Here is a 72,089-nt window from a genome sequence, read left to right on the forward strand (position 1 = left end):
TACAAGGACTTTAGAATCGAACTTTCTTACACAAGTTCGAAAATAGCAAATTGATGCCAACCTAATGCACTATAAAAACTCTCTTAATAAATACGACAGATTTTTTTTTCTTTTTTCATCTAGATTAGGAGTGTTCTTCATAGTTATTATTCCATTGAATTTAAATCTGAATTATGAATATCTATTGTGATTGAGGATCCCTGAACTGCAACAGAGAAATAAAAACACTTCTCTTTTTAGTGGCAACGTCAAGGACGCAGGTAATATAGAGAGTATCCCCCCCCCCCTTATTGCTAAACGATTAATATATTAGGTAGCAATAGGATTCTATTTTTCATATATGTATGTTTTTATTGCATTCCTTGCAGATGAAGATGAAAATAGTAATCCCATAATCAAATCTTGAAAACTCTTTTAAAGGGCATTACCCATAATTCTAAATACTGAGTAGCTCTTTTGGCTGTCAAAAGCAAATGCAAATATATTGAATTCCGCAGATATGACCAGTCGGTGAGGACATTTCCTCTTAGCGCCTGCAATGTAAAAATAATTAATGGAATGATTGTCCCATGAACTATGATATTCCATAGCTTTGGACAAAACCTCACTTAAAAGCTTGTATAGCCATATTATAACAGGCCATGATTGAAATGATGCAGAAAAAAATTACCGTTGTAAGATCCCTTAAACACTGTTAAACCTAATTACTTTCAGAAAGGGGTTCTTATTATAATTCATGAGTGTATACCTAGTGTTTGAAATCTTAACACGAAAGCAGATATATTGATGTTACTCGTGAGAAAGCCCACCTCTCCCTCTCTCACAGCCCTCAACAACTGCAATTCTATTAGCAGGGCTGGCATTCCTTCTAAATTGACTATAGGCAAGCCATTTTCTAAATTACCTTTTGTGAATATAATGGTTTGACCTCAAATTACCTTTAGGGAGACCTTATAAGGAAAAGTTGACATCAGACCATAAAAACAACTCCAGAATCGAATCCCTTGACCCATAAAACCTCTAAAGCTGACTTTTCAAATTATTGAAACACTTTAAAGTTTTTTTTTGTTATGGACTGGCCTTTAAACGTAGGTGGCAGCCATATTGGATTTTGCAAATATGCCGCCCCGGAGGGCGCCCTCCACAAGAAATACGCCTTTTTCAGCCGTCGACAACTGCAATTCTATTACTTAGGCTGGCATTCCTGGAATATTGACCATGGGCAAGCCATTTTTTCAATAAACTGTTATGAATACAATGGCTTGACCCCTAAATGACCTTAAGGTGACCTTATAAGGAAAAATTGACTTCAGACCATAAAAACAACTTCAGATTCGAATTCCTTGACCCAGAAAACCTCTTAACCTGACATTTTAAATGATTGTAACCCTTTTATGTTTTGAAATGCAAGTGACCTTTAAACCTATATGGCGGCCATATTGGATTTTGCCAATATGGCCGCCCCAGAGGGCGCCCTTCTTGGCGCCCATCAAAAATTGAAATAGTATGGTTTGGGCTACATGTGTGCCAAATTTTGGTGCTTTTGGAAAAATTTGAACCAAAAATCCCTTGCGCCCCCCACTATTAACCTTGGGCCAGATCTTGCCAAGAAAATACCTCGCTCCGGGACACCTTTTCATTCGTTTCTAAGGGAAAGGAATGCACACACTTTGTTTTTGTTCCTATTATCGAGGAAGAAATCAAAGAAATTGTTCGCAAACTAAATAACAAGAAAAGTACAGGTGATGACGGAATTTCAGTTTTTAAAAAATATAAGAACTGAAATAATCACTCCCCTTACTTATATTTTCAATCAAACTTTGTCAACTGGAAAAGTTCCTGAAAAGATGAAAATTGCTAGAGTCGTTCCAATATTCAAAATACCGTCCAATATCTCTTTTAACTTCAATTTCAAAAATTTTGGAGAAACTTGTTCACAAACGAACTCTTAGATTCCTTATCAATTGCAATATTCTTTCAAATTTTCAGTTTGGATTCAGAAAACAGCATAGCACAACCCACGGTTTGCTAGCTTTCATTGATAAAGTAGCCCATGCTTTAGATGAAGCTTCCCATACCATCGGTGTTTTTCTCGACTTCTCAAAAGCGTTCGATACTATAGACCATGATATTTTGCTTTATAAGTTAAGCCATTCTAGGGACAGCTCTAGATTGGTTTAAAGACTACCTTACTAATAGAAAGCAATATGTTTATTTAAACGGTCATGAGTCCCTCTTGAAAACAACTTCTTGTGGTGTCCCCCAGGGTTCCCTACTTGGCCCATTATTATTTATTTTGTACCTAAACGACCTCCAACTTCGTCTCAGATTCTTTCTTTCATATGCTTTGCTGATGACACAAATTTATTTCTTTCACATCGTAACTCTAACACGCTTATACATATGCTAAACAATGAACTGAAACTTGTTCAGTCCTGGATCCACGCAAATAAGTTATCACTAAATATTGATAAGACTTATTACATGCTGTTCAGCAATTCTCTGCAATCTGTTTCTAATTATGTTAAGATCAATGGTATCAATTTAAACGAGGTAGATAGTATTAAGTTTCTAGGAATTTACATTGATAGTGATCTATCCTGGTAAACCCATATTAACTATTTAAGTAAAATTTTGTCCAGAAACATAGGAATTTTGAATAAGCTGAAATATTTTTTCCCCATACATATATTACAAATTATATACTCAACAATGATTTCCCCTTACCTCAACTATGGAATTCTTGCATGGGGTAATTCGTCCAGATTTTTGCTTTATTCGCTTTTCCTCCTCCAAAAACGCGCCATCAGAATTATCAATAACGCTGGATATCTATCTCATACAAATGAATTTTTTCACAAGAATAAAATTTTGAAATTGCCTGACTTGTTTGATTACAACCTAGGTATTTTCATGTATAAATACTCCACGAATGATCTTCCTGATGTTTTTCTTCACATGTTCAAAAGAAACTACTCAGTTCACAATTATCCCACCCGCCAACGGGACGCTTATCACCTTCCACGTACTCGAACAATTTTCGCGATGAAAACAATTATGTATGCGGGACCGAAATACTTGAACGATCTCCCCTCTGAACTCACAGGTTGTTTATCACTATCATCCTTTAAATGCAAATTAAGACAGTATTTATTGAATAATTACATTAATTCAGCTCACTGAAATCTGTTTTGTGATGCACAGGACTATCCCGCTGTACCGTACTCCAGGGCTGTTGTTATGTTAAAACCAGCTATTTGTGCCCTCAAATTCTGTCACTGTGTCTATGACCTATTGCATTTTCTTCCTTCTCTAAGACATTTGGGGCGAGGTAACAGCTGGTATTTTAATTCCTTCTGCACTGTAACTGGTTGTTGAATGTCTTCTTTTTTTCTGGGGGGGGGGGGGGATTTGCAGGTGCATGTGTTCCCTCCTTAATACACGCAATGTATAAATCTTTAATATTTTTTAACCGTATTATTGTTATCATATATTGAGTCATATTGTTATTATCGCCAGAACAACAATGGTTCATCCGCCTACAGCATGTGGCTTATCCGACCCCAAATCTGTATTAGAGAAGAATTTGCTATATAACAGTATAAATGTACTTTTTTTTTCTCTGGTCAATGTTGTACCCGTGCTCCCCATCTTAATCTTTAACTCGATTTTATCTGGGACCTACGCTCAACAAGCTCGCTTTTAAGTAGGTTCCTTCATACTTCTTTAGCATCCATTCACAGATTCAAAACGTCATAGATCGACCACTATATGTTTTATATATTTGCAATATTTTGTGTATGTCTCCAGCTTGATATCATGTACTTCATTTAATTTTGTTATATTTGATGTATTTTTTCATCGAGAAATATGAAAATAAATCGAAATCGATATAGATTAAAAAACAAACAATGAAAGAATATCAAGACGTAGATGCCGTTATCTGCACAGCGCCCCCTAGCACCAAACTATTGTCTAGCCATTTGACGAGCTGCAAAATAGCATACATCATGAGCATGTATACCTTTTAAGCGAATTCTTTGAGCATTTTCAAAGTTTGGTATAGTAGGTGGAGCAGTAAGTAGACTTCATGACGTTTAATGGTCTGTTGACTACATGCAAGCTGGAAAATCCTCTGACAAATCCTCTTGGAGTATTATCTGACATAGAGGCGGAATGAATTTTATTGTCCACGTTGATTACAATCTTCTTTTCCTTTCTATTCGTTTTCCATACTTGAACTATGACAAGTCAGGAATGGGTCACTTGTTCATTGATTCCATTATTGATCGATCATAACTTTCATGTCAATTTTGGCTTTCGCCCAGCTCATGCATTTTAACAGTGCACATTTTAACAATCATGAATATGTGCAACTGTAGCTGAGTATCAAAACTTTTTTGTAATCTTTCTTGTAGTGTAACGCCCAAGTTCTAATGTACATTTATGTGGTATAATGTTCTGATATTATATAGTTATCTCATTTTATCATGACAATAATATTAGGTTCTTACAATCTTCAAGTACATTATGATTATTGTTATATTACATCACAGGATTAAAGTCACGCAGCGTGAAATTTTGAAGGTAAGTTCTCAGTTTAAAGTTTTGATTAAATTTCATGTCAGACTTGTCAGACACAGAACATTTTTATATGGGGGTGATGTTAGATCAGTTTCACTGTCACATCCGTTGTCTGAGTAATAAACACTCCGTGTTTCACTCCAGTTGTACTTGGCATCAGTCAAAGTTCATTGATTCGGTTTGCTCGTGACATGTTGCCTTATACGACTGAGATTTCGTCACATAATGTAATCGTAAGATACTAAAAATATCATTCATGTTATTAAGATGTATGAGCATATTTACTTATTGCATTTTGCATGAAAGAAAGAAATAACATTCTGTACAACTTAAAAAGAATTGAATGCGTTTGCTCAGTTCCATTCAATGAACCACCATGTAGACCTATACATTGTACCGACGACATTGTCGTGATATTTGTGGATTACATTTTACATAAGTTGAGTATACACCGAAGGGGATTTCAGTAAAATCTGTAGCGAAACAGAATTGAGGAAACGTTGAAAGCGTTGAAACTAGAAAAAGATACAGACAACTAGAGATTGTAATTTGTCATCACTGACAAATTAAGGTGATCCGATTTTTTTTTTTTTTTTATCAATGATTCGAGTCCTGATCGCAATAGGCATGACCATACAGGTTTCAGCTGTGTTTAGAGACATTGGCCGTGTGATGTTTGGATTCTCATTTAGAAAAGGGAATCATGTCTGCCATCTTTGGTACTATTCTGTATACACTAGATAACGAAGATACAGCAACAAATACATATGACCTTTGACCCACCTTTACACTCCCAAGATGGCATCTGAGGAAAAAGTGGTTATTTTGTGAAATGATTCTCGCGACATCGTCTATACGTGTGCAAAATATGGGAAAGATAGGGCAGGCATTCACCAAGATACAAGACGAAACATTTATGACATTTGACCCTAATTTACATACCCAAGATGGTGTCCGACCAAGTAGTTGTAATTTTATGAAATAATGTACGTGACATGAACTAAATACGTGCAAAATATGGAGGTGATAGGGGCTGTTTTTCTTGAGTTATTGCAAAGAAAGTTGCAGAAAGAAAGAAATATCTGAATACATCGAAGATAATCTTTAATTTCAACCAAGATTTTTCACGTGATTCCGACATCGTATGAAAAAACAAAGGGTATAACGATAGCGCAAAGTCTCAGCTACAACATATTAAAATCTGGGAGAAATTCACTAAAGGGTAAGTGAGCTAGTTGTCGATAAAGACAATCATGTCAATTTTCACATCTAGAAAAATTCCCTCCCATAGAGATAACACGTCATAACGAAGATACAGGAAGAAGTACATATGACCTTTGACCCCATTTTGCACAGACAAGATGGCCTCTGAGCCAAAAATGGTAATCTTGTGAAATGATTCTTGTAACATGGTCTTTACGTGTGCAAAATATGGGAAGGATAGGACATGTATTCACGAAGATACAGGATGAAACATTTATGACCTTTGACCCTAATTTACATACCCAAGATGGTGTCTGATCAAGTAGTTGTTATTTTGTGAAATAATGTACGTGACATGAACTAAACATGTGCAAAATATGGTGGTGATAGGAGCTGTTTTTCTTGAGTTATTGCAAAGAGAGTTACAGAAAGAAAGAAATATTTCAATACATCGAAGATAAGCTTGAATTTCAACCAAGTTTTTGGAAGTGATGCCGACTCCGTATGAAAAAAACAAAGGGCACACTTACGATAGCCCGAAGTCTCAGCTACAAAATACTAAAATATGGGAGAAATTCACCGAAGCATAAGTGAGCTAGTGCTCGATAAAGATAGTCATGTCAGTTTTCATTTCCAGAAAAACTGCACTCCCATAGAGATAACACGTAAACTGGCCAAATTTGACAAAATTACTTTCAATCCATTTTTACAAGGTGATACCATCATCCAATTAAAATATTGTTATACAACTTTGAAAGTACATTTAATAAGCTACAACATACTGAAATCTGGGGGCAAATCGGCAAAGGATAAGGGAGATACGCTCGAGTGAACTTGAAATTTGATGACGTCATTTTCAAATTTTAGTTTTTTTATTTCATTGTGAAATTTGATACCTTTTAATCATTTTGCCAGCATCGGCAACCCATGAGATGACAATACAACTCATGAGCTTTCAGAATATGTAAAGAAAATGGGGGGTCATCGTCCATCCCGACGAGTAAAATCAGATTTAAAATTGGCGGTTTTTTGGCATAGTTGAACTGTATATCGGCATTGACGCGCGCGCGGAATTTCAACTTTGACGGGCCCGTATGACGTCATATTGAATCGGATTGACTTGAAACTTGGCAGAAATCTTCCTTGACATTTCAGGCATCCGATAAGTGTGAAAAAACGGGAAATTTCTATGACATTCGAGCTGTGCGTGCGCATATGCGCGCGCGCGTACGCGTCCGTCCAATTTTTTCAATTTTTCAAAAAATGCTCTAAATGGTCTGAAACGTGTGCAAAAAAATTTTGAGCTCGATTGGAGTATGCAAATATTTCAACGCGCGCGTACGCGCACGTTTTTAGAAAAAATATGAATTTTGAGAATATGAGTAGAATGCGCATGACTTGAAATATATGTGACGCAAATTTCATTGAAAAATTCCATTCCATTAATTAGATATGATTGAGAATGTGTTTTCATATAATGACGTCATAGTGACGTCACGGTCGACTGATCACAATGATACATTAGATTTGTTGTCTTTAGGACATGATGCACACATGGTATAATTTTGAAATTGATAGGCAGAGTGCTTTCTGAGCTGACCTCTGCACAACTTTTGGGGAGAAATAAAGAAATAAAGAAGAAGAACTAGAGATTGTAATTTGTCATCACTGACAAATTAAGGTGATCCGATTTTTTTTTTTTTTTTATCAATGATTCGAGTCCTGATCGCAATAGGCATGACCATACAAGTTTCATCTGTGTTTAGAGACATTGGCCGTGTGATGTTTGCATTCTCATTTAGCAAAGGGAGTCATATCTGCCATGTTAGGTACCAAATTCTGTATACACTATAACGAAGAAACAGCAACAAGTACATATGACCTTTGACCCACCTTTGCACTCCCAAGATTGCATCTGATGAAATAGTGGTTATTTTGTGAAATGATTCTCGCGACATCGTCTATACGTGTGAAAAATATGGGAAAGATAGAACAGGTATTCACTAAGATACAAGATGAAACATTTATGACCTTTGACCCTAATTTACATACCCAAGATGTTGTCCGATCTAGTAGTTGTTATTTTATGAAATAATGTACGAGCCATGAACTAAACATGTGCAAAATATGGGGGTGATAGGGCGTGTTTTTCTTGAGTTATTGCAAAGAAAGTTGCAGAAAGAAAGAAATATCTCAATACATAGAAGATAAGCTTTAATTTCAACCAAGTTTTTTATCGTAATTCCGACATCGTATGAAAAAAACGAATGGCACATAACGATAGCGCAAAGTCTCAGCTACAACATATTAAAATCTGGGAGAACTTCACCGAAGGGTAAGTGAGCTAGTTCTCGATAAAGACAATCATGTCAATTTTCACATTTAAAAAAATTCCCTCCCATAGAGATAACACGTCATAACGAAGATACAAAAAGAAGTACATATGACCTTTGACCTCAATTTGCACAGACAAGATGGCATCTGAGTAAAAAGTGGTTATTTTGTGAAATGATCCTTGTAACATGGTCTTTGCGTGTGCAAAATATGGGAAAGATAAGACGTGTATTCACTAAGATACAGGGTGAAACACTTATGACCTTTGACCCTAATTTACATACCCAAGATGGTGTCCGATCAAGTAGTAGTTATTTTATGAAATAATTCACGTGACATGAACTAAACATGTGCAAAATATGGAAGTGATAGAGGCCGTTTTTCTTGAGTTATTGCAAAGAAAGTTGCAGAAAGAAAGAAATATCTCAATACATCGAATCTAAGCCTGAATTTCAACCCAATTTTTTGACGTGATTCTGACATCGTATGAAAAAACAAAGGGCACACTTACGGTAGCGTAAAGTCTCAGCTACAACATATTAAAATCTGGGAGAAATTTACCGAAGCTTAAGTGAGCTAGTGCTCGATAAAGATAGTCATGTCAATTTTCATTTCCAGAAAAACTGCACTCCCATAGAGATAACACGTAAACTGGTCAAATTTGACAAGATTACTTTCAATCCATTTTTAAGAGGTGATACCGTTATCCAATCAAAATTTTGTTATTTTATGTTTGAAAGAACATTAGATAAGTTACATCATACTGAAATCTGGGTGAAAATTGACAAAGGGCTAGTGAGATACGCTCGAATGAACTTGAAATTTGATGACGTCATTTTGAAAATTTACTTTTTTTACTTTATTAAGAAATTTGATATCTTTTAATCATTTTGTCAGCATTGCCACCCCATGAAATGACATGTACAACTCATCAGCTTTCAAAATATGTACAGAAAATGGGGGGTCACCGTCCATCCTGACGAGTAAAATCGGATTTAAAATTGGCAGTTTTTTGGCATAGTTGTACTGTATATCGCCATTGACGCGCGCGCGGAATTTCAACTTTGACGGGCCCGTATGACGTCATATTGAGTCGGATTGACTTGAAACTTGGTAGAAATACTCCTTGACATTTCCGGCAGCCGATAAGTGTGAAAAAACGGGAAATGTCTATTGCATATGAGCTGTGCGTGCGTATATGCGCGCGCGCGTACGCGTCCGTCGATTTTTTCTGAAATACTCCAAATGACCTGAAACGTGTGCAAAACAATTTTGAGCTCGATTGGAGCATATTAAAATTTCAACGCGCGCGTACGCGCTCGTTTACCAGGGTCGTGATGAAATTTTATTGAATATATCGATAGAACTTGACTTGAACTATATTATATGTAAATGTCATTGAGAAATTCCATTTCATTAATGAGATACGAATGTGAACGTGATTTCAGATAATGACGTCATAGTGACGTCATGGTTGACTGATCACAAAGATACAATAGATCTGTCGTTCTTATGACGTGATACATATATGGTATAAGTTTAAAAGTCATAGGTGAATGACTTTTTGAGTTAATCGCTGCACAACATTTGAGGAGAAAGAAATAAAGAAGAAAGATTCAGTACAGATACAATAGGTGATCCGAGAGGATACTCGGATCACCTAATAAAGAATCAGTACAGATACAGAAGGTGATCCGAGAGGATACTCGGATCACCTAATAAAGCAAACGAAACCCAAACTTATCTTCGTTTATCTTTTATGACTGCTGGACATGGTAAGTCGTGCAAACAGGCAAAGGATTAGCAGGGCTGGCGTAAAGGATCAACGATAACACACACAAGAAAACATTAAACATTACGAACTCGAGGACACGTGACTAATGCCTCCTTGACAGATGATTTTCCACCATTGCCGATGTCATCTGTATTTTGCAGGTGGAAAAACAAAACAAACGCAGATGCACTTGTATGAGGTAGACGTGTTTGTTCAACTCCTCAAACCGTCAAAGTTTGAGTCAAGGACTGACACCTGCAGAAAACAGTTCCATTTCATGTCATTCCACTTCACTGATATTCGAATCTTAATTGAAAACAAGGGATAGTAAGCAGAGATGGTGAAGATATGGGCACTGGCGTAGCCGGGGGGGGGGGGGGGGGGGCGATGGGGGCGGTCGCCCCCCCCCCCCCCCTAAGATTTGGACCGGGGATTTGGGAGGCGGAAAAAATGCGTGTATACTGTATGCATGCACATGAAGCGGGTCTCCTTTGCAACCTTTCATCAAATAATATATTTTTTTGAATATTTCACTCAAAGTGTGCACCAGATCGTTGAATTTCAATTCAAAATATGCAAAATCTCTCGTGCTTGGCAGGGGGTATCCCACTCCCAAACCCTCCCCCTCTGTGCCTCTTGCCCTAGCTTAGTACACTTTTTAGATTTACAAAAAAATTATGAACTAGAGATTGTAATTTGTCATCACTGACAAATTAAGGTGATCCGATCTTTTTTTTAATCAATGATTCGAGTCCTGAGACTGCAAAGTCTCAGCTACAACATATTAAAATCTGAGAGAAATTCACCGAAGCATAAGTAAGATAGTGCTCGATAAAGAGAGTCATGTCAATTTTCACATCTAAAAAATTCGCTCCCATAGAGATAACACGTCATAGCAAAGATAGAAAAAGAAGTACATATGACCTTTGACCCCACTTTGCACAGACAAGATGGCATCTGAGCAAAAAGTGGTTATTTTATGAAATGATTCCTGTAACATAGTCTTTACGTGTGCAAAATATGGGAAAGATAGGACATGTATTCACCAAGATACAGGATGAAACATTTATGACCTTTGACCCTAATTTACATACCCAAGATGGCGTCTGATTAAGTAGTTGTAATTTTATGAAATAATTTTCGTGACATGAACTAAACATGTGCAAAATATGAAGGTGATAGGGGCTGTTTTTCTTGAGTTATTGCAAAAAAAAATGCAAAAAGAAAGAAATATTGCAATACATCGAAGATAAACTTCAATTTCAACCAAGTTTTTTCACGTGATCCCGACAACGTATGAAAAAACAAAGGGCACACTTACGATAGCCCTACATCTCAGCTACACCATGATAAAATCTTAGAGAAATTCACCGAAGCATAAGTGAGCTAGTGCTCGATAAAGATAGTCATGTCAATTTTCATTTCCATAAAAATTGCACTCCCATAGAGATTACACGTAAACTGGTCAAATTTGACAAGGTTACCTTCAATCCATTTTTTCGAGGTAATGTCGTCATCAAATCAAAATTGTTTAAATACATTTATGAAAGAACATTAAATAAGCTACAACATATTGAAATTTGGGTGAAAATTGGCAAAGGATTAGTGAGATACGCTCGAGTAAACTTGAAATTTGATGACGTCATTTTGAAAATTTACTTTTTTTACTTTATTAAGAAATTTGTTATCTTTTACTCATTTTATCAGCATAGCCAGTCCATGAAATGACATGTACAACTCATCACCTTTCAGAATATGTAAAGAAAATGGGGGGTTACCGTCCATCCTGACGAGTAAAATCCGATTTAAAATTGGCGGTTTTTTGGCATAGTTGCACTGTGTATCCCCATTGACGCACGCGCGGAATTTTGAATTTGACGGGCCCGTATGACGTCATATTGAGTCGGATCGACTTGAAACTTGGTAGAAATATTCCTTGACATTTCGGACATCCGATCCGTGTGAAAAAATTGAAAATTTCTATTTCATATTAGCTGTGCGTGCGTATATGTGCGCGCGCGTACGCGTCCGTCCGATTTTTTCAATTTTTCAAAAAATGCTCCAAATGGTCTGAAACGTGTGCAAAAAAAATTTGAGCTGGATTTGAGCATACAAATATTTCAACGCGCGCGTACGCGCGCGTTTTGAAATAAAAATAAATTTTGAGGATATGATTAAAATGCGCTTGGCTTGAAATATATGTGACGTAAATTTCATTGAAATATACAATTCCATTAATGAGATATGCATGAAAATGTGTTTTCATATAATGACGTCATAGTGACGTCACGGTCGACTGATCACAATGATACATTAGATTTGTCGTCTTTGGGACATGATGCATACATGGTATAAGTTTGAACTTCATAGGCATAGCACTTTCTGAGTTAACCTCTGCACAAATTTTGGGGAGAAATAAAGAAAAACTAGAGATTGTAATTTGTCATCACTGACAAATTAAGGTGATCCGATTTTTTTTTAAATCAATGATTCAAGTCCTGATCGCAATAGGCATGACCATGCAGGTTTCATCTGTGTTCAGAGACATTGGCCGTGTGATGTTTGGATTCTCATTTAGAAAAGGGAGTCATATCTGTCATCTTTGGTACCAAATCTGTATACACTATAACGAAGATACAGCAACAAGTACATATGACCTTTGACCCCACTTTGCACAACCTAGATGGCATCTGAGCTAAAAGTAGTTATTTTGTGAAATGATTCTTGTAACATGATCTTTGCGTGTGCAAAATATGGGAAAGATAAGACATGTATTCACCAAGATACAGGATGAAACATTTGTGACCTTTGACCCTAATTTACATACCCAAGATGTTGTCCGATCAAGTAGTTGTTATTTTATGAAATAATCTACGTGACAAGAACTAAACATGTGCAAAATATGGGGGTGATAGGGGCTGTTTTTCTTGAGTTATTGCAAGAAAGTTGCAGAAACATAGAAATATCTCAGTACATCAAAGATAAGCTTTAATTTCAACCAAGTATTTTAACATGATCCCGACATCATATGAAAAAACAAAGGGCATGTAACGATAGCGCAAAGTCTGAGTTACAACATATTAAAATCTGAGAAAAATTCACCGAAGGGTAAGTGAGCTAGTGCTCGATAAAGACAATCGTGTCAATATTAACATCTAGAAAAATTCCCTCCCATAGAGATAACACGTCATAACGAAGATACAGAAAAAAATACATATGACCTTTCACCCCACTTTGCACAGACAAGATGGCATCTGAGCAAAAAGTGGTTATTTCTCTCTCACACCTCCCTGGTGAAATGATTCTTGTATTATGGTCTTTACGTGTGCAAAATATGGGAAAGATAGGACATGTATTCACCAAGATACAGGATGATACATTTATGACCTTTGACCCTAATTTACATACCCAAGATGGCGTCTGATCAAGTAGTTGTTATTTTATGAAATAATGTTCGTGACATGAACTAAACATGTGCAAAATATGGTGGTGATAGGGTATGGTTTTCTTGAGTTATTGCACATAAAGTTGCAAAAAGAAAGAAATATTTCAATACATCGAAGATAAACTTTAATTTCAACCAAGTTTTTTGACGTGATCCCGACATCGTATGAAAAAACGAAGGGCACACTTACGATAGCCCTACGTCTCAGTTACAACATATCAAAATCTTAGAGAAATTCACCGAAGCATAAGTGAGCTAGTGCTCGATAAAGATAGTCATGTCAATTTTCATTTCCATAAAAATTGCACTCCCATAGAGATTACACGTAAACTGGTCAAATTTGACAAGGTTACCTTCAATCCATTTTTCCGAGGTGATTTCGTCATCTAATCAAAATTGTATAATTACATTTATGAAAGAGCATTTCATAAGCTACAACATATTGAAATTTAGGTGAAAATTGGCAAAGGATAAGTGAGATACGCTCGAGCAAACTTGAAATTTGATGACGTCATTTTGAAATTTTACTTTTTTTACTTTATTAAGAAATTTGATATCTTTTAATCATTTTGTCAGCATAGTCAGCCCATGAAATGACATGTACAACTCATCAGCTTTCAGAATATGTCAAGAAAATTGGGGGTCACCGTCCATCCTGACGAGTAAAATCGGATTTAAAATTGGCGGTTTTTTGGCATAGTTGCACTGTGTATCCCCATTGACGCACGCGCGGAATTTTGAATTTGACGGGCCCGTATGACGTCATATTGAATCGGATCGACCTGAAACTTGGTATAAATATTCCTTGACATTTCGGACATCCGATCCGTGTGAAAAAATTGAAAATATCTATTTCATATGAGCTGTGCGTGCGAATATGTGCGCGCGCGTACGCGTCCGTCCAATTTTTTCAATTTTTCAAAAAATGCTCCAAATGGTCTGAAACATGTGCAAAAAAATTTTGAGCTCGATTTGAGCATACAAATATTTCAACGCGCGCGTACGCGCACGTTTTGAGATAAAAATGAATTTTGAGAATATGAGTAGAATTCGCATGACTTGAAATATATGTGACGTAAATTTCATTGAAATATTCTATTCCATTAATGAGATATGCATGAAAATGTGTTTTCATATAATGACGTCATAGTGACGTCACGGTCGACTGATCACTATGATTTTACTTGCGCTGTCGTCTTTGCGACATGATACATATATGGTATAAGTTTGACATTGAGAGGCAATGCACTTTCTGAGCTAACCTCTGCACAACTTTTGAGGAGAAATAAAGAAAGAAACAAAGAAAGAAGAAAGATTCAGTACAGATACAGAAGGTGATCCGAGAGGATACTCGGATCACCTAAAAAGAAAGAATCCGTACAGATACAGAAGGTGATCCGAGAGGATACTCGGATCACCTAATAATTCTGAGTGCACAAGACTTATCACTTATATTCCGAAAACTCAAGGTTCCCTCAATTGTATAAGGGGAATTTCCCCTTTTAATCGACCCTTTCCTCCCTCAGTCCCCCCCCCCATCAGTTTTGTGTGTGTGTGTGTGTGTGTGTGTGTGTGTGTGTGTGTGATTTCCCAAATGTTGATTCCATGAAATATGCGTATCCGAGATATCTCAATTTCAACCTTAAAAGGCAAAAGCTCCATCGGAAGGGAAGGGTGGAGATAACACTCGCCCACACCTTCTCCCTGCTCGATCGCCCCTCCCCCCCCCCCCTTCCGCCATGCATAGAAGTAGACTGTGGCTATACCCAGATCGCTTTATTTCAATTCTAAAGACGCAAAAGCTCCGCGAGCAGGAGGGGGAATCCCCCTTCCCCTAAGCTCTACCTCACTAGACTTTATACATACACACAGATGGTGCACATTCGGAATAAGAGCTAAATTCCGTGATTTTAACACTTCGATGAAAAAGTATTGCAACAATAATTTGCGCCAGATCGCTGAATTTCAGGTCTGAGAACTCAAAATCACCTTCGTGTGGGAGGGGATATGCCCCTATCTACACCTTCGTGTGCATGCTTTTTCTGTTTGATTGCTGAACAGACAGCGCTCATGATATTCAGTGTAAGAATTAATACAAGAAGATTATTTAAATGATATCATTTTATAGGCAAATTGTTCAATAATAATCTACACTGAAATATACTGCAACCTTAAACAAGCGGGACTGTTTCAACTCGTTAAAGCACGCAAAAACATGCATCAAATTGCACCATTTGCAACATCAAAATGCAAAAAATTCTCACCGTGGGAGGGGGACACCCCCCTCCCACACACTCCTGTCCGTGGGAGGGGGACACCCCCCTCCCACACCCTCCTGTCCCCCTTCGCTCGCTCCGCTCGCTCGGGTTCAGTCGCGTTCGTGATATTTAGTGAAAAGAATTAATACAAGAAGATTATTTAAATGATACCATTTCATAGGCAAATTGTTCAATAATAATCTACATCAAAATATACTGTTACCTTAAACAAGTGTTACTGTTTCACGTCGATAAAACGTGCAAAAACATGCATCAAATTGCACCATTTGCAACATGAAAATGCAAAAAAGTTCTCACCGTGGGAGGGGGGACACGCCCCTCCCACACCCTCCCCTCCCCCTCGCTCGCTCCGCTCGCTCGGGTTCAGTCGCGTTCATGATATTCAGTGAAAAGAATTAAAACAAGAAGTGTATTTAAATCATACCATATTATAGGCAAATTGTTCAATGATAATCTACATCAAAATATACTGCAACCTTAAACAAGTGGGACTGTTTCAACTCGTTAAAACACGCAAAAACATGCATCAAATTGCACCATTTGCAACATCAAAATGCAAAAAGTTCTCACCGTGGGAGGGGGGACACGTGTCCCCCCTCCCACACTCTCCCCTCCCCCTTTGCTCGCTCTGCTCACTCTGCTCGCTCGGGTTCAGTCGTGTTCGTGATATTCAGTGAAAAGAATTGATACAAGAAGTGTATTTAAATTATACCATTTTATAGGCAAATTGTTCAATGATAATCTACACTATTAATATACTGCTATACCTTAAACAAGTGGGACTGTTTCACGTCCATAAAACGCGCAAAAACATGCATCAAACTGCACCATTTGCAACATCAAATTGCAAAAAGTTCTTACCGTGGGAGGGGGGACACCCCCCTCCAACACCCCTCCCCCTCGCTCGCTCCGCTCGCTCGGGTTCAGTCGCGTTCATGATATTCAGTGAAAAGAATTGATAGAAGAAGTGTATTTAAATGATACCATTTTATAGGCAAATTGTTCAATTATAATCTATATACATCAAAATTCAATTCAATTCAATTCAATTCATTTATTTTCATTCTTTTTCAACAAAAACATAACACAAGATAGATCAGGTTTTACATCATAAACAAAGAACATTTGTCCTTGCAATTAATAAATGGTATCAATAAACATAGGAGCGCATACTGGCAAAAAAAAAGTAATACAAAGTCATGCTTCAGTTGAAAAAAAAAGGAAGAAAGAATAGAGAGGTCCACTAAAAAGCAAAGCTTGTAGATTGTGAACCACTCATAAAACCTATGAATTACTTATTTACAAACACTTTGTGACGAATATAATATGCGACAGGACGGGACAAAACAGAAGAAACACAACAACATGACACAACTTGCCAGAATAGATGAAAAGTATGGAAGGAAAGAAAGAAAAAAAAAAGAGAGAATGAGAGAATACCTACACGCTGAACAAGGGAAATGGAACAGAGGATGGTAGAGAATGTGCTTCATAGAGTTGGTGCTGCATGCAGCTGAGCAAGGATTGTAATGGCTACTTCTTTACGTAATAATGAATTCGGTGATTGAATAATTGGTTGAATAATTGGTGGGTGGATGATGAACCCTGAGGTTAACAAAAACTATAGCTATTAATGAAAAAAAAAACATATCAGGGAGGATTTAATAAAAAAAAATGTTTCAACTTGCGCTTAAAAGAATACAAAGATGGGGAATTTTTTATTTCACAGCTCAGTGAGTTCCAAAATCTAGGACCGGTGTATATAAATGTATTCTGAGCCAATAAAGTTCTCAGAAGGGGTAAATGAAACTCATTAGATTGTCTAGTGGGATAATCATGAAAAAACTGGTTCCGTGGGAACATTGAATTGAGAAAACTGGGAAGTGCATTTACATTGTAATTAAACATAAACTGACCAAGTTGAAAAAAAATACAAATCTTTAATTTTCAAAATCTCATGTTTAGTAAATAATGGGTCTGTATGGGGATGTGGCGGGACGCCACAAATAATACGAATAACTTTTTTTTTTGTAACAAAAGTAATTTATCTAGTAAGTTTTGATGGGCACTACCCCACGCTAGGAGTCCGTAATTAAGATAAGGTAAAATTAGAGAAAAATACAACGTCAACAAAGAAGACAATGGAATATGAAACTTGAGTCTATTAATAATACCAATATTGCGTGAAATTATTGTACTAATGTTATTAATATGCGGCCTCCACGAAAGTTTATCATCCACTGTGATACCAAGGAATTTTATATGAGAAACTCGTTCTAACAAAGTGTCATCAAAAGCAATACCTGTGCCTAAATCTTCTAAAGAATTACTAAAAAGCTTATACTTAGTTTTCTGAAGATTAAGAGATAATTTATTAGCTCTTATCCACTGAGTTACTTTTTTCAATTCGGAATTAACGATGCGTACAAGAGTATCTGGATTTTGGTGAGAAAAGAAAATATTTGAATCGTCAGCAAAAAGTATAAATGAGAGTATGTCAGATGATCTGCAAAAGTCATTAATATAAATGATAAAAAGTAAAGGTCCTAATAAACTAATAAACTACCCTGTGGGACGCCTAATGAATTCTAAACTCGAGCTGTACTCGTTCAGAGATACATATTGTTTTCGGTTTTGTAGGTAACTCCTGAAGCACTCCAAGGCCTTCCCGCGTATTCCATAATGAGACAGTTTATAAAGTAATATTTCATGATTAATTGTATCGAAGGCCTTGGAGAAGTCCAGGAAGATACCAATAAGATGAGAATGATTATCAATAGGGTGCGCAGCGTGGTCAATAAACTTTAAAAGAGCATGAATGGTGCTATGTTTCTGACGGAACCCAAATTGAGAATTTGTAAAAACATTATGCAAATTCAGAAAATTAATTGTTCTTGTAAGTATAAATTTTTCCAATATTTTAGATAAAGATGAAAGCAAAGAAATAGGTCTATAATTACATATATCAGAATCATCTCCTTTTTTAGATAAAGGGAAAACCTTAGCTATTTTCATAAAATCAGTATACTAAAAACACCACTTGATAAAAATAAACTGCTACCTTAAACAAGTGGGACTGTTTCACGTCGATAAAACGCGCAAAAACATACATCAAATTGCACCATTTACGACATCAAAATGCAAAAAGTTCTTACCGTGGGAGGGGGACACCCCCTCCCACACCCTCCCCCCCCCCCCCCTCGCTCCGCTCGCTCGGGCTCGGTCGCTTCGCTCCCTCGCAGACTAACCGCCCCCCCCCCCTCCCCTAAGATGAAATCCTGGCTACGCCGTTGGATATGGTGGATGAGTTTCAACTTGTGTTCCTCTTTGCAAATTAGATTTGTAAGTGCGCAATTGCGGATCTACATTTTTAACAACTATACAATTACAAAGGTAAAATATGCCCAATTTTCCGACAATGTGTTATCGTACACCAGCAGTTGCGATCTTATAAATCCCATTTTGTACTGCTACTGCTGTATTGCCATATAGTCCTCACAGAACCATCGGTATTCACTTGTGTGCATTTGCTCTTGCCACGCCCATTCCTCCATTCGCCCACTTCCTGATGATATCGTGCAGTCCATCCTGTTTTCTCACGTCCTGGCCTGACCTTCAGTTCTACCTCTCCTTGTATGATGGCATCTGAACAAGGCTGTCTGATCGCCGTTTCCAATGTCCATACATAGGCAGCTTCCTCCTCCTTAGCTGGGCAAGTGGACCGTCTTCTTTTGTAACCAGTGGCGGATCCAGAAGGAGGCGCACCGGGGGCGCGCCCCTCTTTATTTTTTGTTAAAACAAGAAATAAAAAAGAATGGGGGGGGGGGGGGGGCGTGTGCTCTCCTTCAATTTCGTAAAGGCGCCTCCCGTTGATGGAATTCCTGGATCCGCCCCAGGTAAAGCCTAGTCTTTGGCGAATCAATGCAGTGGTCTTCCTATCTCTCCAGCTGACATGAACAGCGGGAAACGAACTGATGAAAAATAATTACCCGTACTCGGATCTTGTTTCATCTACCTAAATTGCAAAAGAAAGGAGCAATGCGGCTACCGGTAGGGTTAATGTAGAGCTGAAGTAAAGTATGCCCGGGAGATAGAAGGAAATATTCTCACATGTTCGACCACAAAAATGCCCAATATGGGGATTAGTCCACGAACAATGGAAAGAAAAGTAATCCACTGAAAACAGGCCTCAATGCTACAAATAGCGCGACACCAGCAGACATGACACAGTAGCAGTATGAGATTATGTTAGCCATCCTTTCAGACCTTAAGAAGAATATCCAGATATACAGTCAAACCTGTCTATGGCGACCACCGTCTACAGTGACCACCTGCCGTATGCGACCACTAAACACAATTCAAGAGAAAAGCCATGTTAACGACCCTCTATATAGCGGCCACGTGTCTACAACGGCCACCTTTTTTTTTTTTGCGGGGCTATTAGCTTTGTTCGGAAGTTTTAACAATCTATTCTTTAATGCTCCTGATCGCATGGACTCCTTGAATGTGCTGTTGATGTTAGTACACCTGTCAAATGCAACCTCACTGGGCCCCATTTCATAAAAGTTGATGATAGCAACTCTTGCTGAAATGGTTATTGTCATGGTAACAACAAGAATTCTGCTTCCTGATTGGCTGTTGCTATTGGAAGTTGACATTCCAGCAATACTTGTCATCCTAACATATTTTATGAAATGGGGCACAGATGAACGGAAAGGGGAGGAGGAATCCCCCACCTCGTCTGCATGTACTGACGACCAATAGACATGATTTAGAAACGTGCTATTTTGTTTGACGAACACCACACATGAATACGAGTTTCAGTTAGGCTGCTAACTGAATTGCATCAAAGGAGCATAAAAAAAAATTTATTATCCATGCGAGATACTTGCCAAATACAAATTTGAACGTTATCAGTGTAACCGCAAACGGGCGTACAGTATTATTGTATTGCCGTTGCAATTCTAGAAACTGATATAGAAATCAACCGTGGTAGCTGAAATTACCAAGAAAGATTGAATGTAGTCCATAGATTATGTCGATTCTGTATTCACACTTTGCTTATATCACTGGTGCTCGTACATGGCTAAGTAAACTGGTTGTACTCAATTCATCGGATGTCAGAAACTCATAATAAACGCACGAACCGGAGAAATTTCGAGGCGAGCCGAATCTTTGTCAGTGCTTGTGGTCAAGGGTTTCTCCATAGCAGTGTATCGCCCTCTATGTCTATCGTCGTCACGTTTCAGCGCACTGGGGGAAAAAACAAAATATTCAGGACCTGGACAAATCTTGTTTAATGTATACATATATTTTGACTTCGTAACTGGCTCCAGTCACGAAATAATAATCAGTAATAAAAATAAAAATCATTCACAATATCTATTTTAGATTCAGAATGCAGTAAAACTGCAATGCTGCATAATACAGGGAAAAGGTTTAAAGCAAATAGCAAGCAAACAAGCAAGCAAGCAAGCAAACAACAAACCTAGTACTCGACTGATTATGAGAAATCACAAATAATCATAAAGCGGTCATAGGTGAGGACATGCGGATTTTCTTAGTGACTTTCTATGTGTGTTCACTTTTAGCTCACCTGGGCCGAAGGCTCAAGTGAACTATTGCGATCTCTGATTTTAGTTCTAAAAAAAAAAAAGTGCTGGACACGATGACATCAGCAATCGTCAATTGCGGATCCTTTAGCTCATAATTATATCTAATTTATCCCTTTTTAACGGCACCGTCCCCGAAAGTATGAAAACAGCAAAAGTCATCCCTTTGTTTAAAAAAGGTGACAAATTAGACGTAAATAATTACCGACCAATTTCTTTGTTAAGTGCATTGTCAAAAATTCTTGAAAAAATTATTTATAAAAGAACTATTAATTTCTTTAAATCCAATAATATATTTTCGAATTCTCAGTTTGGATTTAGGGAGAAACATAGCACTACACATGCATTATTGAGTTTTATAGAAAAAGTGGCACATGCTATCGACAAATCTTCTCATCTGATAGGTTTGTTCCTGGACTTCTCCAAGGCCTTCGACACCATTAATCATGATCTTAACAAATTACATCATTATGGAGTGCGTGGGAAGGCCTTGGAGTGGTTCAACCTCATGAACAGGAAACAATCTGTCTCTCTAAATGGTTGTAATTCACAAATGTTAAATATTAAATGTGGGGTTCCACATGGAAGTTTATTAGGTCCACTGTTGTTTAATGTTTACATAAATGATTTTTGTAGATCATCAGATGTTCTTTCTTTCATTCTCTTTGCAGATGACTCAAATTTAACTTTTTCGCACAATAATCTTCTTACCCTTGTTAATACAATAAATTCAGAATTAGAAAATGTTGCCCAGTGGATAAAAGCAAATACTAAGTAAGTTATCTCTTAATCTTCAAAAAACAAAATATATGCTTTTTAGCAATTCTACTGAGGCATTACCTGTTGACATTTTTTAGATGGTACTCCACTCGAAAATGTTTCCCATGTAAAATTTCTTGGAATAAGAGTTGACAATAAGCTTTCATGGAAATTTCATATTGACAGTATATATGTAAAATTACCTCACGTAATATTGGTATAATTAAATTTTGTTTTCCTTTGTCGTCCCTGCTCAGATTATATTCATCCTTAATATTGCCATATTTGAATTACGGTATTCTCGCGTGGGGAAACACATATGAAACACTCTTAGATAAATTACTTTTATTGCAAAAGAAATCACTCCGTATCATATGTCATGCTGCCTTTTTGTCTCATACTGACCCACTATTTTATGAGCATTAAATATTGAAAATTAATGATTTGTATTTGTTTAATTTAGGACAATTTATGTATAATTATAATAAAAATAATCTTCCAAATACATTCGATACAATGTTTCGAAGAAATCAATCCGTTCACAATTATCCAACAAGGCGATCAAATGACTTCCATTTGCCATTTCTGAGAACTTTGTTGGCTCAAAACACATTCATCTACGATGGGCCAAAGTATTGGAATTCACTTCACAACAATACTACAACAGCTCAATATCTGAACTCCTTTAAGAATAAATTAATTTATTTTTATTGAAATCTTACAACATCCAACCGAGTTAGTTTCGTTTTACCATCTCAGTCAAGTCATCATTTCTTTGAATATTAAACATCAATTATTATGAACTTATTATTTTTTCTATATAAGTCCTCCTTATAATTATGTTCCTGTCAGTGATATATCGATGTGTCTATTCTCTTTTTTTTTCCTGCATTCTTACCAATATAATTATGTGTAAAAAGTTTTTGCATTATATTCAATCCAGGTTGTATTTCATCACTTAGTTTACATCATGGAATCCAGATTGCTTGCGTCCACGATGGCACGTATGTAGTTTTTTTCCCCCTTTTTTCCCTTTCTTTTTCCCTTCCCAATTATTTTGATGTCAGTTGACATCGGTTCGTTTTATTTTGTTTTATTGGTTGCTGTCTTGTGTATTTTCTGAGGGTCCCATATCGTACAAGCTCTGCTTCTTAGTGGGACCCTCCACGTCCATCCTCATCCTTAGTTGACTTGTATTATACGCTTTATGTATATATTAACAAAGATATTATTGCGTGTTTTTTTTTTTCATCTGCTTCTCATTTTTATATGTATTTTGTCAAATCACATTCTGCAATATTATTACAAATATCCTGTACATATGCAATGTATATAATTTCTTTATTTATTTGATGGAAGTGAAAATAAATTTGAATCTTGAATCTTGAATCTTGATCGCTCTTCGTCCGGCGTCCGTCGTCCATCGTCCGTCATCCGTCATCCGTCGTGCGTCGTGAGTTGTGCGTAAACTTTGTATATTTTCATCTTCTTCTTGAGAACCTCATGACCGATTTTCAGCAAACTTGGCAGGTAGCACCCCTATAGAGGGATAGGATCTCAATTTGTTCAAATGGGCACCTTGCCCCACCTGCATGGGGGTCCCCAGGGGGCCCAAACTACCCAAAATTAAGGAATCTTAAAAAAAACTTCTTCTCTAGAACCCGAATTGATAGAGCTACGTTAAAACTATGAGTTAGTACACTATAATGTCTGTAGTTTCAAGTTTGTTCATGACGGAATCAGGGGTCCTCCCTTTCGGACCCAGGGGAGGGGTCCTAATGGGGCCCAAATTGTACATTTTCATCTTTTTCTTGAAAATGCCATGATGAATATTTACCAAACATGGCAGGTAGAGCATCCCTAGGGGGATAAAATCTCATTCCCATCAAATGGGCACCATGCCCCATCTGCCTCCCCCCCCCCCCCGGGGGGGGGGGGGGGGCTACATTGGGGTCTAAATCATGAATTTTCATCTTTTTCTTGAATATCCCATGATGAATTTTCATCAAACTATAGGCAGGTAGCATCCCTAGGAGGATAGAATCTCAATTCCATTAATATATGTATATATATATATATATATATATATATATATATATATATATATATATATATATATATATATATATATATATATGTGTGTGTGTGTGTGTGTGTGTATGTGTGTGTATGTGTATATATATATATATATATTATATATGTATATATACAGTATATATTATTATATTGATCAATTACCTCACTGTGGTCATGTGTCTTCAACGACACCTGCTAATCTTATCAAACTTGTGATCTTAATTCGAGTTGAGGCTGAGATAAGATTTAACCTGCACTAGTATCATTAATAGTAAAGATAGTAAGACTTTAGTCATATAATGAGACTGGTGTCAGCCATACTTGGTTGTCTGTTCATAACCAACATGTACATAATGTCAAAAGATTCATGCTCTCTAAATGCCAATCGATGTCGCCAAGGAGATTTTAATACATATTCAAAGCGTGTATTGAATATTTATGTGATTCGTTGATATCAGTAATACTTTGTATAGAGCAGAGCCAATAATAATGAAATGGAATTAAATCAGATTAAAGTATATCCCACCTCCCTGGTTATTTTCTTCCTGTTAGCTTCCTCGCCCCCCCCCCCCATAAACCATATATATGCTCACTGATCTCCCCTCTAGAGGGGAGATCAGTGAAATATGCTACACTTTGTTGTTGTTTTCTCAATCTAAACTGCAAATAACTTGAAGTTGGAATTTCGAATGCGATATGAAGATGAAAATATATCAAGAATCATAATGAGAGAGAGAGAAAAAAATGAACGAAAAATAGAACGAACCTCTTCGATTAACAAATCTCTGTGTCCTGCATTTAGATTTACGCTGATCCCATAGCACTCAGTCGCGCAATCGGTCAATATTGCTCAGCTTGTAAACGTACGGTGTGTGCGACGACATGCCGTACATGTACGTTCTATTCAACACACACTGACTGGTATCGTACTGCTGTTTGTGTTGCACAGAACACACTGCACTGGCACTAAGCATCACCTCCTTTCAGACGTCGGAGAAAATCACGGAACTCATTTAACATGGTAAGAATTTCTGCGATTTTCGTATCACTTGATGTGAAAATCTCACAATTATGTTACCACTGTACCTAATTCGTATCTTTCTCTTTTCATTTACAGTCCGTCACAGAGGAACAACTCTCAGGTAAGTGTTTTTTGTACGTTTGTGAGTACGAGCTTACATCGAATTCCGATCCACTGACACACGCCGTTTCATTGCCACGGGCAGTGGGCCGCCCCTCCGTTAGCTGCGAGTAGTTGTGAACCCCTGCCCATCCAGTGTTGTGAGAAGGTCTTTCCGCTACACCACTTTTCAGATTTGCGAGAACTTAACGAAATGCATGATCATAGTTTCGCCAAAACCCTATATTCTCTCAGCAACGCTTTCTTTATGAATACTAGTTCTCGACAAGAGACATTTTTCCCTCAAACGTAGATTTAGCGCAGAGTTTTTCTCTCTCACTGTCGGAAGAGTAAGGGCGTTGTCGGTGGTTGGCCAGCCAGCATTCTTCGCGTTCGGTCGTGTACGTCGGCGGCATGTCGGCATTTCGATGCATACATACGATACATACACTATACAGCATGTTGTCTGACACTTCCGGTTTTCGTGCCATTGTATGAATTGATATGCTAAAGACGTAAAAAGACCCAAACTGTGTGTATTTCCACTCATTACAAGTAAGAATCAATCCCCTCGAGTGAGCAGTCCCATATATTGGCGACATTCAGTGAAATTTCAATTGAAATGGTGAAAAAAGTATGGCTTAATAGTAGTACCTGGTAGGTGTCTAGCAGTAGTACAATTTCAGTGATTTAGTAATCACGTCAGTGGGTCTTAATACTGGGTCACATATAAATCCTCAAAGAAAGATGTTGGTATGACTGTCCTGATGTTTAATGAAGTCAGTATTAGGAAACTTATTACTCTTCAAATGCCAGTCAGCTCACAAAATACAAAGTAGTCTGTGTCACATGACACCAATAGTAATAAGCAATGTTTCATCTTTGTACACACACACACACCCACTCACATGATAAAATATCCTGCACCAGAGACGTCACGGCCTAAAAGACTGATAGTGATACAGAATACAGGTATCTCAACTTCTCCAGAGGACACTGTGTTAGATAACACAGTGACATTCGAAGTGTTCTATCTTTCCCACTGCTGGCCTGGTCAGATCGTGATCAACATTCGCTTTCCTGTGTCCCTGATGAATATATTTAACCCGTTCTCCAAGAACCTTGAATGCTCCCAAATCAAATGAGATTCTTTTTGCCCTTCAACAAAGAATGGACAGGTTGATAATCCACCAGTGTGAAAGCAGTCAAGCAGTGCATGCATCCCCTTTCCATGGTCAACTGCATATATGTGCCATCAAACAATTCAAAATATCGATCAAACATTAGATATGAATAAAGCATGCACTGATGGGCTCGCAAATTCTTACACGCTATGAGTGTAAGGGCACCCAAATGGGTTCAGCTTAAGTCAAAATCTAGTGAGCTCAGCCTTGATTGCTACATACATCTTCATACAAGTTTTGTAGCAAAACAAGCACACTACATGTCTACTACGTTGGAAATGGTAAATTAGACAAAAATTTATGCCATTTTGATAGAGAAAAAGAACAGATACCGGGTTTAAAAGAAACTCGTCTTTCGATCAAAGTCATTTTTCTGTACAGCATAGCACAAATAAACATGAATTTAGGCCACGAATGCAGACACTCTTGTCTACATTTTGGGAACCTGGTTTACCAGGTTCCCATATGAGTTGATGCTACGGGAACCTGGTGCACCAGGTTTCTGTAAGGAACGTGGTAAAAGAACACTTTGTTACACTGATTCTTCTTTTGATATAGATCAGTCTGCTATCATGGCAATTTTGGTGACAGTGAGTCCTGTAAAGGCATCTCCAGTGGGTAGCAAAAAAAAAAAAAAAAAAAAAAAGCTCTCAATCACTTGACTGTTAGACATAATTTTTATCCTCAGCCCAGATTTCATACATGATATACTGTCTGCAGAGCTACCAAGTCTCACACATTCTGCTCGAGACTCACACATTTAGGGTCCGTCTCACAATCTCACGCATGGCACCCATTTTTCTCACGTATCGGGACCAGTGATCTCTGAGATCAGTGATCGGGACCCGACGGGGAAAAAAAAAAGTAGCATTATTTACTAGACTATGCACTGGCCGACCACCTTTGCATGAGCCATCTAGCCTGGCACACGCGACGAATCGAGGGCGCACAGTGTGCAGCAGCAATGAATGCACATATCAGCTACTATGTACACAGTATGTACATAATATACTAGTAGTAGTACGATGAAACGCGCGCGCGCACGCATTGCATGGTTCTTGAACATAGACCTATGTATGGCTATGGATCATACGTTGATATGGCGCACATGCCAGCTAGTGGTGATGGAGCTGCCTTATGGAGCTCCTGCCCACATCTTTGAACCAGGCAAAGAGCTACTCAAGACGGCGAAGTCTGCAACTTGGGCCAATAGTAAGGAGCAAAGCTCAAAAGGATTAAAGTGATAGTTGCAATTGAAGGTATATTTCCCTTTTGTCTTTCAAAATAAGGAAAAAATAGTCACTTAAGTATGCACCAGATTGCACCACACAGAGCTAAAAATTGAAAAAGCTCCCTACCGTGGGAAGGGGGACACCCCACTACCACACCCTCCCCCCACACCCTCCCCCCACACCCTCCCCCCACACCCTTCCCCCTGCTTGGTGGCTTCGGTCCCTTTCTTGTGCATGTGCCGAGATGCCAAGTCATGAAAATCTCACTCATAAAAATTTGTTGAACTTGGCATCTCTGTGTCTGTAACATCCCAGAATGTATGTAGAATAAAAGCACGTAAAGATAGTAGGAGTGAAGCATATTTTTGACTAATTTCTTCTTGAAATTGTCAAGAGTTTTTGTGTAAAGTCACTTCGCTGGGAGACAATACCAGAATTTCAGGGCAAAATAAGAAAAAGGAAAGGTCACTGTCAATAGATTTTGTGTGTTTGAGGGACTTGAAGTCGAAGATGTGGATGTGACGAGGAGCGATTGGTTACATGGGGATCAAAATTGTCAGTTGCTTCATCGTAGGTACAATCAGGATTACTAAGTGTGTACCTATGTTGGGTAATGGCACTTCTATATTTCCCACCTCACAGTAAATCAGCAGTAAAGAAATGATGCGAACATATATCTTGGTGATATGTCAGAAAAGGCTGTCTATGCAAAATGTCAAACTTCTTGAACACAGTCCTGTGAATACTGTCTTCTAGGGCACTTCTTCATAGAGCTATATTGATCAAACCGAGCTGATAGGGTCTGAAGTATTTTACTGCAGTTTTTTGACCTCTGGGTAACTTTCACCAAGGAGGTATGAGAGAACCTCCTTGCTTTCACATACCAGAAATCAGGGATGTGGCCTATTAATGTGGAAACAGGATCCCAACTGTCTGACCTTCTTTGGTTGCCCCGCTGTGATTCAGCTGAGTTTGAGAGGATTTTGTTTGTTTCGTTGCATTTATACGGGTTAACCCCCCCCCCCCCCCCCCCCCGCTATCAGATCACAAATTTTAGAACACCTACACATGCAGTTGTTGTAGTCCAGAATAGGAATTGAGCTTTGCTGTGTAGCATCATTATCTTCAGGAAGGAAAGGAGCAGAATAAAGGTCTCAGGTTCACATCATAAATAGTAGCATAGGTGGCATGTACTTCCTTACACTTCTGTGAGTACCCGGTACAATATGTATCAGGGGGGATCCAGGAATTCCATAAACGGGAGGCGCCTTTACAAAATAAAAGGGGGGTGCACGTGCCCCCATCCATTTTTTTCTTTTATTTCTTTTGTTTTAACAAAAAATAAAGAGGGGCGTGCACCCCCCTATGGATCCGCCACTGTGTATGTTGAACCTTTGCCAGATAATGACTGAACGTTATGCAAGATGCAGTGGTAGTCATAGAAGGGCCTGGATAGTGGAAGAGGATATTATGTAATGATCCAACCCACTAAATTTGAGATTGACGACATTTAAAAACAAATCAAGAGGACCACCAAAGTAGCCAAAGTAGCTATTTGAATCATCTTACAGGTTACCATTTTGGATTACTGTAAAAGTGGATATTTTTCGAGTGACTGATTTTTTCACGCTTAGTGGGGAAAGAAGAGTTTCACATGTTTTTATTTCTGCGGAATTAAGATATCAAGTACAGGGGCATATGGCAAGGAAAGATATTCGCATGCTTTTTTTTCACACTAGTTTCTGGTTGCGCGAAATGTGCGAAGATTTCAACACTGCAAAAATTTCCACTTTTACAGCACCGTATTACCCAATAGTTCATTTTAATCTTTATGTTTGAGTTCAGTTCAAACAGTTGGCATTTTATATTGTACATACTGGTACACTATGTATATTGTAGTTTTGCAGTTTTCCATGTGCTCATGTTGGTCTGGAAAAGAACTTTGAGAGGGTTGTAGATGAGGAAACAATGTGACTGAGGAGTTAAATGTGGAATGTTATCCCAATCTTTACACCCAAGGAAGGCCAGCACTTCAGAAGTTCCCCATAGACTACAAACATGGCATCTCTTTGACAACTGAACAAAGTTCAGTCGCAATCAAGAGTAGACCCTAGGTGTCAACAATAGAAATATTTTTACTTGTAGTCAAAGGTGAATTGAGACATGAAAATTAGCTATGTAAAGCTGTTCTGGTTATTGAAAGCACAGTAGACAAGCAAGGAAACTAAAAAATGGCATCAAAGGTATTTGTTTTGAAGGTACACTGTATATTGTGAGGTAATTCAGTTGGCCCACCCGCAAAATTCAATTTGCTCATAACAGAGAGCTAATTGCCCTTGAAAAACATTCACAGTTTGGCTGATGGCACATGTGGTATGAATTGATATTCAGTGTATAATCAAAATTAATTTTTACAATTCAGAAGGATACAACGTATGAGTGCAGTTCAGTAATGAAAGGTCAGAAATCCCAAAGTGTAACAGAAAGTGAATAGAAGATGGCTATTGTGATTGTTAAGGTTGTATGTAAATCTCATATAATTTTTTTTTTCATTTTTTATTTTTCGCTGTTGTGCTATTTATATAGCAGACAATTGTTAAGCATCATTCCATAAAGAGCTTGATACATGTAGGACTTTGAATTCATGAATAAAGTAGCTTTTTGGTTACACATCTCATGTGGCATGTTGTCAGATGCAATAGGAGTCCAAAGCCAAATGCAATTTTTTCTTTAATTTCACACAAATTACTCTGTCATATGTCAATCTTGTTTCCTCGTAGCATTTTTAAAATTGATCAACTCAGTGTATGGATATACATACAATTCATGTCATATACATACAATTCATGTCATTTAGGTATTGATTTTCTGTTAATTGCACATTTCCCCTTAATCCTAGTTTGAGAGAGGATGTAAGTCAATTTTCTGTGCCTTTTGTAAAAGTACAAGAGGTAGGCCTAAAAACTGACTGGAGCTTTGAGAGATAAATGTATGACTGTTTGTGCATCTGTGTAGTCCCAAAGTAGCTTGGCATGGCACAAGCATAATAAGATCCCGTGACATGATTTTGTATTCCTAATTGGATTTGATACTCTGCTGTGTGGTATTAAAATCCAATTTACCAGAATACGATGGGTTGGAATGGAGCTGTATAGGACGGTCTTGCATTGTTGTGTCGGAGGAGGAAGTATTGTGAGTTTTCAGGCAGAATCTCAAGGCACCATTATGAATTAGTGATGAATGAATGAATGTTGGCACAGCTAATGGAAGTTTTCTGTAGGATTGGTACACAGGAGACACGAGATGACAGGTTTGGAGCATCTACATACACTCCAACAATGTGGTAGGAATAGAAGAGAAGGTTATTTTATTTTTCTAAACTGCATCAGTGTTGAGATAGCAAACATGTTTTTGTGACCTAACTGGTCCAGAGTACCAGCATCAGCACCAGTGGCCTAGAAGTATATCATGTTATAGGATGACACCAAAACAGAAACTTGGTACCTCTCTCTACTGTCCATGCTGGTAGTATGGAGCAGCAATTTACCTTTATGTATAAATCTGTTATCCATACCCGGAACAAGCTATTCCGATGAAGTTTCACCGAAACCTTATATTTAGAAGGGGGGAGGGGGGGGGGGGGGGGGGAGAAGAAGCCCCACAATGCACAGACACAATGATGGTTTTACTGTGTATACTGACATTTTTGTGGTGGTTTTATTTCACACATCTTTGTAGGCTCTAGAATGTGAAAATAACAACACATAGAAATATTGACAAAAATGAAAACAAAAATTTGCCCCACGTGCCCTGTCAGGCCAGCACACAGTGTTGCAGTATCAAGTGACATACCAGTGGTATGGCTCTGATGCTGCAATACTAGTACTTTTTTCTGAGATATTTGCTCTCATTTCATGCAATGTTTTGACAAAATGGTTTGGTTGAGAAGACACACGTTCTCTTAAATATTTGTGGCGTTTTTTTTTTGTGTGTGGCAGTTGCCAAGATTGAATAAGAAGATCACAATGCACAAAATTAATCATTTGTGAAAATAGCTCATCAACTACCATTCACAAAAATGTCTATAAGTAAAGATATCGGCAAATACAGTAAACCAAAATGGCACATTTATGACAGTTTTCATGAATCAAGAAATGTGGTTCTAATAGAACATAATTGATAATTAACTAAATGTCTGTTTTGTTATGTTTTGTTTTGTTTTGTTTTTTGTTTTGTTTTGGGTTTTTTTTTTGCTTTTTTTTTGGGGGGGGGGTCGGGGTATAATGTAAACTAAACTTTGGATATGTGCAAAGAAAGAGGGATGTCACCTGATACACAAACCTCCATCCCTTTCCAGATTTTCATGAAGACAAGCTGGGAGGAATTATTAACGGACAGCAGGAGCTGTCATTATTTCCATGGAATGGAAAATTCATGCTCTATTAATGTTCAATCCTCTAACCCTGTGACACATACAGTACTGTTATATGATGTTTAAATTCAAAACTAATTTACAGGATGTGACTTTAGTATAATGTATGCAATACAATCTGTGCTTTAAGCAGTGGGGAAGGAATTACAGTTGTCAGTTTTACAAATGGTTTATTTAGTAAAAGGGCATTGAGGATTATATCCAGTACCGGTACCAATAGTGTGTTAAACTTCCATTTCTTACTTCCCTCCTCTCCCCTCCTCCTCTTCTTCCTCTCCATTCTAATTCTTCCCTCTCTCCTTCTTCCTCCTCCTCCTCCTCTTCACCTTCCTCATCACCTTTATTCCTTGCCCCTCTTCCTTTGCTTTTCCTTTTCCTTCTTCCCTGCTTCCTCCTCTCCTCGTGGCTTCCTCTTCCTGTCCCTTCTCCTTCTGTCCCTTCTCCTTCTCCTCCTCCTCCTCCTACTCATCTTCCTCATCATCATCCTCACCCTCCTTGTCCTCCTCCTCACCCTCCTCCTTCTTCTTTTCCTCTCCTCCTCCTTGTCCTCACCCTCCTTCTCTGCCATCTCCTCCTCCTCACCATCCTCCTTCTCCTCCTCCTCCTTCTCCTCCTCCTTCTCGTCCTCCTCCTCCCCCTCGTCCTTATGCTCCTCCTCCCTCTCCTCTCTCTCCTCCGCCTCCTCCCTCTCCTCCTTGCCCATCTCCACCACAGAGATGCAGGAGTGCTTCAGCCTTTTCGACAAGATCGGTGATGGCAAGATTGACACAGACCAGCTGGGAGAGGTGATGAGGGCCAATGGAGGAAACCCAACCCAGGCTGAGGTTAGGAAACTCCTACAGGAGTTTGATTCAGGTAAGGTTTGCTTTTTGTCAACACTTCAATGATCCTTTCAGCACCTAAACATTTTTTGCAGTATCAGCATATATCTAAGAAATATTGTCCAGAATAAGCAACATCCACTTTCTATTTTGCATAAGTGGAGACAAAGTGGATGAGTGCTAAATTGACAATAACCTGCAGAACAGGGGCATGTGGGGATCATATGAAGTACTCAAAAAGCACACACAGACACACATAGACATACACACACTCTCATTCACAGTCTCACACATAATGGCACCTGCGGCCTCTCGAGAAAATGTTAATGTTGTTGAGTCTTGGTGATTGCTAGTGCTTATGAAGGAATGGTCATGCTTTATATAGAACAATGTCACTTATTATCAAAAGTGCAATGCCTCTGTTTTCAGATATTCCTGTGTGACTCACTTTGCTGACCATTTCCTCAAAGCATTAAAGCATATTCTGTAATTTGTGAAGTTGATTGATGAAATGAACATTATATTGTGGAAAACATTGGTATAATCATGAATTATTATTATTATTATTATTATTATTATTATTATTATTATTGTTATTGTTGTTGTTGTTGTTGTTGTTGTTGTTGTTGTTGTTGTTGTTGTTGTTGTCATCATTATCATTATCAATTCTTTGTCAACTTCCTAGTCCCAGAGTGACAAAAAGTCAGTTCAGTGTATGAGCCAGTTCTTGTATGTTGACCACTTCACCAGGATTTCTCCCTATTATTTACAAGTGAAGTTGGCTCTTTTATGTGCATAGCTTATGACTCTCCTACACATTGCACAGATGGCATTAGGCCTCTAAGGAAGACTCCAAGACACTGAGGTTTAGAGTCCGACATGCTGTGTGAACTCCGGCCGCATGCTACACATGCCCAGTGAAAGTTCGATGCTTGCGGACATTTGGTCAAAAATGCCACTTCTTGAATCAGTTTCTTCAAAACTTGACAAACTGTGTGATAGAATAGAACAAGTGGAATCTAAGGTGGCTGAAATTGAACACCATGTGTCAGAGATGGATCATGGTTTGAGTCATTTTGAACTTGATTTGGAGGAACTGAAATGTAAAATTGAATCTAAAGCAGACAAGTCCACCATTGTCAAGCTTGAGACACAGATCGTAGATTTAGTCAATAGAAACAAAAGGAACAATGTAGTCCTACACAATGTGCCTGAAGGTGCGGAGGAGGATGCCTCAGATTGTAAGGCAGTGGTACATGCCTTTGTGCGCGACGCTCTTGGTATCCCGCACTCTATGGAGATCGATCGTGCCCATCGCACTCCGATGAGGATGACGGTACGACCAGATGAACCCAGGGGAAACAAAAGACCGCGCCCCATCCACGTTCGTTTTTTGCGTTATGGAGACCGTGAATTGGTGCTGAAGACTGCTATTATCAAACGTGGTGTAGAATTCGGTGGGAACCGTATTTTCGTATCGGACGACGTACACAAATCGACGCGCGAAAAACACCAACAGCTGATGAAAAAAGTGAAGCAATTGCGCGAAGATGGCCATTTTGCATTTATTCCTTGGTCTGTCCCCCGTGTCATCAAGTATAAGGAAGGAGGGAAGGGAGCAGTAGGACCACTCAAGACTATTCGCGATCTATAGACAGAGGATAGTTGATGCGGGAAAAGCATGGTATTCGTACAAATGAACGTGTTTCAACACTGGACATTGATTAGGGCCTTTTTGAATGGCAGAGGAAAGTTAATTTTGCGAACATTATTTTGTCCCCCTGAGTTTCAGAATTTTTTTTTGAGAATTTTGAGAAGAAACAATGGATTGTCATAAGTGCCTAGATGAAAGGTTTCAAAGTAAGACTTTGCTTTGTTTTAATTATAAGCACCCTCTATTGGATTTACTACAGAGTTTTGTAGTTTGTATGTATGTAGTTTTGCTTCTTCAGATAAAATGGCAAATTGATTGCATGTACAGGTCTATGAAAACTAAATTGATGACAAATTTGAACAATGAGTGAAAATATAGAGGTTAGGTTATACTCTCTCAATGTCAGAGGTTTAGCTAATGATGTGAAACGAAGATGTCTATTTAGTTGGCTTAGAAGGCAAAAATATGATTTATTCTTACTACAAGAGACACACAGTACAGAGAACTGTGAAGCAGTGTGGTCAAGTGAATGGGGTAATAAAATATATTTTTGTCACGGTCAGTCGGACAGTGCAGGTGTCTGTATTTTATTAAGAGCCAACTGTGGTTTAGATGTTTTGGAAGTACACAGAGACAAAGAAGGAAGGTTACTTTTGCTTAATTTGTCTTATGGTGAAACTACAAAGTTTACAGTTGTAAATTTATATGGCCCAAACAAAGATAAGGTGGATGTTTTTCAAAATTTACATGATGTATTAAATGAGTATTGTGAAGAACCTTTGTTCATAGGTGGTGATTTGAACACTGTTCAAAACCCAGTTTTAGATCGGTATCCAGTTCATGTTCGATATCACCCCCATTGTTATGATGCATTAGAAACCTTAAAAGATGATTTTGATCTTGTGGATGTTTGGCGTGAAAGAAACCCCAGTAAGCTACAATTTACTTGGCGCTCCAAACTCTCACGTAGCAGGTTAGACTATTTCTTGGTTTCTAAAAATATTTGTAACTATGTTGAGGATTGTAATAGACATTATGGGCACAGGAGTGACCATTCAGCTATTTCCTTAATAGTTATTAAGAAGGTCCCTAAAAGAGGACCAGGGTTCTGGAAGATGAATACATCTCTTTTGTCACAAGAATACAATCGGGAACAAATAAGAAAAGTTATAATATCTACAATTAAGTTGCACTCTCATATGAGTGTTTGTAACTTATGGGAGTTTGTTAAATTTAAAGTAAAACAAAAGTGTATTGAATTATCTTCAAAGATTAGACGAGATTTAAAACATAACTTCCAATTATTAGCAGAATCAATAGAAAAACTTCAAAACGATTTTGATCAAAATCCTGATGATCATGATTTAGAAAAGTTGTTATTGAACAAGAAAGCAGAATTAACTAAAATTCAAGAAGAATTTGTTAGGGGATCAATGATTAGAACCCGGGCTTCTTGGGTCAGTGATGGTGAAAAAAATACAAAATATTTTTTTAATTTGGAGAAGAGAAATTACAACAAAAAACATATTCAAAAACTTCAAAAGAATGACGAGATCGTTTGTGACCCATCTGAAATTTTGATTATGGAAAAGGATTTTTATGAAAATTTATATACATCATGTAAAGTTGAAGAAAGGGACATTAAAGAAGTTTTTGATAATATTTCAATGCCTACGCTAAAAGAAGAACAGGCAAACCTCTGTGAAGGCATGGTATTTGAAAAAGAGTGTTTCGAGGCTGTTAAATCAATTCCAAGTGAAAAAACTCCGGGTTGTGATGGCCTTCCTATAGATTTCTACAAGGTATTTTGGCAAGACATAAAAGATATACTATGTCAAGTTTTTAACACATGTTTTATAGATGGAGAGCTGTCTACACTGATGAAGCGGGGTGTCATCACTTTACTGCCAAAAAAGGGTAAAGATAAGCTCCATTTGAAAAACTGGAGACCTATCACACTTCTGAACAATGATTATAAAATTTTAGCAAAAGTTCTTGCAAATAGACTTAAGAAAGTTCTGCCTTTTTTAATAGATTTTGATCAGACAGGCTTCTTAAAAAATCGTTATATTGGAGAAAATATTCGACTATTGAAAGATGTGATTCAGTATTGTCAAATGAAACCATTCAAAGGTTTAGCTGTGTCAATAGACTTTGAAAAAGCATTTGACAATATTGAGTGGAATTTTTTAATAGCTTGCTTAAAAACCTTTGGTTTTAAAGACGACTTCATTACATGGATTAGAGTGATGTACTCGGACATATCCAGTTGTGTAATTAACAATGGATATTCTTCAAGCAATTTTAATTTGCAAAAAGGTGTCAGACAAGGTTGCCCTTTATCACCCTATTTGTTTTTAGTTGGAGTTGAAATCCTAGGTATCATGTTAAGGCAAAGTAAGAACATTACTGGCATTAAAATTGATGGAGTCGAACTCAGAGTTAGTCAATACGCTGATGATACGATTGTATATTTATCTGCTAATGAAGTGAACTTAAGAAACACATTTCATTTACTGTCTGCTTTTCAAAAAATATCTGGGATGAAAGTTAATATTGAAAAAAGCAACATCGCTTGTCTTGGTCCGTGGAGTGGCACTTTGTGCTCAGATATCCAGATGAACTGGGTAACAGAATATCTATTTTACTTGGGAATATATATACCTTTAAGAGGAAGTGTAGACTGTTTTAACCAGAATTTCCAAATAAGGTTGAAAGAAACGGAAAGCACACTGAACATTTGGAGACACCGTAACTTGACACTGCTAGGAAAAATTACTATAATTAAGTCACTGGTGATGCCTAAGTTTGTGTATTTATTCAGTAACATACAAGATCCTCCAAAACGTTTTTTTGATGAGTTACAGAGACTCCTGTTCAACTTTGTTTGGAACCAAAAAACTGACCGTATTAAACGTATTATTATGTATGATGATTACAAAAATGGAGGCTTGAAAATGCCACATGCAGAAAGTTTTTGTCAGGCATTAAAAGTATCATGGGTAAAGAGATTTCTCGAGGAAGAAACTCAAACAGGAACCAAAAAATGGAAATTGTTCTCTAAATTCTTTCTGGAGAAATGTGGAGGAAAGAGTGTTTTCAGAGGAAACTTTAGTGCACACGATTGTAACCACTTATCTGTAAATCTCTTTTGGATTGATGTATTAAAGGCTTGGGCCCATTACAGATACTACAACCCTGCTAGATATAAAGATATACTTTGGCAACCGATTTGGAATAACTCATTTATTAAGGTAGCAGGCAAAACTGTATTTTACAAAAGGTGGTCCAATGCAAGTATATCTTACGTTAGAGACTGAATACGAGAAAATGGTTTTTTTAAGTCTTTTGAAGAATTGCAGGCTGAATTTAATCTTCCTATTTCAAACTATTTAGATTATTTTGCAATTTTATCAGCTATACCTGCTGAGTGGAAAAGAGCTTTGAAACAAGAACATGTAAATGTTGATGAGCAGCCGGAAGTTTTTGATGACAAGTTGGAAGCATTTGTATGCCATAAATTACCTGTTAAATTTTGTTACTCACAGTTGTTAAAAAAGATCTGTCCAACCGAGTATTCCCGTGTTTTGTTAAAATGGGAAACAGATTTGCAACAACCCCTTGAGAGTTTGATTATATGGAGAAAGCATTTCAATATTTCATTCTCTGCCACATTAGATACAAAAATTAGAACCTTTCAATTTAAGTTTTTGCACCGTATAATTGCAACAAACAAATTTCTATTTAAAATTGGTATAAAATCATCCCCAAATTGTAATTTATGCAACACTGAAGAGCAAACATTGCTCCATCTGTTTTTTTACTGTGATTATGTACGAACCTTTTGGCAAAACGTTACGAAGTGGCTAGAAAGAACTGCAATACTTTCTTCACCTCTAACCTGTATTGATATCTGTTTTGGTATTGACACCCAGAAGACTCTGGTAAACACCATTATTTTATATGCAAAACATTTTATTTTCCGTAACAAATGTCAAGACAAGACCTTAAGTTTTGATCAGTTTAAGAATGAGATAATTTATCTAGAAAAGGTTGAAAGAGCTATAGCTTATAGAAAAGGAAAATTAACATTCCATAGAACCAAATGGTGTTTGTTACTTGCAGTCTAAGCAATTGGGCTCAGTTACATTCCTAAATTCTAATTACAGTCAATTACACTTTTAACTCAGATTTTCAAACCTCTGCACTTGTCATGATCAGTATGACTATAGACTCTGTTTGGACTGGCTTGTTCGGCCTGTAGACAAGTGGGGATGGAAAGTTTTGCAGAGATGATTAAATCATCCCTGAAATATGACTGAGAATATGTTGGGGTTGTGGCTGAGCCCAATAAGCTGTGTGGACTCGGTTCTTTGTTTTTGGTATAAATGAGGGAGTTTTTTAGCCTCCCCCTTGCATTGTATTACAATTTGTTTTTACCATTGCAAAAAAGAAAACATTATACTGTACTTATATGCAGCAATGTCAAAATTCTGTATCTGTTAATCTGTGAAGAAGCAAAATAAAGACGGAAAAAGAAAAAAAAAAATGCTGTGTGAACTTCTGTTGGTTGATTTAAAACCTAGATGAGGCCCATGTCACATTAGGCTGATGTTAAAGGACAAGTTCACCTTCATAAACATAAGGATTGAGAGAATGTAGCAATATTAGTAGAACACATCAGTGAAAGTTTGAGGAGAATCAGACAATACGTTCAAAAGTTATGAATTTTTGAAGTTTTTGTGCAGTAACCACTGGATGAGAAGACTACTGCAGTGTGTGAATAACTTAGATGTCACATGCGTACAACAATATCAGGAAAATATAAAGAGAATTTCACAAAATTTCATCTTTTGAAAAAAGTACACGTTTCCCCGACTCGTTACCGACAAATGTTATGGGTAATATTATTCCCCCTGCCTTTAGAAAGAGGCAAGTCAAGTGCTCTTTTATTACGAGAAAAAAGTGAAAATATGTTGAATTTTCTTTATATTTTCTTTATACTGTTGTACACATATGACTCACAAGCTGTAGTAGTCTCCTCATCCAGCGGTTCCAACACAAAAATTTTTAAAATTCATAACTTTTGCATCAATTGTCCAATTTTCCTCAAACTTTCAGTGATGTGTTCTACTATTATTGCTGCATTCTCTGAATCCTTATGTTTATGAAGGTGAACTTGTCCTTTAACATCCACAGAAACCTTCTTGCACTGCTACCTGTAGATATCATGAGTCTGCTTGATAATTCAGATTACCACAGGGATTCCTCTCTCCTGAGGTATGTTTCGTGATCGAAATGAGGGCTGTTGCTATCCCGTGTAGAGAAATTATGTGAAGCGATTTGCTGTATGCAGGGCAGTGCCCAACCTCTATTTGCCCTCAAGCCTGGAATGTTTGCATTTAAAGTGTGCTGCAGTCTTGAGTGTATGGATAAAGGCTATCATTGGTTTAATCTAAAGCTACTAGTTCTATTCAGTGGTAGTTTTGGTACATGTCACTCTAACTGGATTCGCTACTGTGGGCCTCATCTAGGGATCACAAGAAACACAATTTGTGGTTGTTGTTTTTTTCACTGAAGTTAGATGATTTTTTTATTTCTTTAATATACTCACAGAAGGTGCAGCTAATGGTACTTGTTCAGTAGGATGAGTGCTTTCATTCTATTACAAGGCAAAGAGTTTGGTAGTCCAGAATGGTAATATGTAAATGCTCGTTATAGAAATCGCTAGATAGAGGATTTGTCATTTGTCATATCATAATACAATGAAGTGATGTGGTTGGCTGTATATCTAGTATTGCATGTACACCTTTATATATTTATGTAATGCATTAATGATTGGCTAGATTTTTAGAAGTTAATGCCTTCATCAATGTGTTCATTTGCTGTTCACACTTCACAAGTTCACTGTATATAACTAGGAGAAACAAGCTTAAGTGTTTATGGTAAGCCAGTCATATACAGCGTATCAGGGCAATTACCCTCCCCCCCCCCCCCTCAATTTAGTGAGTAAAGATTAGGGTTAGGGGTAGGTTTAGGGTATGGAGTTTAGGTTAGGGTTAGGATTATGTTCAGGATTAGGGTTAGGGTTAGGGGAAGGGTCTGGGGTCATTGCCCAGGGAGTAATTGCCCTAGACCCATATAAGTCAGATTCAATGTCAAAATCAAGAGAATTATAGGAAGCAAGACATGATTAAAGCCAGCTAGAAGCTGAATGGATAGAAAGTGAGTGCCATGTCATCAGATTCCTTGCAGACTTGTCATTTCGGGATTATTCTGATATCCTGGTATAAAAAATCCACTCCCCCTCTTCACTACCCTCCCCTCTCCTCCTGCCCCTCCCCTCTCTCTTCACCCCTTACTGTTCCCTCTTTAATTCCTTCCTTCCTCCTCCTCCACCAGGTCATAGAATCAGCTTTGAGGAGTTCCTGCCCATCATGACAGCCACCATCAAGAAGAAGGAACAGGGTACAATGGATGAGTTTGTGGAAGGCCTTCGCGTCTTTGACAAGGACAGTAGCGGCCTCATCAACTCGGCTGAACTGCGACATGTCATGACAAGTTTGGGTAAGTGATTATGTTTTGATACTTTGTTTCATGAGTAAATGAACTTTGGAGCAAGATGATAGCTTAACCCGTTGAGGACGGGCTGATATCGCTACAACACACATTTTCCATCAGACACTTGCCTGTGTATACTTTGGACTTGTCCTCAATAAGTTGAACTTCCTACCTAGCTTCCACCCCTCCCCCCCCCCCCCCCCCAGTATGTTTGCACATTTTGTGACAAATCCATCCGGTTGTTTTATGGCAGTGTGATGTAGTATATGAGGAAGTTTGATGTCATGATGGAGGAAATGTAGGAAATTTAAAGATACAAACCCCATGATATCTAGCCGTCCCATTTAAATTTCCTTCTACTGTCTACACCATATATTTAGTGAGTCTAAATTTTCACAAATCGAGACTTCCTGATGATTTCCGAGTGGTTAAATTCACGATCGTGGAGTCTTGTACTGAACAGAGACATGTATACGCGTACGTCGCATTCGTATCGGGATCAGAGTCAATATTTTAACGTGTTTTTAATTTCGCGAATAGCTACTGAATTGCAAAATTTGCGAAAATAAAAACATTGCGAAATATTCACGTATACAATTTATCTGGACAGCTCCTTCACATTAATGTTTCCTTGCTCAGTCAGGTATTGGGGGGGGGGGGATGTGTTGGTCTGATTTATAGTTAAAAGCCTTCAGCCTTTAGTTGTAACACGTACAGTCTACCTTGTCTAAGTCAAATCTATTTGGACTGAAGAAATAGCTTCGACTTTGAGAAAATTTGACTTATGAGGGATTAAAATCAATAGAATATAAAGAGAAGAGGACTTAAAAAGACCTTTGACTTAGCTGATTATACAACTTATGTGAGGTCCACTTAAGCAAGGTCGATTGTATTCCTAGCCCTGTCAAACTTAAAATGAATCTACTATCATGGTTAAAAGAAGAAGAAGAGAAACAAAAAGGAGAACAACAATAGTTTGGTTGAGGAGTGTTGAAATGGTCTGAGGTGGAGCTTTCCATAACATGAAGAAGAGTGCTCATTCAAATGGAAAATAATATTTTTCAAAAGGATGTGTATTCACAGAGAAAAACAGCACTAATAATAGCTATTATACACTAGCTATAGCTATAGTTGGGACTAGTCAGTGTGAGACAGGGCTGCTTGTACACAGTAGTCAAATGCATTGAGTTTATCATTTTCATAATGCTCCCCCTCCAAAGTCTTTTAAGTGCTCAATGTGGCATTGTGTGATGTGTTTGTATCTACAGGGGAGAAGATGTCTGATGAGGAGGTGGACAGTCTCATAGCTGGCTGTGAAGACGCACAAGGACAGGTCAACTATGAAGGTCAGTTATTGATTGAAATAGTTGACCGGGCCCCTTTTGCTTAAAGGATTTATTTACTGTTTGCAGATGAAACAAAAACCCAGGTTTAGTGCTTCAAAATTGTTCTAAAATGTAAGTAAGGGATAAAAACAGCCAATGTAAAAATGTTAATCAGTATAAGCATTGTTAAATATGCAAAATGTGAACAATAATTATGATAAAATTGTTTTTAACTAAACTGTCTAGAGTTATGGTTTATTGAGCAAAATAGTGATATCTCCTTATATTTTATGCTTTATTGCAAAATTTATGTAGCAGGGTGTTTTGTGATACAACTGACCGACACTAGATGCATCAAATTTGATGACTCGAATATTTTTTGAAATCACTGCTCCCAATGGTAAATACTACCTTTAATAGCAATTAATCAGGGACTCGGGTTTGTTGTATGGAACTTCAATAAATCTAGTCATCATTGGAATGAATGCAGAATTTGTCTCTTTCAAATTTGTGTATCTTTTGTGATTTATTCTACTTATCCAAAAGGGGGTCAACTGATCAGATCTTAATGCAGCTGTCATTTGTATGACGCACCTCTTGACCCCCGGGAAATGTGCGTCATGGTCGCGTCAAGTACCACCAATTTGATGACGCGTGGTGCCGTCACGGGAGCAAAATGTCCGTCACAATACTGACCCATTATGTGCGTCATAGTCGGTCATTTAACCAGAGTGTGTCAAAAGGTTCGTTAATGGGACCGTCATGTAATTTTGCGAGGCTTCTTGCATGGGGCATGGTATCACTCCGTAACAGAATAAAACAAACTCGCGATCGCGAGTCGGCCGAATTCACCGGCTCCTGGAAACGCGAAAATGACACAATTTTCAATCAGTTTTATTATAACATACTGATACTCACTTCATTCTCGTATGTCTTCTTTTTCTATCTGATGTCAGACTAAAGGTCTTTTCAGAAAGTTTGAGTACAAATTTGCTCCAAAACCACACTACCAAACACGATTTGTGAATAAAATCATCACATACAGCCCGCGGCATCGCGAAGCTCGCTATCCTTCAATCGCATTCACTGTAGTGTAGCATCGACCGTCGACCGTGGAACCTGCAGAAAAACCACGTGCGTGATGTCGACCATGTGGTACATGTATACATACAGTACACGCGTACATACGTATACAGAAGGCGAGGCATGGCAGAGGCCAGGCCCCAAAACACATACAAACGATTATGGAACTAACATTACTGAGAGTCTATTAAAACTTGCATTAACTTAAAATAGTAAATTCTATTTAAACACTAGCCATATAAACCATGTACCTAACTTGGGTTTAATAAGGTTCGTGTTTATTAAAATAGGCAGGGGCTTCAATCAAGCTGTTTTCGAATCGGGGAAGGGGAGGGGGGAGGTTACGGAAAAAATTACTGTGGCCAGGCCGTAGTTTCGCGAAACTAGATAGTTTGCCATAGCAACGTGTATATCAAAACACGCGTTTCTATGGGATGTCCATGAACTAGGGAACGGTTTAGAGAAATTCGAAGTCATTCGAGGTTGAAGTGGTTTTTTCCTACGCATTTTTTTTTGTTGTTGTTGTTCATATCTAAAAAATTCGATTTCTTAATTTTTTTCAACTGGTATTTGGGAGTCTTGTAATATATTTAAAATGTTGATAGAAATTTCTGAATATATTCAGAAAGTACGCCTAGGCGCCTACTGTTTGGATAAACGGTAAACATGCAGTCTACGTTCGATACGAAGAAATCATTACGTCTTTCACGAGGAAAAACATACAAAACAAACAAAAAACACCTACGAACGAATGTTGATAGCCAAAACTTTGATAAGTAATAAGCAGTTATCATGAGCGTGAACTGAAATTAATTGTCATGATTTTGTTGTCTAACCAGGTGATGACTGCATCTCATTGAACCTACTCGTAGTGAATTTCTCTGGGCATACGAGACCTTTTAAGTATTTCTGGCTCAGTTGCATTTTTAATTGACTGATTAATCGATCTTTTTTTTATTGTTCAGGGAACATAAGATATTCGATCAAGTACATTATATTCGACTGTTTGATGTTTCCTACTAAGCGCCAAAAGAAAGGCTATAGAATCACGATATCTTTGCAATGATTCCTTTAATTCAACTAATGAGCTGGTTCTTCGATCGATATTTCCATGATATTTACACCAAAGACGCTTCTTTGATTTACACGCTGTTTATTCCAGTGCGCGCATTCTTCCGTCTGGCACGCACCTGGGTGTGGCACCTGCTTTTGTGGAAATTTCCACAAGGGGAGAGGGGTGGGGTGTCAAGTTTCTTCGAGCCGAAAAGACTGCATGTAAAACAATCTCTTCGCTCTAATTTATTGTCATTCGTGCTTTCCCCTTATTCTTTGCTGATATTGAACATTTAGATTTAACTTTACGAAGGTTGGTAGCACGTGGTTCTATTTTGTTGTGAGGTGTATGTAATTTCTTTTTTTTTATCATTCTTGGAAAGGAAAAGAAGAGTAAGGGGGAAAGAATAAGAGGGAAAGTAAAATGGAACGAACGGCACGTACGCTCAGCATTCACAGTAAGCCGTCTTTTTACACCAGCATAGTTATCATCATCACCATCAGACATCACTCAGACCATTTTAGCCTTTTCCTATCAACATTAAGAAAAATAAATAACAAATACAAAGTATCAACACCTCCCAACAACACAAATATTTAGAAAAGACAACACACGGCACACTACAGCGGCTGGTATCAACTTCGTCGCTTCGATTCGAAAAAGTATTGCAGCAAAGCGGAGAAATCGCCGTTACGAAAATAGCAGTGCGAGACACTTGAAAGAATTACGTCAAATACTTCAAAGTATAAAGGGAACGGATAAAGTGATATAAAATGGAAGAAATCGTACCAAACGATGTGTGAGAAACGACAGTGGAGAACGGTAAGTTTAGTAGTAGGCTTAGGCCCTAGCAACAGTTTACAGCACCGAAAGCTACGCGAAAATAAGGTGAAAATAAATACACATTGGAAACTCGGTATTGCGACAAGATCCTTAGGATCAAGTCAATAAACGATACAAAACAAAGGAAATCAATTCATTTTGACCGGAAAATAGTTTGTTATAAGTATTCTGTTGTATGAGATCTCCTTTGATAGGCCGAGAAATACATCGAGCTTCCACGATACTCGGGAAAGACAGTTCGAACGCTTTTCACCTGCACATACTGCAGTGCACATCAATACACGAACAGAAACTCACCTCTTCCTTGCAGAAAAATGATGCAATAACGTTACAAAAAACACACACAACACTCTAAAAATCATTTCATACTTGGGAGGCACGGGACAAGCGGATGAAGAAGAAGAGAAAAAGAAGCAGACATTGCACAACGGAACGCTTACCCCGATTCGAATCGAAACAGGGTACTGGAGTGTAGTAGCAGCTGGCTACAGTGTGCAGCTAAGCTACTATACTAACGCTCCCCAGCCGCCCACAACATGGGGATACAGTACCACGGCGATCGAAGTAAACATCCAGGGTCCGTAGGCGACAGGGATTCACGCGGGCGAAGTTCTAGTCCGGGAGCCAGCGGGGGTCAGCCTAGCTGAAAAGGTTACCAATTTTTATGTATATAGCAATTTAGTACATATGCCCCTAAGTATGGAAATGCACGTCTGGCTGGTCATCGGTGGTGGGTGTGGCCAGGAGGGCCAAAAAAGGACCCCTCAAAATTAGGCTAGCCTAGCTGGAAAAGTAACCCCATGAAAACCACTGGAACTTGTTCGTTACACTTACAGGATAAATGAATGACCATTGCCAGACGTTTTAAGTGGTGGTGGGTAGCCGCCAGACGCTCTTAAAGGCCCAACTCCAGCTAGGCTAGCCTAGCTGAAAAAGTAACCTCATGAAAACCACTGGAACTTGTTCGTTACACTTACAGGATAAATGAATGACCATTGCCAGACGTTTTAAGTGGTGGGGGGTAGCCGCCAGACGCCCTTAAAGACCCAAATTTTTCCAGCTAGGCTAGCCTAGCTGAAAAAGTAACCCAATGAAACCCACTGGAACTTGTTCGTTACACTTACAGGATAAATGAATGACCATTGCCAGACGTTTTAAGTGGTGGGGGGTAGCCGCCAGACGCCCTTAAAGACCCAAATTTTTCCAACTAGGCTAGCCTAGCTGAAAAAGTAACCTAATGAAACCCACTGGAACTTGTTCGTTACACTTACAGAATAAATGCATGACCATTGCCAGACGTTTTAAGTGGTGGGGGGTAGCCGCCAGACGCCCTTAAAGACCAAACTTTTTCCAGCTATATAGGCTAGCCTATAGCTGAAAATATAACCTAATGAAACCCACTGGAACGTGTTATTTACACTTACAGGATAACCTCTTGGCCGTTGCCAGACGTTTTAAGAAGTGGGGGGGGGGGGGGTGTAGCCGCCAGATGCCCTCAAAGACCCAATTTTACCAGCTAGACTATAACCCTGGCTGGAAAAGTAACCTCCTGAAACCCACTGGAAACACTGTCGACATAGTATTCTGGTGTTCTTTCAATAACTTTCCACACTTTTGAGCTATATGATCACCAAATTCACTCCTCAGATCATCTAATGATTGCTGTCAAGTGTTAATATTGGTGAAGTCCGACTACGTCAACAGTCAAAAAGTCAATGAACTAGGCCTATGCCATTTGAAAATCTCTGTAATCACAAAGTCGATATGATTGTGGACGAGACATCACTTCGCTTTTCCCTTGTTAAATGGTGAATATTAAATTAATTTGTAAGCTTCCGTTTCTAATTCATACAGCACCAGCATACATGTCTGAGAATAGCGGTAAAGAATATTAGAGTCTTTGGCAACAAGTGCAAAATTAAATTCTGTGCCTTACTTGCTAAACAAACGTGGTAGGAGGACAACGACCTGTTAGGCAATATGGCGGACCAATAGCTCTATATTATTAGTGCTATAGAATAAATGACAATGATGTAGTTCTGAAGCATACTTTTCATTAGATGCTTTTGCAATGACTCAATGTGTACTTTTAATCGAACTAAGTATATATCCATGACTTGCTCATGAATTACGGCAGAACGATTCCGTGAGGAAAGTTTTCTGTCATGTCATTACGGAAGAAGTGAACGTGTCAATATTTTGCTATTTGTTCCATAATTATTTCTGAAGTGGTTAAATGTATTTTCCTAAAACATTTTTTCTTTTATATAATACCTACGTTGCATCCAAATGCCTATTCGTTGAAAAAATGCGGGCCATGTATTCAAAGGTCAAAGATCATATAGGTTAATGGAAGTAGGGCATACATTGTACAACATTTCACTAAGTTGTTGTTGTTGTTGTTGTTGTTGTTTTTTTTTGGGGGGGGGATGATTCAAAGTGTCCTAAAACCTTGTATTTTAATACATGTATTTAGTTTTGTAGTCACGACTCTTGCTATGAATGATGCCAAACTCTTCCCGCTCATACAAATGCAGCCGTTTCAGGGAAATAATTATGATAATGATTGGTAATGCTGAAGTGGTTCATAACATTCCATTGATACTATGTATAGAACAGAAAGTGAATTTGACAATGGTATATGATATCCGCAATTTACTCTTTGACAGGTTCTATCATCCGATTAATAATGTATAAATTGAATATACAGTAGTCCCCTATTCAGTAACTACAGGTTAAGTTTGATATAAGCTGCATTCATTTTGCACGCGACCATGGCGTTATAGCCAAAGATGATTGAATTCTGTAAATCTCTGTGTGCCTGCACAGGATTGGAAAACGAAACAACTTTCTGTGTATAGAACAACGAAACAGAAACTGGTGCATGCATTATCTCAGTCACTTTGTTATGCATCATGATGGTTTGCTCATTGCAGTTCCGGAATCTCAGCTCGAGGGACTCGAATTGATCCTAAATCAGTCGGCATGCGTGTATCACCCAAAACAATATCTGAACACAATTATAACTGCAGTCCTCCATAGTCTGTATTGGTTGTCGATAAGGGCTGGTATCAAGTTTGATTTTCATATTATTTACAGTACCGAAGTTGTATTTAATTGTTTTCATCGAAATGCCCGTATACGGTATGCGTATCTCAGTTAACTCTTTAAACCATAGTTGTAATCTACGTGCCAAGAATCTCATGTTTTCAATAAGCGTGAACTCCAAGACTTGTCGTGATAAGGACTTTAAGACAATTGGCATCGTCATTATAAAACGAATTCCCCTTTTACAAGACACGTTTTAGATTTTAGATAGAAATATGGATTCGTTTGAATGCATACAAACAGCTTCTTAAATCCTCTTACATTTTGTTTTTAAGATATTGTGTATACTTTAGAAGTGTAGGAAGCATGCTCTTGTTTTAGAGGCTTTGAGTACTGGTAAGAAGCATATGTTATTCTTATAGATTATGTGAATAAGTACGCATTCAAGAACGTTTTGAATAAAACGTATCCAGACAACTGCATATCATATTTTCACCTCTTCCTTAAACATGCAGATGTATACTCTTGCCGAGAAGGTTAACTGTTTGATAGATATAGTGCTCACCTTATTGAAAAGGTAATTGGGTAAATTTTTGGTTTCAGTATATTATTCAAACACAACTAAGTTAACTTTTACATTAACATTTTCACAACTCACAAATTCTGCACGCACACACATTTCATGATTCACAAGATCCAAGTTACACTAATCCTATTTACTTTGCAGAGTGCAACAACAACATAAGTTATATGCTGAGCAAATAGGCTTACATCAGTTCGCACTATTCAAGGGTTAGAGTAGTTAAGGAACTAAATCGTACCCGATTTTGTGATGCTAAGTTGCACCTTGAGATGATGGGCAATATTGCCCCTGTAAAGGAGCAGGCAGTGACACTGACTTGCTCCTTTGAAGGAGCAATTTTGCAGCAGTCATGGAGCAAATAAGCACCACATAGGTGCAACATCATAAGGCACAAGGTATCATGCACCCTCAAGAGAGGGTACATTCTTGCATCCTTCGGGCATAAAGTTGCACCTAAAGGTACGAGATTGCGCCTTTTTCAAGGGGGCAAAGTTGCTCCCGAGGGTGTAACTTTCACCCTTTCTTGCGGGTACAAAGTAGCATCCAAAGTTCCAAGATTGCACCCTCAAAACAAGGCACAATCTTGGAACTTTGGGTGTTTCTTTGCACCCTCACGAAAGGATGTAAAGTTGCACCAAGATGTAAAGGCTACACGGGGTGCAAAGGTGCGCCGAAAGGTAAAGGGTGCAAGATAGCACCCTCAAGAAAGGTGCAACTTAGCACCACTTAATGTGGGTGGAAAGATGCACCCTCACGAAGAGGTGCAATCTAGCACCACTTAGTGTGGGTGGAAAGATGTACCCAAGGGAACATTTTCGCACCCTCAATAAAGGGTTCAACATTGCACCCTCTCTGCAGTATTATTTTATACACACGTGAATTCCTTGTTCCTGTGAGCTACGTTTAATATGAGCGTGACCCAGTTAGACACGTGTCAAGCCTTTGCAGACACATAATTTTTTCTTCATATTCTTTGAAGGTCATTTAAAACAAATTTAAATATATATCTATTTCTGTTAAGTTAAGAGGAGCAAATGTGGAGATCATGACCTGTGATACATGTTACGGGAAGTCTATATTTTTATGTCTACTCGGTTTTTTTTTTCAACTACAAGGAATTACCTATGAGCTAATTGGATAAAGAAGCTGAGCATTCCTTTTTTTTTTCATCAGTTAATGTCAGTGCTGGTGTATTGTTCTTGAAAAGTTGGCATCTAAATGTCCTCCAAACCAAGTACTTACTGTATAAAATTATATTTCTGTGAGTTACGTTTCTTATGAGCATGACAGATCTGTAGGCACGTGTCATAGTGGTTACAAACACTAAGTTTCCTTTGCTTTCATCGTTATCAAGGAGCGATTTTGAGCAATTTCAGATGTTCAGTTTTTTTTTCAATTTCGTTACGAGAAGGCAATAATGATTTCATGTAAAATATGTTAAGGAAAGTTGATAGTTTGGTTATTTTATCATTACTCATCTTCGTCTTCTCAACAAGAAGATGATACACATGAGCTCATTTGCTAAAGAAGTTGAAGGATGTTTAATTGCTGGTAGCCACGTAGGGGCTTTTGTCATAACATTTTGCATCTTAATCCCTCGAAACTAAGTACATGCAGTATTAGTTTATAGAAAACATAATATTTTTGTTGTTGCTGTGACTGAGCTTATTCATATGAATTTTAGACATGTTTCTCATATGTTTCTGTCATATGCTTTACTGAAGAACAGCAAATGTTGAGTTTATTGGCAAGAGAGGTTGATCATTACTTTACATTTAAAGGCATAATTTACCATTTGCAGATGAAAGCATTAGTGCTTTAAAATAGTTCTAAAATGTGAGTTAGGGATAGAAACAGCCACTGTCGAAATTTGAATCCGTATAATCGATGTTAAGTGTTGTTAAATACACAAAATGTGAACAATGGTTATAATAAAATGTTTCCAGACTAAACCGTGTACAGTTACGGTTTATTGAGAAAAACACTGATATCTCCTTGTATATTTTAGGTTTTATTGCAAATATTTCATATGGTATATAGGATGCTTTATGATACAACAGACCTACACATATGCATCAAATGTGATATCTAGAACATTTTTGAAATCACTGCTCCCAAAGGTAAACTGGACCTTTAAGCTCATTGAAGTGCCGGAGCATAAACTTGTCTTGAAATATTAGCATCCAAAACCCTCCAAACCAAAAACGTGCAATACTAGACACGACAGGAATTCCTTGTTGTTGTTAGTTATGTTTCTTAAAAACACTGATTTTTTCTGCTTTTGCAGTGTACTATGTTCAAAAACGCTCTTGAACAATTATCAGATTTCGTTTCTTTCTTAAGAGAAGAAAACGGTGAGGTAATGTGAAGCATGTTCCTATATGTTTTATTTCGTTAATAATTTTTCTTTACCCATCTCCTCAACCGCAAGGTGATAATTATGGTACCTAAAAAGTCATAGGCCAAAGGTGTTGAGCTTTACTTCCCCTTTTTAAAGTAAATTTAAGAGCTGGGGCATTATTTTTTTTAAAGTTGGCATTTTAAGCTATGTACACCGAGGACGAGTCTTACTGAATGGATTTCTTGTTGCAGTAGAATTGTATTTTTTATGAGCTTGATGAAGTATTAGACAATTGTATAAAGTGTTTGCAAAAACTGTTAATGTATTCCCTTTTGCTAATGTCCAAAGAGTTCATTTGCCAAGTTTTAATTGTCTTTTGTTTTAATCATCAGGGGTCTGTTTTATCATGGTCATAGTGGAAAGAAACTGAATTATAAAAAAGCCTTCATATAAGAAGAGATACTGAAGGACACAATTTCATCAAAAGTTGTGATTTTCAACATTTCCAAAATGCAATTGATGAATATTTCTCCCCAGGGCACAGAAAGAAAGTAGTTTTTGGTCTTGTTTTTTTTTTTTTTTTTTTCACGTCAGTATGTTATAATACCCGCGGGTTTACGCCCATCCCACCAATTTCCATCCGGATACTGTACCCGGTCCTGTTTTTTTTTTTTTTTTTTTTTTTTTTTTTTACACTGCAAAGAAAATGAGAACACTGATGTTTGAGAAAAATCCCGACATGTTTGATTGGGCAATTCTTTTTTGATGTCTATTATTCTTTCCAAATAAGTTCTTTGGTTATCGCACTGAGGACAAATACAGATACCCTATTTCTTCTACCAAAACCACAACACTGTATATTCACATATTTCTACAGTATTTTGTCTCAACACTTGCCCTATTAATATTTCAAAGCATGTTTCCATGTGCGCTCAAGAAACTCCCCCATTAAAGGAGACCTCCGGGTGATTCTCAGATGTTTACATTTGTACAACTATGAATTAGTTATACTGAGGACAGAGTTTCAGAATTTGTGATAATTGGGATGAGGAATAAGAATATTTTCAAAAAATAGAGCAAATTGCAATGAACAAGGATGATGACATGGGAGAATCACCATAAGAATGCACGAGTTGGGCTCAAGGAAGCAGAACAAAAGAATAAGGCATGCATAGATTATAGACAGGTGAACTCGCAAGCTAGCGGTATTGTTATGGAATTACACTGCTATCATTTCTGAAATATGTGAACCTTATAGCTGGTAAAATTGTGTCTTTGAGAGCGTCTGGGGGCTACGCCCCACCACTTAAAGCGTCTGGCAACGGTCATGCATTTATTCTGTAAGTGTAAGAACAAGTTCCAGTGGGTTTCATGGGGTTACTTTCCTAATTTTCAGCTAGGCTAGCCTAGCTAGTAAGAGTTTGGTCTTTGGGGCTCTGGCGGCTATTGTCTGGCAACGATCATTCAATTATCCTTTGAGTGTATCACAAGAACAAGTTCCAGTGGGTTTCAGGAGGTTATTTTTCAGCTATATATAGGCTAGTCTAGCTGGTAAAATTGGGTCTTTAAGGGCTCTGGCGGCTCCCCCCCCCCCCCCCCCCCACAACCACCATTTACAACGTCTGGCAACGGTCATGCATATCCTGTAAGTATAAAGAACAAGTTCCAGTGGGTTTCACAAGGTTACTTGTTCAGCAAGGCAAGCCTAGCAGGAAAAAGTTTGGTCTTAAGGGCGTCTGGCGGCTACCCCCACCACTTAAAACGTCTGGCAATGGTCATTCATTTATCCTGGAAGTGTAACAAATAAGTTCCAGTGGGTTACATTAGGTTACTTTTTCAGCTAGGCTAGCCTAGCTGGAAAAATTTGGGTCTTTAAGGGCGTCTGGCGGCTACCCCCCACCACTTAAAACGTCTGGCACTGGTCATTCATTTATCCTGTAAGTGTAACGAACAAGTTCCAGTGGGTTTCATGAGGTTACTTTTTCAGCTAGGCTAGCCTAGCTGGAAAAATTTGGGTCTTTAAGGGCGTCTGGCGGCTACCCCCCACCACTTAAAACGTCTGGCAATGGTCATTCATTTATCCTGTAAGTGTAACGAACAAGTTCCAGTGGTTTTCATGAGGTTACTTTTTCAGCTATTGTGATAGGCTAGCCTAGCTGGAGTTGGGCCTTTAAGAGCGTCTGGCGGCTACCCACCACCACTTAAAACGTCTGGCAATGGTCATTCATTTATCCTGTAAGTGTAACGAACAAGTTGCAGTGGTTTTCATGGGGTTACTTTTCCAGCTAGGCTAGCCTAATTTTGGGGGGTCCTTTTTGTGGCCCTCCTGGCCACACCCACCACCGATGACCAGCCAGACGTGCATTTCCATACTCAGTGGCATATGTACTAAATTGCTATACACATAAAAATTGGTAACCTTTTCAGCTAGGCTGACCCCCGCTGGCTCCCGGACTATTCCGTTCGGTGTACACAGTTCGCAGGCAGCGAATTGCGTGAGCGCACACAGAGCTCTGCAGCATTCCAGTCTGGCACGTACTGCGAATAACATGTGCGTCAAGGGTCAGTCATTTTCACGAAGAGGTGCGTCACCATTTTGACTGGTTAATGCGTCAATGTCTCATAGAGGTGGGTCACTTTTTGTGACGGAGGGTACGTCATGGTACTTAAAAGGTATGACGCACATTGGTACTTTGACGCACCTATCCCGGGGGTCAAGAGGTGCGTCATACAAATGACAGCTGCATAATTATTTGGAATTTCATGCTGAGCTTATTTAGTATTTATTTCAATGCAAAGCATAAGAGTTAGCATACAAACATGCATCACAATTGCAATGGAAAGCTCTTGAATTAACTTGTCAAGTCCCAGAAATCATATTTCTGTGGTTTGATGCTGTGTTTGTTTTGTATTTATTATGACTTTTACTTCTTCTCATCATTGTCCCTTAAGGTAAAGTGAAAAATTATTTTGCATTGTAGCCACATGTGTTACTCTTTGTATCAGTGGCAGAATTTTTGAAAAGCCTTGCAAAATTTCTAAATGAATTTTGAAATGGCAACATGTTTTAGCAGATTGAAATCCCTTTCAATTTGGCCATGTTTATTAAATTTCTCATCATGACTTTGTGCAGATATAGTTATGGTAATGGTTAAGTTCTGTCAAATTATGTCCAATATATATGTGACCTTGCATCACAAAACCACCCAAAAGTTGCCAGACATGAATTTTTAGATAAGGGCAGATTCTGAGAGAGCAGATTCAAAGCTTTGAAATTATGTATACGCATTACAAGTGGACTTTCCTAACCTATCTACACACTTTAAAGAAAGTACACATTTTGGAAATGTGTTTACAGAGAAGAGAGGCTTTGAAGTTCAGGGTCTGTTCAAGTACTTCTTCTCACCGAGCTGTGCTCTGTGCTGAATGGGACAAAAACAGGATGTAAAACTCTGTACCAACCACAGTGAAGGGATTAAATCAGATTAAAGCTGCCATCTTCCACACCTATTAGGCATATTCTATTCATGACTGATACCAACTTCAATTGCAGCAGCAACATCCTTTCTAAATGTTATTAGAGTTGAAAGTGAGAAGTGTGAAGGGTTTTAGAGAAACAAAAGGGGCCTCTATGATATACCTACGAAACTATTCTAAACAAAGAAAAAAAAAAGAAATGTTCTAGAAAAAACTACAAAAACACATTCTCCCATTCATTCTATGATCCCAAATCATAAGAATTACATAGAAAGAGAATTGCTCTCTTAAAAAATGTAAAAACTGAAGATTGACTAGGTTGATGCTTGTCACATGCTTATTTTGAGTTCTTGGGTAAAACCAGGGCATGCGGCTTTTTGATAGTTTTGTGATGCACGGTCACATTTAAGTATAGTCAAACTCAGTGGTACCAATTTAGTGATGACAAGCCAAAAATTTCTTCCACAAAATTTCCCCAGGACTTGGTGGTTTACACTATTGTCTTGGTTGGAAATCCCATTTAGAAATGTTGGTTTAATAGAGATATTTCAGAGGGGTCCAAATATTGATGTGAATGAAGTTTTCATGAGACTAGAATAGAGGAATTTTATATTTTACCTATAACAAGTGATTTAAAATTGTGAGCAAAATATATGGAGATATGAGACATAGGCTCGAATATTAATCTTTTTATTCTGTTTTTGGCCCACATCGCAGCCCACCTGATAGAACTTTGCAATCCAGTGGGCCACAGCCCATTGGTTGAGAAGCACGGGAATACAACATACCTGTATAACATCATATTACAAAATGAAGTTATTCTTATCAAGAATAGAATAGCACACTTTGAGAAGATACACAGCATAAACTTTGCTCAAGAATTTGTGTTTACTCAGTTAAAGCAGCATTGATTCACATGTAGATAGGGAGCAGGACCAGATGTTCAGATATTGCACCTAGTGAGACACCTGACACACACAAACATACTCACGATGTACCCCCCCCCCCACACACACACACACACAGCGTTTTGTTTTCTCTTATTCTTTATATGAAATTCATTCAGTGATACAGAAATCATATCCACTATGAGACAATTACTTAGGCAGATAATGCATGTGTTTGATGCATTGATGCTGCTTGATCACATAACTGCATTCATGCCAGGAAAGAAATTATGCAAAGAAGTGCAACAACGTAACATGTACAGTGGAAACTCGATATAACGAGATGGTCGGGACCGAGTCGATTTCCTCGTTATAGCCGATATCTCGTTATATCAGTAGGCATAAAAGAAAGCATAACATAAAGACATTAATTTGCACATGTGGGACTACCCATCATCTTTCAATCAATATTGATAACTTGGTAATGTGTGTGAGGTAATTACTCACCTTTCTGAGTAAGAAGATGTTTTTTCACCTATGAAATCCGACATCAAGAATGTTTTTCTTATTAATTGTAGATGTTTGAATTCGTAAATCTATATGTAGCTTGCGATTGTGTGAAGATCGTCTGTGGATTGATATGTGGTTATGGTATGGGTGTGTGTTGTGTGTGGAAAGCTTGAATTGAGGAATGGTCTGCACAATGCTGTGTGTTACACATTCTGTATGTACATTATGACTGCGTGTGTGTGAAGATGGGGAATTCCCTACGTAGAAAGCCAATCACAGCATCAGATTGCCTCACACTTGCTAAACGTCATGACGATGTCATGTATACGGCTGTCCCACCACATTTTCTGCATGTATCAGTGTGCGCACACACACATGTATACACGTACAACATGCGGTGCTAGCTGTAGAGTGAACTGAAGAAAATATGTGTGTACAAGACAGTTTTTGGCGCATCGAGCTTTACAATCTCGGAACATGTGATAGCACAGGCGAAGTAAAGCTCTACCCGAAGACATTTTGCTTTACCTCGCTATAACAGGTTTGATTGGCTATGTTTTTCTTTGTTTGGAAATCACAAAATTTATCTCGTTATAGCAGTTATTTCGTTATAGCCGATCTCGCTATAAGAGTAGCATGTTACATAGACTTATGTGGAAGCAAATTTGGGACCGGGAAAATTTCCTCGTAATAACCGATATCTCGTTATAGCAGTGTTCGTTATACCGAGTTTCCCCTGTAAAACAACAATAACGTATAGATATGGTGAGCATCTGTTATCTTGGTCTTGATGTAATCCACAAAATGCTGTTTTTTGTATCACTCAAATAATGCCAAAATCCAAAATCATAAGAGGTTATCGTTAAACAAATGATTCACTGTGCTCTTGTGGCAAGGTAATTTGAATTGTCATTCTTTTCTGTACTGTCTCTTTATTTTCACTATACAGAATTTGTCAAGATGGTCTACAACAACTAGCTTTGCCCAGGGAAGCCATGTTGTGCTGTTCTTCACTCATTCCTTTCATCCTATTTCTCTCTGTCAACCAATCCTGGAAGGTACGGTAGTCTCTTTATGACTGGTATAAAGGAATTTCTCTGCAAGTTTGGAAAATGAAAACACATCAGCCCTTCGTTCACCATACGCCACTGTTGTTGGATGGACGAGGGCATATAGGTGGACGTTTTTTGCACCAACTGGATTCTAACAGCACCATGCCCTATGTCCTATTTCAATCCCAAGTGAGTGAGAGAATTGAGGCATCATCAAGCTATAGGTGGGACTAGTCAGTGTGAGACAGGGCTGCTTGTACACAGTACTGAGAACATAAAAGGTTAAAGTGTTTGTACCTGCCGACACAGTGACTACGCTTTTAAATCTTTTCTTTTCTTTTTTAGAAGAATGATTTGTGTTTCCATCTGCATGTTTGTTCAAGAGGTCCTGCTTCATTTGCGTTCATCAGTAATTTTGTCATGGTCCATCTTTGTGTAACAAGAGAAAGGCCATTGTAAGATGTCCTTTCATGTTATCTTATTTTTAGAGGAAGGTCACTGTGAACTGAAAGGTTACAAATGAGCATTTACATTTGCCTGTGGCTCTGCCTCTTGATTGATCAACTTATTTTTTTTCTCTCTTTTTTTTTTGCCATACATCATGAAGATTATTTACATAGTTGGTCACAGAGTTGTCACTCCTGTATCTGTGACAAGAACTTATGTAAGAATCCATTGGAGTAGCGACTAGTCTCCGAGAAGCGTACAAGTGCTTTCTTGTTAATTTTGTTTTTCATTCAAAAACAGTCCAACATCACTGAGCGATGATGTATGAATGCATATCAAGCATGGTACATTGTTCATCGCATACATACAATTCAGGTGTCGTAACAGAATAAGGTGGTTGATCTTGTAGACAGCAGCTAACACTACTTTCTGTGACTTGATGCAAAGGGCCTTGTTTTTCCTGTGCTGTGGAGTCAGATCCCTGTTCTGTCTCACGCAAGACTCCCCGAGAAAACTGCATTCCAGGTTATTATCTTCTGTACGTGTACAATATAATTTTTATCTACCATTCATCCTGCATATTCTTCTTCTACATCTGCTTTGTGTTGCTACAATTTTTTTATTTATATGAATCTGTTGAAGTTGGAATGTCTTATTTTCTTTCTACTGTTACAGAAGCTGGAGTTTTCCAAATTCTCCTTAAAAAAAAAGAAAAAATAATAATCTAGTAGTGCTTCCAAATTAATGACAGCTGTATACACTGGCTCTCATATCCCACATATAGTATTGCAGATCAAAAGCACATTCTGTGAGATTTGATGTCACAAAGAATAATGATGAAGTGATAGCTGATTTTTACTTTTTAGGTAACAATTTTATATGCAAACTGTCTCTGGGTGTAAGCATTTTAGAAATTCATACATTATATTTCAACAAGATTTATTTCTCTTTTTCATTTTGTCTCTTTTTCTGTGGCATTATTAGTCCACTGCTATTTAAACCAAAATATGTACAAGTGTGTTTTGATAATTCTGCATTTTATATAACGCAAAGATTATGTAGGGCACATTGGTATGCAGGCATAGGTTTAGCTATTTATACAAGTTAGGTACAAGCATATTTCATGTCACCTTTTCACATACAATATGTACATTTGGTAATCTTTGCAGCTTAAGAAGTGGCAGACAAACATGGACACAAAGAACATACCTTTCTGGAACTTACATTTTCATCAGATGAGTGATCTACACTGTATTTAGAAATTTAAACATGTTAAAAGCGTAAATTAAAAACTGTGTAGTTACGGCAAGGCTCCCCTGTATTAATTCTATCAAATGTTCAAAAAGAAATCTAATTTGCATGGATTGTAGTGTCCCTACACTCCTACAACTTCTTTATTTTTCATTTGTTATGAGAATGCAGGACTAGCCTTTGCCAACTCTCATCTTGCTAACATCCCTCATTTTCTAGACATTACCCAGACGATTTGAACCTGTATTATGTCCTTGGTTTGGTAAACCTCAACATTACACTTTTGAGTCAGTCAGTCCATTATCATGAGTAATTGTAAAATTCAATGCATTTGTGTGAAATATTGTCAATGTTCCAGCAACTGCCCTGTATTGCATTGTTCTTTTTTTTTTTTTTTTGGCTAACATCATGACAGTATGGATTAAATATCTTGTAGAATATTTGAACATTGATTATTTACAATCAATAAATTACAGTTGTTTCTGTACATTTTCTTTGCTGTCATATTTCTTTTGTTATCATGGCTCTTGTGGTTGTTTAATTTGTTGAAGACATGATATCTGTTGTTTGGCTTTTAACTTCTGATAAATATAATATATATACTGTGTAACATAATACACATGATTATATTCTCCAAATAATTTAAATGTCCGACATATAAGGACTTAACATCCTAAACGGTAGTTTATGGAAAAGAAAAAGAGAACTAAAGTCTGAATATGTATATGTGTGTATATATACAGTGCACTCCCATTATAACGAACATGGTTATAACGAAATTTTGATATAATGAAAGAAAACTGCCTGTCCTGAGGACTTCGATATAACGGGAGTCCACTGTGTGTATACACTGTACACTGTATATATATATATATATATATATATATATATATATATATATATATATATATATATATATTTATATTTATATAATATATATGATATTTAATATATCACATATGATATATTATATATATATATATATATACACATGTATACATGTATATATATATATATATAAATGTATGTATATATGTATCTTACTGCTTACTTATAAGGCTCTCCATAACTTGTCTCCTGGCTACGTGTCTGCACTTATCAGTGTACGACGACCAGGACTATGTTGTACTGGCCTAGCTGACTCTCCATGTTCCCAATACCCACCTAAAAATGTATGGGGATAGAGCCTTCTCTTCTGTTGCGCCACGTCTGTGGAACTCTCTACCAGTCCAGCTTCGGAATTGCTACAGCCTCAATACATTCAAGTCTGCATTGAAGACTTATCTTTTCCAGCAACTTTGTGAATGATGTGTGACACTTTGTGGGAGCTGGGCGCCTTTGAATGTTTCTACAGATAAATGGCGCTATATTAATGCTGTTTCATCATCATCATCATATATTCATATATATATATATATATATATATATATATATATATATATATATATATAATATACATATATACAGTACGGTATATATATAGCAGAGTGGTATATTGGATTTTATGCTCTAAACTCTAAACAAGAGATCTTGATTTTAAACTCTGCCCTACAAGTACAAGAACACATGTATATCTTTGGGGGAAAAAAATGTTTTATTGCAACTGATTGACAGATTGCCCCACATCGACGTAAATAAGCACTGAATTGATCAGTTGCAATGAAAACATCTCGACGGAAGAATTTCATGAATTTGAATAACAAAGCAGTACCCGCTGCATGCTATAAGGATTAGAACCAACACTTGCTGTCGGGCGAAAGCTCGGTGGTCTAGTGGAGATGACGCCTGTCCGGTGATCAGGAGGTCGTAGGTTCGAATCCTGCTCGAGTATGTACGCCCATGATTTTTTATCATGGCTACTACTAAACACTGATCAATTCAGTGCTTATTTACGTCGATGTGGGGCAATCTGTCAATCAGTTGCAATGAAAACATCTCGACGGAAGAATTTCATGAATTTGAAAAATGTTTTACTCTACATATGTCCCTCCCGTATGGAGTGCATATTAAATATGGGATGTGGCAATGTGAGGGTAACAACAATATTGTGCAGATATCAGAAAACAGTGCTCATACTGTATTGAATACCCCTCTGTAAATAAGACAGATTATTGTTATCATTTTGTGGTGTTATTAAAGATATTGATTATCACTCATTCTTATTCAATAACCATGTACACTGTATTGGTATATTACATGTACTGTAATAAGTAGTACTACATGTGAAAGGATCACTTAAGGGAATTGATAAAACTAATTTACATTATTTGCATAATACATGTATGTGGACGAAAAGGATAGTGTAGAAAGAGGCGAGACATCATAATAGATGGATGCAAATGTGTGTGTCTCTCTCTCTATATATATACTATATATATATATTTTTTTTTTTCATTCGGTCATTTATTTATTCAAGCACGGCAACATACTTCAGTCCGGAGACTGTTCTTCCGCAGGTCCGTGAATATATGTTCAAAACAAATCATGTTTACTGTTTTATTTGCAAGTCACACAGCAAGAGATATTTAAGCCACATTAAAATTCAAACAATCTAGATATCATTGTAGAGAACTGAATTTACAACAAACAAAAATGCTGAGTAGAAAAAGAGTATTGTTATTCTGATTTAACACTATTGTTTTTTATCATTATCATTATTATTATTATTATTATTATTATTATTATCATCATTATTATTATTATTATCATTATTATTATTACTATTATTATTATTATTATTATTATTATTATTATTATTATTATTATTATTATTATTATTATTATTATTATTATTATTATTATTATTATTATTATTATTATTATTATTATTATTATTATTATTATTATCAGGCGTATCTCACCAGCCCTCTTTCCCTGTGGCAGACTGCAGCGTTGATGAATATCCATGCATAATTATTGTATAAAAATACACACAGCACAATGAATATCTTACTCGTATTATTAGCTCACCTGAGCCAAAGGCTCAAGTGAGCTATTGCGATCGCCCTTCGTCCATCGTGCGTAAACTTTTTACATTTTCATCTTCTTCTTGAAAACCCCAAGACCGATTTTCATCAAACTTGGCAGGTAGCATCCCTAGGGGGTTAGGAACTCAATTTGTTAAAATGGGCACTATGCCCCACCCAGGGGGCCCCCAGGGGGGCCCAAACCCCCCAAAATTAAGGAATCTGTAAAAAAATCTTCTTCTCTAGAACCAGAAGTGATAGAGCTAAGTTCATACTATGAGTTAGTACATTGATGACTGTAGTTTCAAGTTTGTTCATGGCAGAATCAGGGGTGCCCCCCTTGGGACCCAGGGGAGGGGGGTGGGGAGCAGTCCTAATGGGGCCTAAATTGTACATTTTCATCTTCTTCTTGAGAGCCCCATGACCCATTTTCACCAAACTTGGCAGGTAGCATCCCTAGGGGGTTAGGATCTCAATTTGTTAAAATGGGCACCATGCCCCACCCAGGGGGCCCCCAGGGGGGCCCAAACCCCCCAAAATAAAGAAATCTTTAAAAATCTTCTCTAGAATCAGAAGTTATAGAGCTAAGATAATACTATGAGTGAGTACATTAATGACTGTAGTTTCAAGTTTGTTCATAGCGGATCCAGAGGTGCCCCTCTTGGGGGTGGGGGGGGGGGGGAGGTCCAAATGGGGGCCTGAATTGTACATTTTCATCTTCTTCCTGAAAACCTCATGATGGATTTTCGTCAAACTTGGCAGGTAGCATCCCTAGGGGGTCAGGATCTCAATTTATCAAAATGGGCTCCATGCCCCACCCAGGGGGCCCCAGGGGGCCCCAATCTCCCCAAATTAAGGAATCTTAAAAAATTTGGGCCCTTTTTTTTATTGTACATTTTCATCTTCTACTTGAGAATGCCTGGTCAAATTTTAGTAGAGCTGTGAATAATTTAGATTAGTGACTGCATGAAAGGTGAACTTGCGATACTCAGGTGAGCGCTAGACCCGCGGGTCTCTTGTTTCCTTAATCAGCTTTCTCATTCATCGTTATAAACAAGATGTGAATGAGTCTTTATGAAGCTTTAAAAAGACCAAATTATTCTTTCATAATTTCTTCAGCTATCTCAGTTTATTACTAACTGGTTATGAACTATAACTGCTTCAGCTTTTTCAGTTCAGAACTGTAATTGCATGGATGTAAATTGAAATTTACATCTATTGTGCATGAGGTGCACAGAGTATGTGTCTCCGCATGGAGGAGAATGAGGTTTTTTGTTCGATGTTACTTTGTTTGTTTTGTATTTCAAGTGATGAAAATAATTAGATACACTTACGAAAGATTACACCAAAATGTGTAAGTTGTAAATTGACAGTGAAGAAGCGCAAAATATCGAGAAGTGAAAATTTCAAGCGTAATCAGAGGTACGATGATGTAAACGACAATCTCAACGTCCGTAAATCACTAAAACTATCGTATAATATAGGTTTTCCCATCCATTTTCGCACTTTTGTCATTCAATTTCAAAGATTTATTATTCAATTTCGTCTCGAGAAGCAGGTAGAACGCAAATCCTAACTTCAATTTCGTCAACTGTCATTGTAATTCATTTTTCGTCAAACATTTTCGAAGACATAGCATTCAGAATCGTCAACTGTCATTCAAATTCGTCCCTCCCGCTGACGGATCGCAGAATGTGAAGATCAAATTCGTCTTTATTCACACATATTTCATGAATTTTTCATTCAATTAGTCAGATATTGTCGATTCTTTATTTTGATGGTTAACCAACTTTAAGCCGACATATTTTTACTTTCTCTCGTAAACTGTATCGTTACACATTATTCCCTAACCGTTTGCTTTAAGAATACACCCGAAAAACAAGACTGCCAACGAAAATGATTGAAGGATAAACGACAGTCAAAAGTCATAACCCAGGACAGTATGTCAGTGTCACATTTTGAACTTTAACTCGTAATGTTCAGGTTTTCGCATCATAATGCATGAAGCAAAGTTTAAATTTTGTACCCTGGAAAGCAGCAAACATGATTATGTTATCCATTCTTTGACATTAAACAGGCGACAATTCTACACTTAAATGTTGTCTTTAATCATGTTTGCCTAGAAATCGTTTGTCAGTGTTTTCGTTTGCGAGACGGTATACGTCTGTTTGTATCAGTGTGTACTCGGATTGCTTGTGTGTGTGTGTCTGTATCTGTGGTTCTGTGTGTGTGGGGGGGGGGGGGCACTTGTGTGTATGTTAACTCCTGAATGTAAAATGTGAACGGTTACAGAAAAAAAAAACAATACATGAATGACTGGAAAATCACACCGGGTAGAGATATGAGACGAATATGAATGAAAATTTAAAGACAATGATTGACAAAAGACGAAATCGATCCTGCTGTTTTGAGTGCTGCGAGTGAGACTGACGAATTTGAACTGTAAATGACGAAAATGTATGCCAAATGACTAAATTGAATGGACTTTATTTGAAAATGAACGACGAAAGACGAATTTGAAAGTAAGATTGGCCTACTCCCGACACTGAGTCCGCGACGAAATTGAAGTAAAAATTTGTGAAATTGAATGAATATACATGGTATTGTAATCGTTCATTCTCTTAAAGCCGACATAGTCGCTATGCCATACACTTGTCACGAGAACGTATATATCTTGTTTCAGACGTTAAAAAAAGAACAAAACGTAAATTTTCTCACCTTTAGTTAGAAAAATTGTATTTAAGTATAATAATCGATGATTTTTTTTTGGGCAATCTAGAAAGAAAATGTTTCTAAATGTTTGTATTATATGTTTTAATGCCAATGGTGGATGAAATCAACAACTTGATAATTCTGTAACACAATAACTTCATCCCTTTATTCTTTGCATTATTTGTTCTATATGTTTTATTGTTTACATAGTTTTATGATCTGTTTGCTTTCATTTTCCATCTATAACAAGATGCCTGCATTGCCCATATTCAATATAGGTTGGATAGCCCATTTTCAGTAACTGAGTTGCTTTATCACAATGATATAATGACCTCGAAGTGATGCATAATGTAGGCCTCGGCCTAAAAAACAAACAAACAAACAAACAAACAGAAAAAAAAAAACTACAAAAACCCAATATCAAAAAAAACAAAAACATGCACTGTTCGTGAAAAAAAACACAGCGCACGGAAAGCAAGCAAAATCACACGTGGATACCAGATAAAGGGGGTTGCCGGAAATCAATACCGTCAGAACTTTTAAAAGAATATACAAAGATATAAAACGCTACGTGTTGAGCTATGTTCTGAAATAAAAGCTGCATGTGGCAATAATGCATATTCAGATAATTATATGGATACGCAAGAATGAGGAATACGACTTTTCAGCACATTGAAGGATGACTAACCGGCTATGGAGCGTTTGGACACGATAACGCGTAGAATCCGTCATCGCATATCTCGGACGCAGCGGATATTAAGTATGCAACGTCAATTTTGAGCGGGACGTGGGAATAATCAGGGATGGGGGTAAACCGTCCAGTAGGAAGCTCGCACCCGTACACGGTCAAAGGCTCTGCCATTACCATTTTAAAGGCTCGCAGATTCATCTCGCCTGCAAGCAGGGGGTGGCACACAGGTTGTTCTAAAGATGGCTCTCCCAAACTGACTGCGGGGAAGCAGAGTGAACATATGCGTTGTGTGTGGAAGCACACACACAACGCAGTTTCAAGCACGCAGAATGTCTTGTGCGCGCGTCAGTTTTGCACGTTTCTCAACCAGGTACTACCCCCATCCCTCGATTAAAGCAGCAACCGGTTTATCCAACGCTATGCTTATGTGTGCTGTGCATTGTATTCTATATTCATCCACCCTTGTTTGCATTCTTATTTTGTTGAATTGATAGCTAATTACGCAGTATCCATGCTTTTCTTCTTGAGTGGCTTCTTGAAGAAAGGTATTGTCTAGCTTTTGTTTGCTTTGCAGCGAGATCCAGTAGAGGGTTGCAAATAGGAAAGCCTTAGATTTCTTTGTCATCCTGTGTGCCTTCTTTATACGTGCGTATAATCACTCCCCTGACTGAGACAAGGAATAAATTTTAACGCAGTTGTTATCCTCAAAAGGCGACAAAAGGAGCATAAAACATTTTGACCTCAGCAACAAAGCAACCTGGAGCTGACAATATCGGATGCCTGATCGTTGGAAATATATGGTGATTATCGGAAATCGGTTTCGTGTGAATCGTCTGTCAAGTGCGTTGGGCGGATAAGTGACAAGTGAAATTTGGCGCCGTTAGGATTTCATCACACACGGAAGGAGGTAGGTCACTGTCTGCGATGCCCGGTGTTTCTATTTTCTGTCAGTGCACGCAAAAAGCTGTGAGTATATAGGGATGCATTCCTGCCACGAATTCGTTTGAATTGTGGGAATGACATAACTAACTAATTGTTAATCATTCTATCGAATATGCCATAATATCTTGAATGAAAGATGTAAATTACTCATTATTTTCCATTATGCACGAGTGTCATTTTGTTTCCCGCGTCGGCTAAAACAGAGCTATTCTGTGAAATTGATGTAAACAGAGATTATCACGTGCAAAACCTCAAAGCTCCGCAGACCCATCTCTACACTGCAGACTTAGCAATGGTTATTATTCATTTTGAATTTCCGCGGTTCTAAACGGCCCAGGCGTGAATGTGCGTAATTTTTGCGACAAATTGCCATAAAATTATCATTTAAAAAAAGAATGTATCAAGATAATGTAAAATGCATTTCACTTCTATTTTGCTTGTGGATAGATGAATGCAAATAGGTGCCTACTAGTAGGTGAAGAATATTGCATCGCACCTTTTTTCTTACAAAGTCTGGAAACTCTTAATGGACGAAGCTTGATTGTGAGTATTATTGTAAGATGAAAACTCTTTGTATGATTGTACCAGCAGATGACAGATTACTGCCATTTATTTGTTTGTTTGTTTGGTTGGATGTTTTTTAATTTCGTATATTGTATTCGGGTTTGCGGTGAACGCGAATTTTTAAAAATTGTCATTGACATAAACGATTCACTATAGCAACATCTTAAGTGATGTCTTATTGTGTTATTTCATGTTATATTGCATTTATGTGACATTGGAAATAATATGCCGTTGGATTTCATTTGTCATTCTCCTACACGTTTAACATACTCTATCTAGGACCGATGTGAACTATTAAATTTGTCTTTTATCAAATAATCATTATTTACATAATCATCACGAACACCATGCTTAACTCACGCCATTTAGTGTCGGCACAGATTTGACTATTTCACTTAGTTGAAGGACGCATGTTAACCGCAATGATTGATATTTTGTTGATTATTGTAGCAAATAATTGATAGGATTATGTACAGATGCAATCGTTAAGTGATTTCCAGGTAAGTAATCGCTGGTAGATTACTCATTCAGCGTAACACTCGTTAAAAGTTGATACTGGCAACTTTACTATTGTCGTACGAGCCTGCAATCAACAACTGTGCATCAATCATTTGTGTAAAAAAAATATAAAAAAAATAGCAAGCGGCATGCTCATCTCTGGAACATTCTTAGAAAAAGAGTTGAACCTTATAACTGATTTTAATATCTTCAAATTCGAAGAACTGAGGTGAACACAGTTTACAAGGCGTGATAAAACTCCAACGAGCAATTTCTCGTTGATAAAAATCTAAACGGACAAAACATATTCTAATTCGAAGTCTGCTTAATGGTCATCTTATTTTTCTATGAAAATGATAATAAGCATGTAGGGGGAAGCTCCATGGTGATAATATTATGATGCTTAACATTTTTATCATTTCTTGTACTTGATTTCCTTCACAATTAGGTATACACACATTTGTATCGAGTTCTTAATCTTATTTTGTAGTAAAAAACAAAACATGTTGTATAATCAATAGCAGTGCTTTGGATAATGAATCTTATGAAGTCAATAAACGTTGATGATACACTCGTGTACACTACTTTGTCAGTGTCTTCTTTACTCCAATGCGTATAACCGCCTGCCCTTCCTAGTTGTCAGTTATCAGGAATTTAGCGAGTCGGAAATATGTTTTCTCGCCCCAGCAGCGACGATTCCGCTGCCTAATTCGCACGTCAACCCGGAGCGACAAAAACGCGGCGGTTCAACGCACTGCAGAGGAAGGTCGCGGCGCCTTGATTAGCGAGTGTCAAACACTACAACAGCCCCGGATTTAGAATGCGTCCAACCATGCAGCTATACGATGTGTAGCTTCGTGGTCGAATGTAGCGTTTTAGAGGGCAATATGGCACGGGCAACCAACAAGCGAAGCAGCGCAAAGCCACTCACACGACATTGATGACACCCGGGGATGACGCATCGGTCAGATGACTATATTTCTAGAAACTGCACTATTATGGAGAATATTATGTATGAAAGATGTGTAAGAAAGGAGAGTGTGTATTTCAATCGTCTATGTGCCTGTAGCGATTTGTGTTAGTGTGCTTATACAAGTAGGCATGTATGGGGTAAGACTTAATGAACAACAATATTGAGCGGGAGAAGACAAAAAGGATATGTTTGGTTTGCTGTAATTACGGCAAAGCTCATTTTGAAATGCATTTTATCTCAATTTTCACCATTATGAACCTTGAAGTCAAGTGAAGATACAAGACATACACAATAATCAGTAACCAAACACAAGATTGTATCAAGACAAAAATTCGACAAAGTATATTGGACCTATTGTGTATATAGTATCGCTTACTTTTATCCAGAGTGAACGGAGCATCGATAAAGCGCTGCTTTATTCTAAAAATGTTGAAAGAAAATGTGTATTTTTTTAGGTAACATAATCAGCTTGACTAAAAGATATTTCAGAGTGCGATGCTTTGTTCGAATATTTACAACGCCTGCAAATGAATCACACTATCCCTGTTAATGGTTGCACTCCAAGGTCAACATGTGTAATTGTGTTTTTGAAACGATGTCAAATCGACTGAACGTATTGTAAAATTTGCCTTTGCTGTGTGATTATGAATCCATTTCTAAATCTGATTATGTGATATCTAACCATGTGTAAATGATACCCGAGAACAATGACAATTGTATGGGTGGATCTGATTTAAAATATATATATATATATATATATATATATATATATATATATATATATATATATATATACATTATATGCGCATTTATCTAATTGGTTTTAGATAGAAATTCAAGTTGCGGCACGTTTTAGAAGTTTGTTTATTCATAGCTAAAGCATGAGCTATCGCAATCTGTAAAGGGGCAGCTCCTCTTCTACCCCCACTAATGGAACCTGCTAGTTCAATTTAAATTACCCTCCCACTTTGCTACTCGCCGCGTCATTAAAATAACTCCACGCAGCATCCACGTATAGAGTATTGGGCATAAATATATAGTGCGATCCGTATATCCCAGGAACATCGTATAATATGAAGTATTGTCATACTTGTTATGTGGTAAACACGTGTACGATTTAGACGGAAGTGGCAGAGTGAACGGGCGATTTGTATTAATCATGATAATGGCATAGTATACTGCGCTTTAGATTGCAGTTTGCATTGAAATAACTGACGAAAACAGTACCCACCGTGTAAAAGGCTTTTGCTAAAACAATAGCCAGGGGATGATGATCAAAAGAACGTTAAGGAAGTTAATACAAAGGGACGGGGGTAAAAACAGAGAGACACACCATGAAAATGAAAGAGAGAGACAGAATAACCGCCAAATTTTTGACACATTTGAAATTGTCGTTAAGAAGATGTTGATTGGAAATGGTTTATGTTGAAGTTATTCGCTGTCCCAATCGCTGATGTGCTTGTGAAAGGGCATAATGGCACATAATGATAATGGCAATGATGGTGATGATGATAATAATAATGATAACAGTAATAATAATAATAATAATAATAATAATAATAATAATAATAATAATAATAATAAGGATAACAATAATAATAATAATAATGATAATAATAATAATAATAATAACAGTAATAATAATAATGATGATGATAATAACAATAACAATAGTTCATCTGTCGATCATGCAGAAATAAATTATAAGTGATAAAGCCGTCCTTGTCACAACTTGTGAATACCAAAGCTACCTCACTGGAAATATTGGATAATGAAATTGAATTTCAAGTCCTGTGATCCTCAGACTTGAAAGACCGTAGTAGTAGTCTTATTGCAAAATACGATTTTACTGATTCAAAAGTTTGCCTGTTCTACCAAAAAAAAAAAAAAAAAAAATATATATATATATATATATATATGTATATATATATACATATATATATATATATATATACATACATATATGTATATATATATATACAGTGTATGTATATATATGTATATATATATATCTCAAATAGCCATAAGTTGTAGAAAAGACGGGTAAAGTTCACGGTAAGGCCATGTTTTGTATGTATCAATATATGTGTGTCTAACGAGTTGTAATATGCGTTATATATTCGCAGTGCCCTCGGATGCCACGTATGGATTCATCAAATATTGACGATTCTTTCAGAGCGGCTTCCATCACTCTCTAAATTAGCACGTGAGGAGATGGGAAGACTCCAGAAATAAATTCTCATCCCTGGATGGCACGTAATTTAGTTTTAAAGGGTGTGTACAGTTCTGGTCGAGGTGAGGATTTAGCATTTAACATTTTGCGAGATATTCAGAAACCACTTTATGAGATGTCAAAGAGCATGCAATTCTAAGGGGTATCAAAAGTTTATTTGATGAAAATCGGTTTTAAAATGGCTGAGATATCCAAAACAATGTGAAACAAAGAGATCCTAATGAAACGCGTGGCCTGTCGCCTTTTTTTTTTATCACTTTTTTTTTTTTTGGATATCTCAGCCATTTGAAAACCAATTTTCATCGAATAAACGTTGAATCCTTCTTAAAATCACATGCTCTTTCATATTTCATGAGACTTTGAGAGGTTTCTCATTATCTCACTTAGGAATGTTCAAAACATGAATCCCCACCTCAACCATGGAAATGGAAACAAACATCCATTCAAAATCAGTACTCCACCTTGGTCCGGTCATTTGGAATTCACTACCGTCCAGTATTCGAAATTCACAATTTAACAGGTCTTTCAAAAAACTACTAGTATCACGTTTCTTCACACTTGACCCCCCATTTGTATAATTAACCCAACACTGCGTTGCATTTTCTGTTATTTTCGTGTTTTCCAACTCCTTATAGTCAGGTGATCCCATCACTGCAAGCCCTTGAGACTTTTACGGAACACCTTTTTCTTTCTCTTTACCTCACTTCTCTATTCTTCTTCTTCTTCTTCTTCTTCTTTTAAATCTGACTTGTTACTACTTTGTTATAATAATGATGACCTATGTCATGCCTTTATGTATTATGTTGTGAATTACGTTATATTTCGTTTTTTTAACTGTATATATTGGAAATGTGGAAAGAAATAAAGGAGAGTTCTTTACGCTCTCGGTCAATCAAAAAAATCCATCAAAAATCAAACAACCAGTGCTGACAGTCCCTTTAAAGGTACAGTGTACAAGGTATCATTATTTTGCGCAGATATCAATTATCTTTAAAAATGTGTAGTCTCGCATCGACTACTCCCATGCATAGTTGAACTTTACTTAACAGAAAATTATCACCGAAACTTAATTATGCTATACATAACGTCCATAAGCTTACAGCGACGCTCTCTTGAACACGATGTCATAGGTTGATCCTAAGTGTCGTATCCACGGTATTACTGTACCTGTTAATGCTAGCGTTCTAATACAAGGTGTAGTAATCATTCACCACAGTCTTTTCAAATACAAATGAAGACACCAAAGAGGCTATAATCGTGATGGGCATGAGATTATATAATCATATAAAGACCTGCTAGAATAGTATAGTGGGAAAGATGAGGTCATAATAATGATAAAGGCGTAAAATATATGAAAATTAAATGCGAAGTATAATCGAGTGACAGTGGGCGATATAAAGTAGTAATGATGCCAAGAACAAAGACTTACATACGAAAATACATTAGAAATTAAGTAAAGTATGTAAATCGAGTGAGAGTGAGTGAGATACAATGATAATGATTATATAACGTATATTATATAAATTATATAGATGAAAA

General features: G+C 37.5%; 1 protein-coding gene across 1 annotated transcript; it reads left to right on the top strand.

The window, feature by feature from the left end:
• Positions 1-25,038: 25,038 nt before the first annotated feature.
• LOC140237458 (myosin-2 essential light chain-like) lies at positions 25,039-59,458 on the top strand. Its single transcript, XM_072317383.1, has 6 exons — positions 25,039-25,087; positions 25,184-25,208; positions 32,749-32,889; positions 40,912-41,076; positions 42,339-42,416; positions 57,171-59,458. Exons 1-6 carry the CDS (start codon positions 25,085-25,087, stop codon positions 57,197-57,199), a joined length of 441 nt encoding a protein of 146 aa, XP_072173484.1. The 5' UTR covers positions 25,039-25,084; the 3' UTR covers positions 57,200-59,458.
• The last annotated feature ends 12,631 nt before the right edge of the window (positions 59,459-72,089 follow it).

Source organism: Diadema setosum, chromosome 14 (assembly GCF_964275005.1).
Source record: "Diadema setosum chromosome 14, eeDiaSeto1, whole genome shotgun sequence".
Lineage (NCBI taxonomy): Eukaryota > Metazoa > Echinodermata > Echinoidea > Diadematoida > Diadematidae > Diadema > Diadema setosum.

What these genes read in the sequence shown, in the direction of transcription:
- LOC140237458 (XM_072317383.1), top strand. An exon ending in CACAGAGGAACAACTCTCAG is followed by an intron (nt 25,209 to 32,748) that starts GTAAGTGTTTTT and finishes TCTCCACCACAG; the next exon opens with AGATGCAGGAGTGCTTCAGC. An exon ending in CCTACAGGAGTTTGATTCAG is followed by an intron (nt 32,890 to 40,911) that starts GTAAGGTTTGCT and finishes CTCCTCCACCAG; the next exon opens with GTCATAGAATCAGCTTTGAG.